Below are 72,089 nucleotides of genomic sequence, written 5' to 3'. Positions count from 1 at the left end.
TTTTTGGGAAAATTTGTTATTGTCTATTTGGATGATATTTTAATTTTCAGCAAGACTTTGGAAGAACATTTATTGCATATTCGTAGTCTCCTTGAAAGGTTAAGGGAAGAGAAACTGTTAATTAATCTGAATAAGTGTATCTTTGCAAAAAGGGAGTTAGTCTACTTGGGGGTTTGTTATATCCCCTGAAGGTCATAAAATGGATCCAGAGAAGGTAAAAGCCATCTTGGAATGGCCTACTCCAAGGTCTGCTACTGAGGTAAGATCATTTCATGGTCTGGTTAGTTTTTACAGGAAGTTCATTAAGAATTTCAGTGGCATTTATGCACCCCTACCTGACACAATAAGAGGGGATAGAAAAGAGTTCAAATGGACTGCGACAACTGCAAGAAGTTTTGAATTGCCGAAGAAGAAGGTGACAGAAAAAAATAGGTTGGCACTTCTAGATTTTAGAAAGGTGTTCCAGGTGGATTGTGATGCTAGTGGCAACACTATTGGGGCTGTATTAAGCCAAGAAGGTAAGCCTATTGCATATTTTAGTGAAAAATTGAATGATGTGAAAAAGAAGTATTCTATTTATGATCAAGAGTTCTATGCAATAGTTCAGGCCTTAAAGAAATGGAGGCATTATTTGTTGCCAAAGGAATTTGTTTTATATACTGATCAACAGGCATTACAGTACCTAAATAGCCAAGGTAAATTGAATCAGAGGCATATGAAGTGGGTAGAGTTCTTGCAGAGCTATACATTTGTGTTGAAGCATAGAAGTGGAAAATCTAATAGGGTTGTAGATACATTAAGTAGGAGATAGTTTTTGCTTATAATAATGCAGGTTGAAGTAGTTGGGTTTGATGAACTCAAGAATTTGTACCCTGAGGATCCTGATTTTGCTAAAGCATGGAAAGCTTGTAAAGAGCCTGTTGTTGTAGATAGAACCAAGTGGCTAGACTATTTGATTCAGGATGGTATGTTGTTCAAGGGCAGTCAATTGTGCATTCCAAGGAGTTCCATGAGGGAAGATTTAATTAAGGAGAAACATAGCGGAGCGATGGCAGGACATTTTGGTCGAGATAATACCATTGCCATTCTCAAAGAACATTATTTTTGGCCTCAAATGTCACATGATGTGAAGAAGTTTGTACATAATTGCTAGATTTGTCAAGTTGCCAAGGGATTTAGTCACAATACTAGACTTTATCAGCCATTTCTTGTTCCATCAAAGCCATGGGAGGACATAAGTATGGATTTTGTTCTTGGATTGCCGAGGAAACAAAGGGGTAATGACTCTGTATTTGTGGTGGTTGATAGGTTCTCCAAAATGGCACATTTCATTCCATGCCACAAAACTCATGATGCTGTCCATATTGCAGACTTGTTTTTCAGAGAGGTGGTAAGACTACATGGCCTCCCAAAGAGTATAGTCTCTAACAGAGACACTAAATTTGTGGGGTATTTCGAGAAAACATTGTGGAAGAAGTTGAGAACATACTTGAAGTTCAGTTCTACACATCAACCACAGACTGATGGACAGACTGAAGTGGTAAATAGAAGTTTGGGCAATTTGCTGAGATGTTTAGTTGGGGATAAGCCCAAGGGGTGGGATTTGATTCTACCACAAGCAGAGTTTGCTTACAATAACTCTATAAACAGGTGTACTGGTAGATCACCATTTCAAATTGTATATGGAAGTAGCCCAAGGAATGCACCAGAATTGACAAAGGTAGAGCAAGGGGAGAGGACAAGTGTTGAAGCTGAAGAATTTGCTAAACATATCAAGCTTCTACATGAGGAGGTTCAGGCACACATTACCAAGATGAATCAAGTGCATAAAGCTAGGGCTGATCAAAGGAGAAGACATAAGGAATTCCAAGTAGGGGATCTAGTCATGGTACACTTACGAAAAGAAAGATTTCCAACCAGTACTTACAACAAGTTGAAAATGAAAAAATTTGGCCCTTGCAAAATTCTGAAGAAACATGACTCAAAAAATGCATATGAGGTGGAGTTGCTAGATGGTATTCACATTTCTCCTATTTTCAACATTACAGACTTGATAGAGTATCATGATGATGGTGCAGATGAGGAGCTGATGTTAGAGCCATGTCCAATTCCTACTTCTAAGAAAGAGGAGATAGAGGAGATTCTGGATAGTAGTGTGGGTAGGAGTACTAGAAATAGGCAGTATGAAGAATATCTAGTCAAGTGGAAAGGATGGACGATAAAGGACTCAACTTTGATATCAGTAGCTGAGGTTTCCCATTTGGGATTTCCTCTACCATTCATAAAGTGACAAGGTCACTTTTCAATCTACCCTGGGTGTCTGATGCAGGAGCATCCAGAGGTATAAGGGCAATCTTGTGTCACCCAAAAAAATGTACTTAGAATTAGTTTTTGTTTCATGTGTTTTCATTTTTGGGTACCCATTTGGGTCAAATAAAGGTTCCAACTCTCATAGTTCCAATATCAGTGTTTTAGGATAGAGTATTTGAACACCTTGGGATATGTGTAAATGTCAAAAAAATAGGAGTATGTAATTTAGCCATCATTTTGGTGAACTAGAAGGTGTAAATTGGTTGGATGATTTTAATTGTAATTTAGAGCATTCTAGAAAAAGAATCAGGTCAAAAGGCCCCACAATTTGAAAGTTATCGCAGTTTTTCAATTTCTGGAGACCTCCTAAGAATGCTTCGAAGTTAGGTTAGGGGCATTAAATGACCTCGAATAGGGCCAAAAAATGGGGGACAAGTGAAGCTGGTCCATAGGGCTATAGAGCGTTTTGAGAGCTTTTCAAAAATGTAAACAGTTCATCAATCGGAGCTACGGTTCAAAAGTTATGCCTCTCGAAAGTTCGGTTACCATTTTTGGATTCTTCTAATTTTGTGCCGACTTCTAATGCAACTTCTAGAGCCTTCTATTTGGTCGGTGGATGCCAACTAGCACTTTCTAGAATGTATTCCTAATCCTTAAGCCTCCAGGGTCTATTTAAGAACATTTCTGGCATTGTAAAAGGTGGTTCGGAGTGGAGTTTGAGAGAAGGTACTGGGAGAAGATATTATCTCCAGTTTTATGCTATTGTAAGCCCATAGGGCCTATTTTGAAATATGTTTCTCTGTACTAAGTGTACTAGCATATTTTTACAGTTAATAAAATTTTCCCTTTCCTGTTGTGTCCATTCTATGCTTGGGTCATGTCCCCATCAGAGGGGGATATGATAAAGAGAGCAAATGAGAGAGAGAGAGTGTGGGATTGGAGAGAGAGAGAGATTAGGGGATAGGATAAAGAGTGAGAATGTGTGTGTGAGAGAGAAAGGATGGGATGGAGAGAAAGATTAGGGGATATAATAGACACTATGTAGTATAATACTTAACCTGAGGATGGTACAGGGAGAGAGATTAGAGGATAGGAAAAAGAGTGAGAATGAGAGAGAACAAGTGATGGAGAGAGAGAGAGAGAAAGGATGATGGAGAGAAAATTAGGGGATATAATAGACACTTGTGTAGTATAATACATAACCTGATCTCTCTCTCTCTCTCTCTCTCTCTCTCTCTCTCTCTCTCTCTCTCTCTCTCTCCTATCCCCTCTCCCTCTGTGTATCCCCTTCTCTCTCTTTATCCTATCCCTACCCTCTCTCTCTATCTCTCTCTCTCATTCTCTTTGTCACTCTCTCCCTCCTTCAATCTAGCTTTGTGTAGTAGTAATACATATACCAAGTGAGTTTTACAAAACCCGATTGGGTTATACAAAACCCGATCGGGTTATACAAAAAAGTCAATATTATTTTATTGGATATGCACAATATTTCAAAGCTAGTGTATTATTGTACTTTTAAGAATATTTAAAAAACCATACCTCAAGAGGTTTTTCTCCTAGCCTCACACCTCTAGAGAATGAGTACTCTGTGGTGTTCTTGTACTGCTTGCTGCACCCTACATTGCATATTGCTCACATATCAATCTAGATTACTCCATAATTTTTTAAAATACTTTTATGATATTTAGCTAATTAAATAATATCATGTCAAAACTCAAACAAACAAACCTATGTCTCATGTCCATCAAAGACCATTGTCATCAAATCATTTGTGAGTGTGAAATCCCCACCTTCGCATGAATAATAAGTATGCTTGTAAATGTACACATGAATTAGATGGCACTCCATCCTGAGATGCCACATAACCCATTCCACACATGCATTAAAAACTAAATAAAAAATGTTGATTGGGCCCTAAAGACTATAATGATGCACATGATGATGATGGAGGTGGTACAAGTGAAGATGACAGTGGTGATGCAGGTGACACAAGCGAGAATGCCACTAGTGGTGCAGGTGATATTGATGGAGTTGTCGTAGGTTGTGATGACCAAGGTGCCATAGGTGATGATGATGGAGTTTTCGTAGGCTGTGAAAACCCTAAAGGTGCATCTAATGATGGTCGAGGTGTTGTAGGTGAAGGAAAACCACCTAATCATGAGCCATGCTCAATGATAACATTTGTCAATGATGCAACTGCATGAAGGGTTTGTAAATCAATAAACTCCTTTACAATTGATGGGAGCACAACATGAGGCATCATTTTGTGTGTTGTATGTCTCCTCTCATGTTGTGGTACCACACTATGAGCCCTAGGTCTATCCTGCGCAAAGCCTCTCCCTCTACCCTAGAACTCACATATGTCAAAGTAATTTGGCTTCTCACCAAGGATGAACTTACAATATAGATTTTTCAAAAAATGTAGAGGCACCTCATAATTATTACATGGTGGTAGATCAAATACCATATATCACCTATCCCAAAAACATGATCTCATCCTAGTATGAGTGCACCGATGAATAGGAAAAGTTTTGATTATGTGTAATAGGGAGTTGCCAAATATAGGATCAATGAAAAGAGAACATATAGTACCTTTCTTTATGTCCTTATCTTTCACTTGCTAGTATGATAACTCATTGGCATAAAATGCATGATGCTTATCCCTCCATGTACCCCATTTTGTAACCTCCCTAGACATGCCATTCACATTTTGGGCCACTTGTTCAACTGTATTCGCTAGGGTTGAGTGGTGGGAAAGTGTACTAGATCACCGCAACCTTTTGACCATCTGGATAATGTTAGCACTTTTTTACTGTAAGGAAGTTTATGAGGTCCTCTTGTGTAGTAGTTAATGATGTAATGGTATATGTGGAGGGTTTATAAGTAGCAATGGTTGTTGAACAAGAACATTGAATGGAGGGTTTTGTGGTTGTGTCACAATGGGTGGAGGGTTTTATGTTTGTGTCACTATGGGTGGAGCATTTTGTGTTTGTGTCACAATGGGTGGAGTGTTTTGTGGTTGCACATCACTACGGGTGGAGGGTTTGATTGTGTAGGAGGTGGTCTTTTGCCTCTCCCTCATTTTCTTGGATTCATTGATGCATATGATATTAAAAAATTAAAAAAAGAATTACAAATTATGAAAAAGAATTACAAAACTTACAAATTATAAAACCACATTATAAACTATGATGGAAAAATACATAAATGATGAAAAGAATGAAGACATACCTCATTTTCGGGGTGCCATGGATGAAAATGCAAGAGAAAACCTCTTTTGCTTACAAACTTGATCGGGTTTTTTCTTCTTGCTCTCCAATCCATGTTGCAACTATCATTTGAGGGTATAAAAATATACTCAATGTAGACATTAGAGAATTATTTATGTTTCTTAAAACATGATTAGGTTTTGTAAAACTTGATCATGTTTTTAAATAAGAGAAAATTTAAAACCCGATTGGGTTTTGTAGAACTCGATCAAGTTTTTTAAATTATAATATAGTTAGGCTTTGATACCAAGCTTGGTCTGTATTTGACTTTTAAATAACCCAATCAGGTTATTGAGATTTTGTTTGTTTGTTAGGTGTCCACTTTTTTACAGTACACCAACTTGGTGCACTCACCCACTAAGTGTTCTATTTATTCCATGAGAGATGTATTCATGTATGAATCAATACTCATGAAACATGAGTTAATGAGTTTGATTCAAAAACTACATAATTAAATCCTGATAGCAATATCACAACATGATTAGAATGAAGTGCTTCCAATTTAAGATGGTATAGGTAGGCTCAAAGCCAATAAATGACATGTAGGCCAATCATAAGATTGAGAGAACATTTCAAGTTAGAGACATGATTATAGCGGGATTACAATTATAGAAGAATTCCTTTGAAGGAAAGTGAGACATAAAATCTCAAATAACATCTTTCTTGGCCTTACAAATTTTTAAGAAAGATTGGTAAAGTTTCCAATGAGTTGAAGCCAAAAAGGTAAGCAAGATATGCAATACTTTTCACTTGCCTAGAAAAACCTATAGAATCCTTAAATGAGTTACCCTAATTAACAAATGTGGTAAATTAGTTTTGATTATTGAAACAATCATTGATACAAACGAGAGGAAACTAAGAACCGTAAGCATTAAGGAAAACTTTATTTGGTGAAAATGTATTCTACTACTTGGGAATGCTTCTATATTTTGGAAAACTCCTTATTCACAGTTGCTTGAGTCCATGCAATTTTGAGAATACCAAATTTGTCATGTTCCATTTCTAGTCAATACAAGTATATACATGTTAAATGTCTATGCTTGTATCTTTTGCATTTGCGTACTGCATATTTTTCCTTAGTGACTATGCCTTTGGTTTCTACAACATTATTCCCTTCTTATCAAACTTTTGATTGTTTTGATATTGACATGCCTAATGCTTGAACTTGATAGCTCATCCTATAGTTTGAGTCTTGATATGCCCGAGCCTAAATCCTTAATTTTTCTTCTTATGTTTATGTTCCTATCCAAACTTCCTAGTATGTGTCTTCTTATCCCAAGTAGTCTATTTTTGGCACCATAACTTTCAAAGTGAAATATTTTCCACCCATGATCATTATTATAATTTGATATTTTGGGTGTATGTGGTGGCTAACCTCTCCCATTCATGAAGGATATAATAGAGGTTTTTTTTTTATAGGTAGAAGGATCGCCTACATTTAATAAAATTTATATTTGAATATATTTTGGGCACTTATAAGGATGAAAACTTGCAAATCTATTAGAGATCAAAAGATAAAATCCCCTTGATTTCAATTGTTAGAGTATGCCACCACTTGAATGTTCTCATTTGGAGGTCACATCAAAGCTTCATTGTTCACAATTTTTTTGATTATTATTATATCATAAAATTATAGTCTATTTTGTATATAAATAATGATTCAAATCTAAGTTTGATAAGATGTGAGTTAGATAAGACATTACATGTAGAATAGATTTGACAATCTCAATGATGGATGATAAACTTCATATAATGATAATATCATCAATATAGATAATCAAAACTAAAAGAAGGCAATTGATCCTTGAAATATAGACATTCAAATATAGTTACCATTTCTTCCTATATTCATGAAGAAGAAATGTAGTCTTTATATCCATCTTATGTATAATTCAATCATAAATTATAAGAATTACAATATTCTATTGAATAGAATACATCTTGAAAATGAGGATAAAAGTCTTCTTATATTCATAACCAAGCACCTATGATAAAACTTTTTTCACAATCTAAACTATGAACTTTGTTTTATTATTATAGCCATTGCAATGAACCGTAGAACAATCTATTGAAAACTCCACTTATACTATTTTGAACATAAATGGTCAATAGACCCACTTGCATTGAGCTAGCTCCCTTCTCTAATGATTTGGAAATAAATCCTAATTGTGTAACGTGTTTCCTCATCAAACACGCATACTCTTTCTCTATTGTTGAACCCACTCAACAACACCACATGCTTCATGAAATGTAGATCTGAATTGGATGCAATATAAGAATGTGGAAGATCACACTATTCTCATTGTGTCCTCAAAGTGTCAATAGGGTCTCAAGTGTTTGATAACATTTAAGACGATGTGGAAAGTTGGAAGAAGAAATGTATTCCTCAAAATCTAAATATGAACAATATAGTTGTTGGAATACTAGTTTTACTGTTAGATTAATTAATAATTAGATGTTACCTTCTTCAAAGTTATTCACATACTCGAATCGATCGTTTTGCAAGCCAATCTACAGTAACGTAATATCAAATTTTGATTTGTATTGTAATTCTATTTTGGGCCTGTGATTCATATAAAAATGCGAGCACAAACCACGAAGGAAATGGTGGTTGCGTTCTATATTTCTCTCAAGCTATTGGGCAATAAGGTTTTGGAGAGCCAATATGTTTGATGATTATATTGTTATAATTTATTTCGGTGACATGAAAGTTTGGCTTTGAAATCATTTGATAGTGAGTAGCATTGTCGAGCATGTATAATAATAATATTATCGGTAAAAGCTTTTATTGGGCACGAAATATTTGAGGACCGTACACTTCATATTGGGCATTCCAATTTTTTGTTGAAGCTTTTTATTTTCATCAGAAATCAATGTATTGTTGACAAATCAGTAAATAATGAGATGAAAAACACTATTTCTAAAACACTATTATTTAATGAATGATGATATGGAAATCTTAAGGGATCCTACAACCAACTGTCACGGGGCTGGATTTTATGCTTATGCCTAGGTTAAGCCTTCTCCTTAAGAATCTCCAAACCTCGCGCGGTACTGGCGATCTCTACTTCTGATCCACCATAAGATGCGACCATTTTCGTTCACCCAGACTACGCCTCCCCTTTCTTCATCAAGTGCCCATGCACCTGACTGCCTAAACATACACTCTTGCGAAATAGAAGCGCATGTCGAACCATCCTTACATCTGGTTCTCTTCCTTAGGTGCTCCACGCACGCATCCTCGAGCCTCAGCTCTACTCCTGTTCAACCTCCACGCTGAACCCCTACTTAGCCCTTCTGATATCTTTGCCATGATGTCCCCCATAAGACCACCACACTCTAACATCGACTATATGTGATCTCACTTCCCTGAGCCTCTTGACCACGTCCTAATCCTCTATGATCACCTTGCCACTCTTGGAATGCACCGAGCTCCCAGAGCTCCCCCTTGTTCAACTCTGCTGACTCATTGAGCCCCATGCTGCACCACTGCGACCATGCATCGAGAACCACCTAGACTCCCTTGCTAAACACTGCATCCACACTGGCTGACTTAGACCCCATGAGTACTCCCTAGCTCATACGCATCCTTCTCGAGAACACTCGACACCACCTCAGCACCTCTCTGAACCTTCTAGCTCAATACGCATACACCTAGTGTATACTCGACACCTCCACGGTACCTCTCTGAACTTCCTAGCTCATACGCACACCTCCACGGCATACTCGACACCCTTATGGCACCTCTCTGAACTTCCTAGAGTCCTCCAGTCCAACACCTCATGCTATCACAACATGACTCATGTCTCCATGACATTCCACCTCTTGTTGGTCTCCCTAGCTCCCTACTGAACCACTGAAGCCCAACCCTTGTTCCCCCATGGAACAACTGACTACACTAGCCAACCCTGGATCTTCACTTTGAGTCTCGACTGCTTCAACCCCAAGTCTATGTCTGCATACCTTGTTGGTGGCCCTCTTGCTCTCGTACACCCGGTGCACTCAAACCAACCCTTCTCATGCATCCACGCAATCGCCTAACCCCTTTCAGATCCACTTTGCATTGCACAACCTACTTGAGCTCCACACCCTGTCTCCATGATCCCCCAACCCTATTGGACGCTGGCTATCAAGGCCAACTCAACTTTCACCTCTAAACCACTTCAACACCCTAGCTCCATGATCCCCTAACCCTGTTGAACGTTGGCTTTCAAGGCCAACTCGATTACCACTCCATAGCTTCACCTCAGAACCACTTCACCCATCCTGTGTCACTCGTTTCAACCATGCACTACAAACCTAGCCTTCTAACATGGCTCACCTCTTTGAGCCATACCCAAAGACTACCTCTTTCGATACTTGATACAGATTTGCCTCATGACTCGGCTCACCATGAACCTAACCCGGAACACTACATCCCATTCGCCATGACCATTGAGATCCAATCTCAATGCAAACCCACTCAACCAAGCACCCTGGATGTGCACTCGGTGCCACACCCAAATCTTGACACATCACCCAGTCATTGCACCAAACCTCACCTGTTTGTGGAATGGTGGAGCTACTCTACTTCACTCCTAATGATAATGCGTCACCTCTATCTTATCCTGAGACTAGAGGGAGAGACTACTCTGCTTCGTCTCTCTTGAGGGAGGTCGACTCTCCAAGTCACCCATCATGCACACTGGCACTACCCTCCGCGGATACACCTCAACTCGGCTCCAAGCCTCGCCTACACCACAACTATGCTAGAGGGAACATCTCGTAGCACAGCCCCAAGATCACACCTCGGCCCGAATCAAACACCGTGCCTACACCACAACTATGTTGGAGGGAAACAACTAACAACACAGCCCCAAGGATACACCTTAGATCATGTCTAGGACAAGATCCTACACCACAACCATGTCTGCCCAGCAGACGACATAGTCCCATTTACACCTCGGCTTGACCCATGTCTTGCCTACACCACACCTGTGTGCACCTAGCTTTGCAGCACAAGCCCATCCGGCCTCTCGGTCTCATATCGTGAATCACCAACCCCTTACATCCTCCCCCACTTAAAAATAGGCGACATCCTCGACGGCGACACCACTACCACAACCTGTCACATGGATCCACAGATGTCTTGTATGACATACACTGGCTATTGTCATCACCTTATACCTCTGATGCACACCTTCTATTTCAACAACATACTTGGTGTCTGTCAGCATCCCCAATACTGACCCCGCTTGCATGAAACAACTTCCATGTCTAACTTCCACTGAGTTGGTCATCCTCGATGACACCCCTAAGAACTTTGCAATGCTACTTCATCTCCACTCAGTCCTGTCTTCCACCTTCAACTGCCCAAGACACCATTCTTGACATCCACTGAAAGACACACTTGTCATCCCTCCGATGTGCAAGCCACCCTGCTTTCCCAAGCTTCACACGTTCAACTTTCGGCCTCTTGACTTTTGCTATGCCACTCTGATTGCCTGCTGAAGAACCTTCTGGCGTGCCCTGCACCCAGTCACCTAGAGAAGATGCCTGATTGGTGTAATGTGCTGGAGGAAGGCTGCACCTTATTTCTCCAAGTTCACTCTAAAGGTGACCCATGCGGCTGAGAATTTGAAGTTGCTTTATAACTTCCTTGTAGAGGATTGGTGGGAAAAGCAAGAAGAAGGTTGCTTGTTAGTGGTTCTTTGTTCTTGTGCCTAGGTTTTTTTTGTGGCTTCTCTACTGTTGTTTCTTTCTATCTAATTCTGATCATGGTATGGGCTGTGGGTGGTACGATGATTTGTTAAACTTAATCTCTGTATGAATCTTAGTACTTTTATTAAAAGTCATGATGCTATTTCTATTCTTGATGTAAATCATTAAGGAGTCTATTTGGTTGTTTGCTGGTTTTTTGATGATAGTTTTGAACCACTGCTATAAAGAAACAACCTACTTGTTTTGATTCCTTTTATAAAAACACTGTTATTTAATTATTTCTAACATTATTAGTTTCTGGAAACTAATGGAATCACCAAGTTTCATATTAGTTATAAAATCTAAAAATTTCATTGATAAACTAATATTTGCAAAAGGTTTTACTCATTTGCATGTATTTTTGGAACTGAAAAATACATTTTTTTATAAAATCTTTTGTACACCTGTGACAGGTGTATAAACTTTAAAAAAAAAAATCGTTCTTCTGACACCTCCATTAACGACTTCATTAATTGCAATTTTATCTTCTCCAAAAGTTATTAAATGCATGTTGTGCTCTAATTGTCGGCATCGTTCTCATCGTCTCTATTAGAGGTCTTCTTTCCCGATTTTTTTTACTACACGCTTTAATCTTAGACCAGTGGATTTAGAGGTTTCGGATTTTTACCAGAAGTGTGATCCAGGTCAATTTGTGATTTTATCTCATATTGCTTTTTGAGATTTATGCAATTTTTCTTGGGTCGGCCCATAACGCCAAACCCATCTATTGTTGTTTCATGGGTTTTAAAGTCCTTTCAGTCGAAAAGCTGCGTAAATGTGTAAATGTGTCATTCGTTTTGAAAGTTAATAGCGTTTATCGTTCTGGCTTTTACTTTTGGTAGGCTTTGTGTGGACATGGGCGTATGTGTGAAAAAAATAAAATTCATTTTTTTCAAAATTAGTTAAAAGTTTTCCCATTGATCAAAACCCATGCAACTCTCATTAGCATAATACTCCTCCTCTTCTTCAGCTGCCTCACTCCGAGTGGACATTACAGTCTGCACTTCGTTAGCAATTTTAATGAAGAATATTTAGCGTACCTTTGTTACTGCTCTCTATGAGATATGAGAGCAGGCGGAGTTGAAAGAGGAGGTTTTACAGGTTCCCCTTCGTCATCCCAACGCCACTTTTTATTGAAAAATAGAAACTATAAAGAAACAACATGGTGACAGCAGATAACAAAATTATTTCATTGATTTGGCTGCACACCAACAACCAATTACATAACCTCTATAAATAGAGGACTTCCAGCTGTTTAAAGCTTACATGTGGATCATCTAATGTGATAGCACTAACACTTTACTTAACAACCTTGCCATGTGTTTGGAGACAAATTCAATTGTGTATACATGTGGTGGAGTTAACTACAGTCCTACAAAACTGATGGCTAGAGAATAGGGAGCAGCAGTCAACTGTTAAACATAATAGCAGATTTGGTGCAACAAACTAGTGACTTATTCCAACACTTTTAAATTATCGAAAGAAAAAGACCGCTTTTACAAATTGTCATGCATATAATTATCATGAGAATTTTGTCACTATTGCTAGCAGGCTGATGTAAATATTTGCTTCATGTACGCTTCTTGTTTTATTTTATTCTTCTGTTGCATTCTGGATCGAACTATGGCTGTGGTGAGGGTATTTTTAGTTTCTTTAGTTTTTCTGTTGTCTGGTTTTTTGTTTCTTTGTTTTGAAGGTCGAAAACCCTAAAATTTCAGTAGTAACGGAGGCAACAATAGTCTTATGAAATATTACCGGGCGTTGATCTTTGGCCTTAGTGGGGCATGTAGGCGCATTCTAAAACTTGGAGGAATTAGGGTCGAAAATGGTTGTTTTGATTGTTGTGTGTAGATTCTTGGAGTTGATTGTTTGAGAGTAGATATAGTAGCTTCGACCTAATCAAAGCACTTGGGAATTTATAAGCTTGTATTCCCCGATGGTCATGCTGCTTGGGTTGTTAAGCAGGTTACCCCTGGTAGACGTTGGATGCCTTGAATTATTTTCCATTTCTAGGGTACCTTGCAAAATACCGCTAGTAATTGCTTTGTTTTGCAGCTTGGCTGTCTGAATCAAAACTTAATTATGATGGCGTGACATAGGGAAACAAAATTTAATGCGTAAGGTCAAGTTGTTCGCGAACACGGCAAGTAATGAATTTATGTGGAAACAGTCTTGTCGTGCTTAGTACTATTATAAGCTTCTTGCAACTTTTTGTCACGTTTGATTAATGAATTTAGTTACATGCCAAATGCCAAAAAAGTTAGATGAGTTCGGATGTTGTGTTTCCAATCTTTTTATGGTCTCTAGGATTCAAAAAAATGTAAACTACTGGTAGAGGTATGTTTAAATTTGACACTTTGTTGATGTTTAATTATAAGATATTTATTATGAGGATTCATAATTTGGGCGAGAAATATTTTCGAAGGAGGCTCACAAAAATTTGAGTTTATATACAATAAGGGCACAACTTCAACCGGATTTTTCATTTTTTCTCTTTTCAGTTAATGTCAGAATGACCTGGCTTGATAAATGAGAACCAAAAAAAAAGAAATCCCCTTTCCCTTCGAAATCTAACAAGTTAATTACAAGTTAGTATAACTGACGCAAATTTTCAAAAATTGTAATATTCAATATTTATTTTTGAAATCATTTGTATACTTTTTGGAATTGGTGTCTCAAATCCCACATGATCATTTCATAAATCTTCTGAATATAAATTTCATTACAAATCTACTATTCACCTACCTATTTGCTCTGAATCATTTATCAAAACTTCCACTCTAAACATAAAACCAAAATTTCTCAAACACAAGTGAAATAAAATTCCGCTTACACATAAAACCATAATATAGAAGACTTTCCACATAATTTGTTGGAAATCTCATTATGAGATTGACATTGCCAAATTTATTTGGAAAGAGAATGATTCCAGAAACAATTGTTGTATTATCCAGTGGACTATCAAAGATCACATTTTTTTTGTTTAGAGCATATTCTTTGTTTTTTTAATCATATTCTTTCAACTTTATCCATTGAGATGTTATTTATGTCTTAATGCATTCTTTTAAGTTCTTCCGTTGCTGTTATTATCACTCGGTAGACTTAAAAGTGTTAAATAGATTTTATCGTGTTCTTCCATTTGTATTGTTATCAGCTAACAGATTTTCCTTCTGAAATATCAAGTCTAACGATTTATCTACAGTGTCAAATTGTTTTTCACGTGATATTTTTTCAACAAATTATGTGCGCTGTTTAAAATATTAATATTAATATAAATATTAACTTTTTAACATATTTCAACATGAACTTTAAAATAGTTTATTTTATTATATGAATTTAAAAAAAAATATAAAAAACTTAGTACTGATTATTAATTAATTATGTTTTATAATATTTATTATATCAACAATATTAAGTTTTTATCTGTATTTAGGTTCTTCCTATTGATCTATTGTCATAATATAAAAAAGAATAAATAAATCATACATATTAAATTGAAAAATTCAATTGTAGTAATGTTTAGTATTATATATTGCCAATAGTGGCATGATGTGATGGTTAAGTTGTTGCATTGTTATCTTTGCCATCAAGGTTCAAATCTCATGGGGATGAGGTCCCCCGTTTGTGGCCTCACTGGTTCATAGCTCCAGGTCAAAGTGTTTACCCCTCTTTAAAAAAAAATGTTTAGTATTATATACTTATATCACTAATTTATTGTCATCTAACAAATCTATATTTCTTTTCAATACCTTCATCTATATTTCTATATATAAGTGAAGCTTCAATTTTCTCTTTCTTCATTTTTACATATGAAATTTATATTTATTTTATTCTAAAAGCAAAAAAATTGAACCAAAAAAACCTTCAATTTTTATAAGCGCTTTAATTATATTGTATTATAATATTTTTAACATTTGCATATAAATATTATATATTAACTAATGGAATTTCTACAAGACTTTCTGAAGATATTTTTTCTCTACAAATATCTATTTTTAACTACACAATTTCTATATAAAAAATAGATTATTTTTAAAAGTTAAATAAAATAGCGATTTCTATAAAGGACTAAATTATTTTAGAAAGAGAAATAATAGAATAGTTAGTTGATATTAAAATAATAGAAATTCAAATTTCATGATTTAAATATTTAGTTATTTTTTATTATATTTAATATTCAAAGGTTATTTTAATTCTTTCTTATATAATTTTAGTAAATCCTAAGAATTTAAGCAAAAAATATTTTATCGCTTTTAATTTTGAGCAATAACAATATCACTCATTTGAAATTACTTATTGTATTTGTATTTGTAATCTACCTTTGTATTATATTTCTCTGTTTTCTTTATTAGTAATAATTGTTTCATTTATACATGCACAGGTTAAGCAATATCGTTCAGCTCTAAAGGCTCCTTTCAAAAAATACTAAGATAAATACTGTGTGATAGGTATACAAATATCTATTTTCATTCTATAGTTTCTCATTCCTCCTATAAATGTTTCTAAGTTTTTTGTATCAAAGTAACCATTATGAAGTAAGAAATGATTTTAGCTTTTTAGTAGAACTCTCATTCATTTGAATCTTGCTAGAATTAGTCTTCAAAGTATAAGAATGTAATTTAAAAAAATGATGATTTATATTTTAATCTAAATTAGATTACTAATCATAATCAAAAGAAGATGTATGATACAGGTAATAATAATCATAGGAAAATATAGGATATAGGAATGAGATTCTAATCAACAATAGATATGGATATTGTATGTTAATAATTCGACTTTTGAATTCATTCTTCTCTTTCCTCTTTGTATCTAGTATTTAATTTAATCGAACAAATGATGTTTCAATCATGTAGCTTGCAAATGCTTTATGCATAGAAACAGTAGGAGTTGATTGGAATTCTTTTCCATTATTGCTAGGGGTTATTTGCGAATCAATTTCAATACAACATCTGTAGACACCTAAATTTGATTACACCGCTTTGGTAATCTAATTTAGCCATCTCTAAAGGCATCATTAATTAAATTTTTATTTAATTAATCCTTTGCCATCCCTAGTTGATTAATTTAATTAATCATCTATAGTCCTAATTGATAAATCAAATAACCTATTATTTATCAATTAAATCCTATTCTTCTATCTAATTCCAAAAATCTCCATTTATTAAATAAATCTATTTGATAAATAAAATCCTCAAATCTAAAAACCCCTAACCTATCTCTAATCCTCCATTTAGCCTAATCCACCCTATCCACCCATACTAACCTAGCTTAGCCACTAACTCACCCACCCTCATTAATGCCATCCACTTGCACATCTCTAATATCCCTAATCTAATCCTAAACCCAAGCCTAATCCACCCCCTAATGTTGTCACATTCCCTAAGCAAGTTTAAGACTTTCCTAAACCAAACCAAAGTCTCCCCTCAAAAAATCCCAACCACCAAGTCATGAGTGCTCTTACAAACCATAAAAGACTCTTACAAGCCCACTCATGACTCTTACATCCATCTTCCACACTCTTCCCTCTTCCACACTCATTCCTCTTACATCTCTCTTACATACTCAACCCCACTCGTCATGCCTTTAACCAACCCTTTACCCTACCCTCTCACACTCATCCTCCTTGTGACAAGTGCCACTTTCCCATTGGTGCTAAACAAGCACAATCCATGTGCTCCCCTTTGAGTGCATCTTAGCCCTCCTTAACCATCTCCCCATCCTTGCATCTAAGCCCTCCATCCCTCTACCCCTTGGCCTATAAATTGAATCCCATCCCAAGCCATTTCAATCACAATCTTTGAGCTAAATTTACCATGCCCTTTTGAGAGCCAAAATCCATACCCATACCCTTATAATGCCAAATTGAGAGCTCACAAAGCTACCAATTTGCCATTACCCATCTCCATTGAAGCCATTTTGAGCATTTGAGCATACATCTCCAATCTATACATAGACACATCTCAAAAACAAGAGAACAAGCTCATTGAGAGAGCCTATCCATGGCTCACATTCTCATTTGAGTTTGTCTTCTCTTCGTCTCTCTTATACGTTATGTTAGTTTAATGTGTAAATGCTTTCATTGAATTAGTATTTCTAGCACATTAGATTAGTGTATACATTTTGGCACGCCTGGTGGGACCCCGCTATGGGTCATTTTTTATTTTTTTTCATCCATTTCAATCTACAATTTGCTTTTACAAACTAAAAATCTAATGGTTTGTTGTTGTTGAGTGGGTTGTAGGGTGTTTTTCTTGTTTTTGTAGGTTAAAGAACGCACTTGGGAAGAAGACATACCATCAAAAATTCAAAAATAACCAAAAAAAAAAAAAAATTGGAAAAAATTCGCATTTTTCAGCTTTTTTCGCGCAGTGTCATCTTTGTAGTTTGGGGTCTGCGCCTGTAAACTGTCGTCTTCGCCAGCTACTCTATCGTCTCCGCAACCAAACTGACGTCTTCGCAGTTTGGCGTCTTTGCCTAGTTTTCTGCTGTCAGCGTCGCCACTAGATTATCGTCTGCACATTCTCAACTGTTGTCTCCGTAGATTAGCGTCTCCGCTAGCTACTTTGTCGTCTCCGCAACTTGAACTGTTGTCTCCGCCGCCGCCAACCTAGACTGTCGTCTCTGCAAATCAGCGTCTCTGCAAACCAGCGTCTTCGCTTGTCTCCTTTTTTTTACGTTGCAAAACTGATCTGTCGTCTCCGCTTCTTTCTCTGTCGTCTCCATAGATTGGCGTCTCCGTAGATCAGCGTCTCTGAATTTTGGCATCTCCGCTTATTGAACTGTCATCTCTGCCTGTTTATGTTGCATTTCTGCTTTAAAATCTTTATTTTTGCACTTTGTAGTTAACAAAAAAAAAAAAGAGTATAAATCAAAATTTGACTTTTAGTGGTTCCGTAGGATTTAGACCATTTTAAGCATTTTTATGCATAGGAAAAACAACAAAAAAAGTTAAATTTTTTTTTTTCCATAGTTAAGCTTTCATTTTTGAAGATTTTGGGTGACTAACTAAATTGCTTTTTTTTGTCTCATTGCAGGTTGGAGCACATATGAAACCACTAACCATGTTTCTTGCAGGTTCTCATGTTGCTAAAAAAATGAACTTGAATGTTTAATCATTTATTTTTGAATGCATGTTGCTAAAATGAACTTGAATGTTTAATCATTTGTCTTTGAATGCATGTTGCTAAAATGAACTTGAATGGTTAAACACGTTTTCCATTGAATGAATGTTGTTCAAAAAAACACTCTTGAATGCCATGGATAAAAATCAACTTTTTATTGGAATGCATGCTTAAAACAAATGAACACAATCTTGAATGCCAAAAATTAACTAATCATTGCAATATCTCACACTTCCAATTTGGGCTTAAAACACTCTAACACAATCTTGAATGCCTAACAATCAATGAACATTACATGGTTTTGACGCATCTCAATGATGCTCGCATTTCTTACGTTGATGAATTTTCAATTTTCATTATGTTGACGACGCTGTCAAGTTGGAATGAACATTGTATGCCATAATCACGAGTGTCTTCAATCATAGCTTACAAAGTCTAAATCATTAATTGGAAAAGAACTCTGCTTTTTAGCCCAAGGTCATCCAAGTCTTCTCTCCCTTGTTGTCTTTCGAGGCCATCTTGGGTGCATAAGATTAGGATCCAAAACCTGGTTTTCTTTTTTAAGAGGCCTGCTTGGAGATTTCATCACCCCTTGGGACAACCTCAACTCCAGCGTTCCGGCGGAGTATAAAAATCAGGAGGTGAATCCAAAGACACCTATCTTGAAATCAAGATTTTGTCACTCGGGCTAAGCCTCAAGGAACTTTATACCCTTGAGAAGTGAAAGAGGAGAAGTGGGTTACCGCTCCTTTCGGCTGTGTGAAATCTTTTTGGTTTCATCCACGGATTTGGGCCTCACGTACCTTGCGTATATCGAGGACTCCCTAGCTAAACCAAATTTTATCCTTGTGGAAAGCTTCCGAAGATGTTGGTGTGTTTGACGAGCTTGATCCAAACTTTTGTCTGCTTGTTTGTTCATAGCTTTTGAATGAATGTTTGCCAACTTTGGTCAAAATCCCAAAAAAGCAGAAATCTCCCAGCTCAAGGCATACTTAGCGTAGTCACTGCCTCATCAGAAGATCATCCAAGCTCCCCTAGTTCTTTGCTTTAGAACAATCTCAAATCCAAATTCCATCCAAATCACCCCCCCCCCCAGCCAACTAGAAACCCAATCCAAAATCACACCCAAGCCTTTAGAGAGTTGTTGTCACTCTGCTAGAATTTTCTATCCAATCAATCCTACCAATCAACCAATCTCACCAAGGTTATCCCTCTGACAGAGCATTGTCTAGGGTAACCCATCTTTGTCACTTGTATCCCTCATCACCTTGAGCTAAAGGTTGGGATCCACAAGTGGTCAATCTCGTGTCATGCCCATAAGATCATTAGTCTATCATTAAGTTGACACAATCTCCACCAATCCTGCACATAGGAAAGCAAAACTCTCACTTTTTGACAGCATACCCTTGAAAGTCTTCCATCCACAGGAAAGCCAAAAATCTCCAGCTAATCCTCCTTAGGTCTGTCATACAGCTTTGACTCTCCCTAGGAAATCTTTCATCAGCCAATCCAAAATCTAAGCTTAATCCAAATCCGACCATGAGCTTCCGTGTTCATCCATATGCAAGACCCCATCCCCATCAAACTCATTGTCAAAGCATGAAGTACCAATCCTATCATGATGTGTTCGGTCGTATTGTCCTTGCTCCTGCCACCTCCTATTCCAATGATGATGAAAATCTTGTTGACTATGAAGGGTATCTTGAGAGCCTTAGAAACATTCCACCAACCATCCCCCAAAATCCAAGAGTTATTCCAAACTATCTAGTCATGCCATATGATATCCCAGCTTCTCCTCCATCACCCAATCAACCAAGCTTCCAATATTCCACCCCCATCACACTAGCTATTCCTATCAATCCACCTCCACCTCTGACACACGAGTCTCTAAAGAATCTCCCAGAGAAAATACAAGAAAAGCTGCCTCCAGCAGTCGATAAGCCATGCCATCTAATCCAACCATGTGAAGTAGTCAGTGATGAAGCTTCCCCATCTATAATATCACCTCTATCTCCCATTGCTATCATCCCCATACCATCCATCAAATTGCTTAAAATCATTCCACTTCCCACAAGCATCAAAATCCCAACACTTGTCAAATCCCTCCAAATCCTATCCACCTCACCTCCAAGCATTTCCCAAATCTCCCATAATGACCCTTATGCATCCATCTTCTATTCACCCATCTCCACTACCGAATCTCCCATCTATCCATCCGCTGCTTTCGAAGAATCCATCCCTTCACCTCCTATCGCACCATCCACTCCAATCCAATCCTATCAAAATCCTGCCCAAAAGCATGTTGACATCCCCCAAAGCATAAACGAAGATATCATCGTATCATGTCTTCCATCCATAGTGCAGTCACCATCCCCTCCATCTCCAAAACCTCAAACCATACCTCTTCTACTGCAGGATATCTTTTCATCCCATCAGCTAAATCAAGATCCTATCCTACCATCTCCTCCACTCCATGCTTCCATCTTACCACCTATCCAAGCTATTCCAACATCTAAAATCTACCCTCTTGGTTCACTTACATTCATCCATGGTGGCCTCCTCTCAGTAGAAGAATTAAGAACAGTATCTCCCAGTCGCAGTACATTTGAGAAAGCACTTCCACCATCTTCCGCAAGAAAAAAATATCCTCAGCTAGTTCAAATGCTCAATCGATGGCATTATCAAGGTCAAGGTTTAGGACCACAAGAACAAGGAATCAGAAAGCCTATTATTGCACAACAGAATCTAGGATTTCATGGTCTTGGATATGTATCCAAAGGCTCACCATGTAAAGGTGTTGGTACACCACACCCCCAACCCAATCCTATCTCCAAACCCACCATGCCAGCCTCCCATCACTCCTTCAAGAAATCTTATGTCATACCCCCTCCACCATCTTTGCAACCCAAAACAACCTACCATATCCCCCCTTCATCCGCTAAATCCATTTTGGGTCCCTATGTCCCAAAATCTACCATCCTCCATCCTCCTATCAGCCATCATTCAAATCCTATTCCCTCCATTCCTATGCAAGATCAACAAAGGCACATATCAGGGCACATCATCCATCATCATCCCCCTACACGCTCTTCCATATCCTCTCCATATCACAAAGCTTCTCCTAACCATCTTCCCAAAGCTTGCCACAACAATGTGAATGCCAACTTCAAAATGCATAAAGCTAAAAAACCACATCCTAGGCAATCATATGTCTATTCTAAAAAGCATACTCCAAAAAGGCAAAATCCAATCAAAGAGTGCAAAACAATGCAAAAGCCTATCAAAAGGAAATCCAAAACCATGTGGGTCCCAAAGAAAAAAGTTGAAACCCAATGCATAATGGCATCCACCATTGCTAGTCCCCCATCCAGTGACTCATGTCCCCCATCTCCTAACTCCATCTTGGGTGCCTATATCCCCAAGCGTGCTTCCATAAATCCACCATCAAGCCCGCATCTACCATCTATCCCCCATATGCTCTTTTCACACCTGTCCCAACATGTGCCAATGTTGATCCTGCAAGCATCCCCATCTCATGCTCCTTTCCAGCCTTTTCATCCCTCCATCTCCTACCATCAATCCCATCTAATCCAATCTATTGCATAAATCACACATCCGGTGTACCAACAGCTAACAACAAAATTGAACATTCCAACAGTCAATGAAAAAATCCCAAAGAAGCCAAAAATAGCTGAAGAAAGCCAAAATCATTCTAGCTAAGTCTAAAGTCAAAAATTCAAAAAGAAAAAAAGAAAAATAAAGCGTCCATTGGTAAAAACTTGGCAATTCAAGTGCCTTGGACAAGTACCATGATGAAAACTTGGCAAACAAGCGTCATGCGTAATCCAGCCATCCCTAGCTTAGCCTATCATCCTCATGCTTTTGGTCAAATCTTGACATCCAACTCCATCTTCCAATCTATCCACCTATCCTCTACCCTCCAGCTTCCATCTCACACCATCCACTTATCTCCTGCAGCTTCAGCCAACCATCACAACTATCATCCATCTCCCTAGCCCCTTTAGCTTTTTCCATCCTAGCTTCAATCTTATCACATCCATCATAAGACCTCCTTTCGCATGTCATATTCTGACTGGGGGCATTGTATTCTTTGGAGATCTTGTCTTGTCCATCCTCACTTGTCGTTGGTATCTAGCTCTAGGCTATCCTCATGCAAACCCAATGTCATCTCTTTATATCCATCATAATCCTAGCTATCTACCATCCTATCCAGCCATCTCATCCTGCTCCTCTAGCTATCCTTGGTCATGAAATCTCTCATCATCATTGGGAGGCATCCTCCCCAAATCCATATCTTTTGCGATCACCCCATCCTTAGCTTTCGCATCTTGCACAGCATTGAACCATCCTACTATCCTATCATCCTGACCTTTTGCCTGCTTGTAACTATCTTGGTCAGCTTCAGCTTGTAAATATCTTGGTCTGTCAGCTTGTACATCCTCTTTAGCTTAGTACCATTGTATCTATCTAGCGTCCGTGTCAGTTCATCCTTGATTAGCATCTTGCACACATCGCACAACCCTTGGTTAGCTATTCAAATGCATCCTTTAGCTAGATCTCTTGTCACCAAAGTGTTATCCTTCTTAGTTCAGCTTGTCAGACGCATCACTCATCCAAATCCACCAGCTTAGGTGCTCTCCGATAGGTCCTTGCAGGATATAGCTTTCCTCATGTCTGATCATTGGTCTGTTAGTACCTTGTCCCACCCATCTCGTTGGCAAACGGTTCTCTTTTGGATTTTCACTTTCTTTTGATTTGGGGATCTTCCCTTTTGGGTCTTGAAAATATCTTTTCCAAGCAATCTCCTTGTTCCCTCCTCAAGGTTGCCATGATCTTCCATATCATGGTATGCTGCGAATGGGGCAAACAGAGCATAAGGTCTTGATCATGTTTTTTGCTTGTTTTCTTTTTCTGTTTGTGGGTTACCCAGTGTCGTTTCCATGCGACTTCCTCTGGGATTCATGTGTGATACTGGGGCAATCCTTGCGTGTTTGTTTCGAGTCAGTTCGTCAGTCCTCTAGATGGTTGGTGAAAAGGCCTTGATGTTCTTGGTAACCTTGGAAATTAACCAGCAGTCCTATAGCAAATCTAGTGCTCAACTACATGGTGGTACTTCTCTTTGAAGTATCCCCTCGCTCAAAAAGCTTCAATGGAATCCCTTCATCTTCATTATCCCCCATCCATATCCTGCATTTTTCGCTCCTACCCCAGCTTATGCATCAGTATCTCTTTGAATCACTCCTCACGCTTAGCTTTAGGGATCCACAATCCTAGTCTTAGGGATCCACCAATCAAATCAATCCACCAAGCCTCATCTTTCGAGATCCACAATCCTAGTCCTAGGGATCTCTGAAACCCATCTTCCGCCAATCTGACTCTTTGAAATCCTGTTGCATCAGCTTTTATCATTCCATCATCCATCTCCCTACCATGGATTCCCTTTATAGCGCTCCGCTCCTCCATCCCCCCCCCAATCTTGGAAAGTCTTAAGCTTGCTTTACTATTGTGCCTCTGATTTCCCTTTATCATTCTCCCGTAGTGAGAGTTTGAGCTAATTCAACCCCTCCTCTTTGCCAATCTGTGTCTATGCTCATCTCGATTTCTTGTACTTTTCAAGAAGCCGTCAAGCCTCATTTCTCTCTCCACCACCTTCTTGAGGGGGCATCATCTAAGTCTAGTCTCTCCTCTTCTTATTCGAAACTGGGGCAACCTTGTTGCTAAAACATCTTCCTCATGTCGTCTTCACTCGAACTTCTTTGAAATAGTGTTGTCTCAACACTATGTCAAAGAGGGGAAAAATGTAGACACCTAAATTTGATTACACCGCTTTGGTAATCTAATTTAGCCATCTCTAAAGGCATCATTAATTAAATTTTTATTTAATTAATCCTTTGCCATCCCTAGTTGATTAATTTAATGAATCATCTATAGTCCTACTTGATAAATCAAATAACCTATTATTTATCAATTAAATTCTATTCTTCTATCTAATTCCAAAAATCCCCATTTATTAAATAAATCTATTTGATAAATTAAATCCTCAAATATAAAAACCCCTAACCTATCTCTAATCCTCCATTTAGTCTAATCCACCCTATCCACCCATACTAACCTAGCTTAGCCACTAACTCACCCACCCTCATTAATGCCATCCACTTGCACATCTCTAATATCCCTAATCTAATCCTAAACCCAAGCCTAATCCACCCCCTAATGTTGTCACATTCCCTAAGCAAGTTTAAGACTTTCCTAAACCAAACCAAAGTCTCCCCTCAAAAAATCCCAACCACCAAGTCATGAGTGCTCTTACAAACCATAAAAGACTCTTACAAGCCCACTCATGACTCTTACATCCATCTTCCACACTCTTCCCTCTTCCACACTCATTCCTCTTACATCTCTCTAACATACTCAACCCCACTCATCATGCCTTTAACCAACCCTTTACCCTACCCTCTCACACTCATCCTCCTTGTGACAAGTGTCACCTTCCCATTGGTGCTAAAATAGCACAATCCATGTGCTCCCCTTTGAGTGCATCTTAGCCCTCCTTAACCATCTCCCCATCCTTGCATCTAAACCCTTCATCCCTCTACCCCTTGGTCTATAAATTGAATCCCATCCCAAGCCATTTCAATCACAATCTTTGAGCTAAAGTTACCATGCCCTTTTGAGAGCCAAAATTCATACCCATACCCTTATAATGCCAAATTGAGAGCTTACAAAGCTACCAATTTTCCATTACCCATCTCCATTGAAGCCATTTTGGGCATTTGAGCATATATCTCCAATCTATACATAGAAACATCTCAAAAACAAGAGAACAAGCTCATTGAGAGAGCCTATCCATGGCTCACATTCTCATTTGAGTTTGTCTTCTCTTCGTCTCTCTTATATGTTATGTTAGTTTAATGTGTAAATGCTTTCATTGAACTAGTATTTCTAGCACATTAGATTAGTGTATACAAAATCTACAGGTAATAGTACATTATATGTTTTTATGTGGATAAAATGACAGATTGCAAACATGTTAGAAGTTATGGCCATACAAACCAACCAATAGAAAACATTTCAAAAATTATAAATGTAGAAAACTATGAAACTCGAACAAAAGTTCCAGAATTTGACATTGACACTGTTCTAGAAAAAGAAGGATTACGCAGAGTAAATTCATTCAAATACATAGTTGGAGATTGTTTATTCGACTCCTTTCGATACTTGCTTGGTAACAAGTATACATCAATTCAACTACGAAAAGGAACCATTGAATACTTTATGGCTTGTTTGCAAAAAGGCGAAAAGGATGTTATTGACTCATACAACCTTGAATTGAATGCGCAAACATTATATGAACTATATAAAGTTATAGATGTTACATCATATTTGTATAGAATGCAATTGTCTACGAATCCAACTGTAGGCAATACTGAAATTGGACTATGGGGCAATGTCTTCTGCATTCACTGGTTATCAAAATGGTTGAATATACAAGTATGTGTATGGTCACTAACCAAATGCAAGAAGTAGTTGCATTTCAATAGCATATAGCATTCAGAACCATATTCATTACTTTTCAATGACACTAACCCACTCCATGGACACTTTGAGCCTCTTCTGCATTGCAGATTCAATTATAGCAATGACCAGGCGGAAGAATAGTTCAAGAATATATCAAGAGATAAACAAACCACAAAACTTTGCCAAATACAATTACCAACGATTGAAAAGAACAATACTACTGAAAGAATATCACTTCGTACTACAAAAAAATTGATTAGAGGCAATAATCAAATTGATGAAAACACATTTTTCAATGCATTCAAAAATCAAACAAAAATTGCCTCAAACTACAAAAAAAGGAAACATCCGCTTCGACAAAGGAAAAAAACATTAGCACCAATACAATTGTTCAAAAAAAAAATTCAAGACACACCAAAATACTCATGTAGTATTTGTCAATTGTTGTGTTTCAAAAAAGACATTAGAGCATTTCAGAATGAACAAAAACTGACCTACCATAAACTAGTCTAACCACCTATCAATACACTAACAAATTACATTTGTCACAAGTACAATGTTGCATTAAAACAATCAACTCTTCCTACATATGCTACACCGCATAATATTAGAATGAGTGATGCAATGCAATATGCTAAAATGTTAACACCATTGGAAGAGCATCTTGTTTCACTACGAATTGGTTTTGCACAAATATGGGAGCTTGGATACAAAAGATCTCAGTTTGGCCTAACTGGTTCCATCATTAATGTTCCTATTGACACAAACATTGTTCAAAGAACTTTTCCTGTATCTACAACTAATACAACAGTTGCAGTTTCTTTGAAAAGATGTTTAGAATATAAAAATGCCTTCCAAAAAGACATGGTACGTCCAACAATTATCATGCAAGCTTTTCAAGAATTGACAAAAACAACATTATATAAAATGCAAAATGTAAAACTCAATGACAACTGGAAACAAGCTATCAAAATAGATACTGACACTAATAACCAAAATGAACCATCCACAATTGATTTTGAGTCAGATAGTAACGGTGAACAAGGACCATGTCAAACTTTGGTACATGGCTTCACAGAATCTATTGACATACATAAAATGCAAGACAAGTTGATTGAAGTTGCACCTGCCCAAGACCAATATCCTATTGGAATATTCCAAGAAAAATATGTTGAAGAAATGAAATTTTCAACTTTGTTCTTTGGTAATTCACGTGATAATGATATCACTAAAAGTTTTAGTTATCAAAAAATAGTGCTATGGGAATTGACACATTCGCAAAGGCGATTTGCGTACCATACAATTAACCTCTTCTTTAAAACAATTAAAATACTTATACAACAAGTGATGTCCACAATGTGGATAAGAATTCAAAAGGACCAACTAAAAGGAAGAAAGCTACTAGCAAAAGAAGTCAAGCATAAACCAAATCTAGAGAAAATATTAAAGTCAGATATAGGTTATGTTGACCTAAAAAAAATACGCATATCTCCTGATTACACTCAACACCTTAAAAAGAATGTCTTTGCAATGATACGACAACTAGGACCACCTACTTTCTTCTTCACATTTACCAGTGCCGAACAGAATTGGTCTGAACTGCAAATAACATTGCAAGAACTACATGCAAACCATTATTCAACAAATAGACAGGACTTCATTACATAAAATGACACAAATGTTTATGAACCAATCAAAAGAGATCCGATAACCTATGCGCAATACTATAGGCATAGGATAAATGCGTTAAAAACATTGATCTTTACAGATCAGTCTTTCTTTGGAAATGTATTAGACTATTTTTCAATAATCAAATTTCAAAATCGTGGAAATGAACATGACCACTTCCTCATATGGGTTCAGAATGCACCGGTATATGGAAAGCATAGCAACACAAGCATTACAGAATTTATTGATAAACACATTACATGTGACACAAAAGACTTAGACCCAAATATAGCGATATTACATATACACCACCATACAAAACAATGCAGAAAATTCACAAATGCGCATTGTAGATATGATTTTCCATTTCCACCAATTAGGAATACAACAATACTTGAACCCTTAGAAGATGCAAATGAAAATTTACATACAATTGCTAAAAACATATACATCGAAATTGAAAAAACAACTTACAACAACACATTTACATTCATAAATTTTTTAGAGGAAATAGGTGTCAATGAAAATGACTACATTATGGTCTTGAGATCTAGAATCAATAAACTGACCCTTTATCTTCAAAGGGCACCTTCACAAATATGGAACAATAGCTTTTCCAAAAAAATATCAGAGCTTTGGAGAACAAATACAGATGCACAATACATCCTCAATGCATATGCTGCAACAATGTATTGCAGTTCTTATATGGCAAAAGTGGATAAGTCAATGACAACTACATTCAAGAAAATTCGTAAAAACCATCAACAAGAGAATATAGATGCGATAAAAATGATATCAAGATTAGGAAATGCTTTACTAAACCTTCATCAAATGTCATCTCAACAAGTAGCACGTCTTGCTCTTTCATTGCCACTGAATTATAGTTCTAGAAAATGCATCTTCATTGATACAAGACCTGAAAATGATCGAACATTTATATTGAAATTAGTGAAAGCATTAAACGAGGAGAATCATGAATTAGAAAATGTGATGTGTAAATCAATAATGGACTATTATTTACAACGCATGCTGGTTATTTCAAACATTTGCCTTGCAGAATTTGTTTCCAAATATAAAAAAGATGGCACTAGGCTTCATCATAAAACCAAGCCAAAAGTAATTCGTTCCATAAACTTCAACAAGCACGTTGACATAGAAAGCTATTGTAGGGAGCAATTAATACTGTACAAGTCATTCATACTAAGTGAAAATATGTTAAAAGAAAATTGTAACACTTGAAAAAATGCATATTTGCAAAATGAAACAATTATCCAAATAAATCGTGCACAATTTTGTTACACCACTAATTCTGCATGGGGTGACATTGACAAAGCTATTGCTGAAGTCAAAGACAATGATGTCAACATCAATGACATTAGATTTATAGAAAGAAAACCCACACAAGAAGAAAAATATGACATACAACATGATATTCAAGCCACACTTCATAAAAGCACCAATAACCTAGTCCCAAGGACATTTGAAATTGCAAGACATCTACAGATCATGGACAATAATGAATATTACAGACTAAGAAGAACTTTAAACAAAGAGCAACAAGCAATCATTAAAGACATTATCATGAAAAAGTTAAAAGAACCTAATAATCCAATACACTTGTTTCTAACAGAAGGAGCAGGAACAGGAAAGACATTTACTACAACAACTCTTTACCAAGCTCTCATCCGATTATATAACAATACAATTCATAGTGATCCTAACAAACCAAAAGGCCTGATGACTGCATATAAAGGAAAAACAACGTACAACATTGGTGGAACAACATTGCATTCAACCTTTTACATACCTTTCAATAAATCAGAATTTGTCCCCCTCAGCAAAGACACGTTATATACAATGTCAAAGATCTATAGCCAATTGCATCTACTTCTCATAGATGAGATCTCTTTGGTAGGATCCACATTTTTGCGATACCTTGATAAACGATTACGTAATATTATCCAACTGCCTACTAAATACTTTGACAACATTGATACGATTTTTTCTGGTGATCTCTACCAAGCTCTCTCAATACTAGACTCATATGTATTTAGCAATGAACCGTCTCCAACAGAACTAATGCCTTACAAATTTTGGAAAGATAAAGTAAAGTGTTATTCCCTAAACACAATGATGTGGCAAAATGATAGCCAATTCATTGCTATTCTTAATAAGATACGCTTGGGATCACATACAAATGACGATATACAATATCTCAATCATGCTTGCCTACACCCAGCACCACTTGATCCAACATTCCCATACCTCTTTTTCAAAAGGCAAGATGTTATGTTATTCATACTTTCTGGTAACAACATCAAGTTTGGTGCAATTGACCTTGTAGACCAAAACTACACTACAACAAAAACCTACAACCATTCAACAATATTACTAAGTCAAATAATCTTAAAACCAAACATCTTTGTTGAAATTATTGGAGGAAACTATAACACAGAAGATGACCTTGTCAATGGATCAGATGGAATATTCAAAACATACACAAGTGAACAGGACATTGATATAATTTGGATCCAATTTACTGATCCGAAAATAGGCTGTTAGCAGCGAAATAAACTAGCTCGATACTATATAGCAAAAATTCAAAGAGATTGGATTTCCATACATAGAATAACAAGGCCAATTCCAAAAATACTTAACAATGGACAAGTAAAGATTAGAAAATAATTTCCAATACAAGTAGTATGTGTTCAAACAATACACCAATCTCAAGGGCTAACATTGCAAGGCCTTGCTTTTGACCCAACTGGCATTACACAACATAGCTTACCATACACAACACTTTCAAGAACAAAAACAATTCAATCACTATTTTTACTCAAACCTCTAGAATCAAAGCACTTAAAGGTCAAACAAAATATTCATTCTAAAATGTCTCGCCTTCAAACACATGCAAAATGACAACTTGAAAATCAGCCAGCTTGCTCAATGCCAAATTCACATCTACTTCTATGCACGCTAAACACTCATAGTTTACAGGCCCATACAAATGATATTGTCAATGACTATGACATCATGAACTCTAATATTTTATGTCTCCAAGAGGTCCACTTGTCTCCATCCCATACAAATCTGCTCCACAAATACAATAGCCATACAGTATATCATATACATGGCATAACAACTTTTACAAAAGACAATCTATTAGTGTTGAATACAAGAGAACATAAAACACAAAATACTGAAGCCATAACTCTACAATTACGTCATGATGCCATTGAATTCATTGTTTCAAATGTTTACATATGACCCAATACTCTTATAGATGAGATCCTAACGACAATGACTAGCATCTTCAATTACCCAATTCAACAAAGTGTTGTATTTATTGTAGGAGATTTCAATGTAGACATGTGTAAGGACAATAAAACCATAAGAAAACTCATACAACATATGAACCAATACAAGACAGAATTTGTTCTCAACAAAACAAAGATTGCACATAGATCACTAATTGACCACATATGGACTAATTCAATTAGAAGTATATGTTCCACCTATAAAATAGAAGCATATTGGACAGATCACCTTTCAAATTTCATAAATATTCATTCTATAACATGATATTACAAAAACCAACAGTCACATTCTTCCAACATGGTTTAATCTTCTCATTGTAAATACATTCAATTTGATTCTATTTCCACTAACGATGGTCGACAAAACCAAAGTACCAGATTAAGCAGATATAAATGAAAAAAAAGAATAAAAAAGGTAATAGCGTCAATTGTTTCAGTATACTACATTATCTACAAAATGACCAACATTAACATTATGTTCTTTGCTTTATAACAGACCAATCATAATGGAGACAACAAACCTAGCAACTGAAGCAAATACAAACAAGCAAAAAAAATAAAAAAGGTATCAGCATGCATTATTGTTTACATCTTCTATAGTCCTCCTTGCATCTTCCACATTTCTCCAAATCATGCAACTTAACATCATCTTTTTTGTTTTCTAATAGGCCAAAAATTACTTCTCAAAGACCAGTAACAATTGAAGATTTAAATGTTAAAAAAGTTGGCAGCACTTTTGAAGGCATTGTACTTGTGACCTACAAAGTTATCCTTGACAAAGGCATAGGAATGCATGAAGTCTTATGAGTTGATTTGACAAATTATAAGGGCGAAATGACAATCACACTAACTGTTGGTAGCCATCTACTACACAAGTTTGAGCATAAGATAATACCAGAAACTGCAATAGCAATAAAAGAATTTGAAGTTGCACCAAAATCAAATTTCAACCGCGAAGATTCTGATTACATCTTACTTTTAAAGGATTCTAGTGAAATTGACAGTATTTCACCACTTCAAAATGAATACAACTTCATCCCAGGCACAACCATAAAACAACTTACGTCTAGTACAAAAGAATATGCTTATGGAACAACATGTGCCCTTGTTGTGGCAGAAAACACAAAAGGAACACAACATATCATTGATATCAAAGATGGCCATACAGATATGGATAAAGCACCGGTAAGCTTCTTCATTCTGCTTTTATTTTTTTTAATACATTTTTTTTACAATTTTGATTCATTTATACAAAATACTCATTATTATATTTTCAACACAGTGCTACATGCATCCATCTTTCTCTCAACTCTTCTATCAAATGGAAGAACAATTACAAAAAGGTGAAATTTCAATCTTCCTTTTTAAAAACATTGCAAAAAAGAAAGATCAGAAGCATGATCTTCGTACAACTCCATCAACATATATTTGCAACCTAAATGACAAAAGAACATTGGAAGGACTCCATGCACTCTTGCACACCACATTTGAGGTAACCATTTTGATTACCTTGTACTTATCATTTCCTACAATAAGATTCAAAGTTTTGCTAATAGTCTTGAACCTTTTTACAGGTTGTTGGGCTGTTGACACTTGCAAATGCATATTCAAATCCATTTCATGCATTCTTTCCTAAATGTGACTACATATTTGATAGCTACACCGCACTAAATGACAACAAAGCATATTGTGCCAAATGTAAAGAGGAAGTCAACTACATATATTCCTTGCACATTAAAGAAATCATTATTAACAACAACAATCAAACTATCCACTGCTTTGCATAGAAGAATATTGCTTAGTAAATTTGGCCCTCCTTACAAAACATGACGTATGAAACATATGTTGCTGACAAACCAGCCACTATATTTATATTCCGGGACTTCCAGCTGAGAGGAAAGTTTAGTCTGAATCAAAGCAATCAGATAACTGATGTTATTGCACTTGAACATTAGGCCACACAATATCTTTACCGAGGTATACACATTAACAATGCTTTTCGTTTCTTTTGATTTCATATTAAATTATTTTTCTTATGTAGTACTAACTTGACTCATACAATTGCATAATTGTACAGGGCTCCAACTACATCAAATATTTTTCTCATATTGCAGCGATTACAAAGTTTTGGTTTCAAATAATAATCCTATCAAATCTGCTATAAAACATATATGTTATCTTTGCTATTTTGAACAGTCACTAGTACATATATGTTGCCTATGTTATTTTGAATAGTCACTAGCAACGTTCAAGCAAAATAGCACATACTAAATGTTGTTCATACATACCTCTTACGTTAAATGTAAAAATTATACCATGCATAATATAAATATTAACTTCAATATGGCATGTTTCGATTGAGCTAGGTTCTCTGTTTGATCTCCAGTACCAATGATTTTAACTGCAGCAATGTTAATTCTTTTAGCTTGATTTTAACTGATATGTAAGTTAACTGTTATTGTTTTCTTCAATTCAGAAATGTAAATGTGCATATTGATTGCCTACCTGAGTCATATTCATCGCTGCAAAAAAAACTCTTGCCTTCCTATAAGTTTTTAACAATAATAATCCTCCTAAGTTTGCATTTAATGTTTTCATTCTTCACATGTTTCGATGCTTCTTGGCTGAAATAGATTGAGCATAGAACTGAAATATTCACAGAGTTTATGACTAAATAAGAACTTGTATCAACAGGTAAACTGCTTGCAAGGTCTTAAAAATATAATTTCTTATTTATGTATTTGATGCAAACAAGCAATATTTTACCTGCCTCTTAATCTATTAAATAAACAGAATGCGTCTTGCACATATCTTGCCTCCCACACTCCATTTATTAGTCTTTTGCAGCATGAATAAGAGACCTCATATCCCAATGCCACTAGTGGAGTTTTTCAGGTTACCGACTGAAAACATAACTACCATTTGCACTGTACACTTGAATGGTAATTTTTTTTTTAATCTTTGTTTAGCACGTTTCTTTCAAACATCAAAAAAGTTATACTTTTTTAGGTGTTAATGTCCACATGTTTTCACTGGGTAACAAAGAAGCAAGACCATGTTTCCAATCATGTTTACTGGGCTGCTTTTTTTTTTGCATAGGCCAACAGATTGTTCTTGAAATCACCAGCAACAGTCGGCTTTTCTTATACTAACACTTCATCAAATTTGCATACTCAAGGAGATAACAGAACAGGTATATTTCAACACTCAAACCCAAGGCCTACCAGATAAGAAGCTTACAATTTACCTCTATGTTAGGCTCTTGCCTAAAACTGTTGCTGCTTATGTTTCTTACAAAATTTATAAGAGAAAAATAACTGTTTATTGAATTGTGCTTTTGGTTTTTGTGATTGCAGTTGAAGATGCATATGTTTTCTTGATTAATTGGCTAAAAAGCGCTGTAAAACTATGCAAATTTGTCACTTTGAAAATTGCAAAATTACTTGGCTGAATTAATGAGCTCAAAATTAAAGTCTTGATTATCATGTGCATCTTGGAATCCATTTATTAATGATTGCAGCACCTCATGAACACAACAGCAGTACCCATACCATTCATGAACACCAACACTTTTTCCGGCCAACATAGGCATCAACATCTTTATTATTTGCAAAAAACAGCATCTCAACTATTAAGATAAAGTATAATATTCACTCAGCGGTTGTGCATACAAACTTAATGTTATTTAGCTGAAAAGAAAGCGTTTTCCACAAGCTGGAGCATGAACTTAATGTTATTTAGCGTACCTCCTATCAATAATACTAGTTATAAAACAAATGTTTGTGTAAATCATGAATAAGTTCAGCATACATAGAAACTGTCCAACAGAGAATGTTGCATATGGTTGCTTCAGGTTAACAATGTTTATGTTCATTCCCCTGTAACCAGTGCCATGGCTCTGTGCTACCTGTAATTTTTATGTTTCTGAATATTCACCTTGTAATTCAATGTATCATTTAAAAAAAAAACTTATTGTATACATGTCAACAAGTATCTTGCATGTGAAAAACTGTCACCTTGTAATTAAATTTAGCGTTGCAATTGAATATAGTCAATAAATATCTTTGTTATAATAAATGTATGGTGAATGTCCTTTATGTTCTTTCATTTTAATTTACCACAAAAGCAGGAACTCTGGCGCAAGCACCCCTTGTTATTATTTAAAATTGGCCCACCAAGAAAGATATGCCGAGCTGCAATAACTACTTTGTATTGAACATTAGAATGGTAATATAAAAAGAGAATTTTTATAAGTACTTGTCAAGTATAAATACAAAGAGCGAAAGTACATTTGGGAGAGAGCTTGTATTTATGTAGCATGTAAATTAGTAGTTGTATATCAGCGGAACCTGTCAGTACATTATTTTATTCAGCCGTCAGTCACTTTTCATATACCAACATAAATTGTCGTTTCATCTTAGTGTAATTCTCCAATTCATCAATTTAAATTAATTTTACAAACCCACTCTGAATTTTCCTGCACAGAATCTCAGCATGAAACAAATTACTTCGAATTAAAATAATTTGAGGCCCATAGGCGTGATTATAAAAGGCCTGAAAAAAATGAAATCAATGATTTCTATCAAGTATCAATGAATTTCATCATCTCGAAAATTAATTTCAACTAAAATAGCTTTACAATAAGATTTTATATTAATTAGATTAATAATTTTGGACACAATTATGGACCTGTAAAGAGATTTGAAAAGGGTAGATAAGTTTATTTCGTTGCTGTATTTCGAACTTTTTCGCTCATTTAAATTCCCAACAAGACTGAGAAATAGCATTTGGATAATAAAACTCTAATCACTTGAAAATCATTACAATGACAGAGAAATCAAACTTGGTATATAAAAAGTAAGCCCAATTTTTACAATTTTGATATTATACACCTGTAGAATAACAATTCCCAAAGCAGTAATTATACACCTGTACAATATGGGATTAATGAATACAACTCTAAGTAACGCAGAAACACCCACATGCAGAGCTTGTCGTTCATTCAGACTCCGACAATAAATACAAATATTAATTTGGCAATGAATGAATATGAAAGTAGCGGTGTAACAATCATAAATATTTTATATTGATTGCATCTGTCTTTTAAAATCCAATTTATTGTGGACAAATAAATAAAAGGTCTCTGATCTCTTACACTCAATTTTGAAATGTTGGATTTACTTTATTTATTAGTTTTATATTATTTTTTGGCGTTTTCATAAGAAGACATTTCTAAAATTATTTGCTGGCTGTTTTAAAAAGAGTTTGAAAAATATAAATGAAAGGTTATTTATTTATTTTATTAGAATCTTTAAAAAAGTTGAATCTTGGTGGATGATGTTGTGGAGAAACATAACATCAGCTTTATCAATTATGCTCGACAGATTAGACTATAATTCTTTGGTTCATTTTTTATTTGAATATTTTAACTATTTTTAATAATTCTTAATCAAATGAAATCTTTTTGTTAATCTCTTTATATAAATATTTAATTTTTCTAATTCTTGAGTCATCTCCCAAAGATCTTAACAATAGATATGTATTCACTAAAATATCTATCTTAGAATAATCTATGTAAATATATATCATTATAGAGGAACTATTTTCATTTTGTTTATTTTTTTTATTTTTATTATTCTTTATTTCTTTGTAATATTTTTATTACAAGAATATATTTTAATATTATAATAAAAATACTTATTATGCAATTTGATTAATAAGATAGACTATAAAGTAAATATAAAAATAAATAAATAAATAAAATTTTATAAAAACTATTATTAGGTTTTTAGAACTTTAATTATTGCTTCATTAATTATTAGTCACTGCCGCTCATGCTTTCATTGCACTTGTGTATTAGTTGTTGGCTTGGGAATTGGGCAAATCGCTAAATCAATGCCGCAAAAAACGCCCTCCTTACTTTATTTATATTTTCCATTTTTGCTTTCCGTGTTCATTTAATTTTTTCCAAAATTTTCCACCATATTTCTTCAATTTTCTATTGGTTTCGAAGGATTTTCCTTATAGTCTTTTGAATTTTGTTTCTATAAAATCCACTAAAATGACAAACTCGCCTTCTACCTGTCATATGCATAGCCTGCAAGACATCCCTCTTGCATGTTTCGCTGCAATTACTTCTCTAACCTGGGTCCCTTCATTGTCGTGGCCTATGCTCATTTTCTTAAAATGGGCGTTGTTGATTTGGGCTTCCAGCTGCGCACCCTTTACTTCTTCCATTTAATGGTATGCGATTTGTTTTTTATTTGCATTTTGTTCATATCACAATTGCTAAAGCGTAGGGTAGTTCTTGCAATTCTCATCTATCTGAGACCTTTACTTTGAATTTTAGGGTTCTATAGTTGTAGTGCCCACCTATAGTTTGCTTTTTCATTATATTTACCAAACTCATTTATGCCTATTTAATGCATGTGTTAGTTTCAAGGAGATTGGATTTATAATTATAACATTATTTCATGACTTGGATTAAATGTATCGCAACAAAGAATTACTTAGTTTATTATATATCACATGCTGATTGTTGATTATGATTACTAGTGCATTAATAATGCTTTAATGGTTCTTAGTTAATAAATGTGGTTGCTTTCAAGATGATGCCAAATAATGAGTTTTCATGTTTGAATATGTGATGATTTATACTCAAGATTTATTATAATACTTACCCCATACTTGCATGTGTATGGTGTGCGTGTTTGTTTTACTTTTTTGTTTGTCGTATTTGATGTGGTTAAGAGAGAGAGTTGTAGTCACCTGTTAGTCGAGATCTACACGATGTATCACTCATTGTCATTGCTTGTTTAGTTTAGATAGATTTATATACATGTACATACTTGTCTTTTATGCAGAATGTAGGTACCGGGCATCGACTTCCCTGAATTGCTAGGATGAGTGTATCCTATCACAATAACTCAATGGTAAGAATGGAGAGATAATGTTCAAGTCCAATCCCAACCATAGCCTAAATACTTATTTTGCAAGGAGGACTCGTAACTGACTTTCCACCCTTTTAAAAACCAGTGAGTTTATCTTTGTTTGTGTTGGTTGATTTTGAGTTCCGGTCTATTTTGGTAATGTTTCTTTTATGTGGATTTTGCTATGTGATTTATTTGGTAAATGATTTAATTATAGTATTTGGGTTAGTCGTATCAATAAATATTATTTGATTAAAAAGAAAATATTAAAGTATGAGAATATCTAATTAATTAAAAAACTAATTAAATATGTGCTTTAATTTAAAAGTCTTAATTTAGAAGTCTAAATTTAGAAAATTGATTAAAGAGAAAATAGAATATGATGATATTTAATTAATTAAATATCTACTTCAGTTTAAAATATTTAATTTAAAAGTTTAATTTAAGAAGTTGGAAAAAAAGAGAATTAAAATATTAAAATATTGAAGATTTAATTAAATTTTTTTAAAAGAAAAAGTGGACGAGCCATTAGATATATATATTAATAAAAATTGGTTCAAGAGCTCAACTAGGAAAGAACCAGAAAGAAAATCCAACATTGTCGCAACATGTACAAGTGACAATCATTGATATTTACAACATATTATATCAATGAGAAAATTTAAATTACAAAATGTAGGAGTATTCCCACCAAAAATCAAAATTTATCAATTTTTTACATTTTCAGAACTAAGTTGAATAGTAGGCATGGAGAACTCAAAGTTCAACCAAAAATACCAACATTCTAAAACATGCATAATGTTGGAAAAATTAATACACAAAAGGGAAGGTAGCCTTTATACTATCATTCTTCCATATCCTTGCAAGAGGTGCCCTCAACAGAAGTGGAAGGCATACCAGGTTGCAGAGAATAACCCCAACCAAAATTCGAGCATGGTAAAGGAGCAACCTCCCAACCCAAACTCAAACCTTTAGTGACGACAACAGAATTACCAGTGGAAGAAGGGGCACTCTGAATTGTAGTAACCGGGGCAGACCAAACACCTGGTTCACAAAAAAACTAGTTTGGGGAGGCTGAAGGTTTCATGATGTGAGCAGAAAGTGCATGTGCGTCAGATATTGGTAAGCCCAAAATATCGAGCAATGCAAATCCTATTTTCTTCACACCCTCAACTAGTTGATGACCCAACACTTGTGACATGACTTGCAAAGTCTTTGTCAGGAACTATGGGTTATGCTTTTCGAAAGACTTTTGTAATGCCTTGAATGTCGCCATAGCTTCATGTTTCTGCATCAGTAGGGATCTTGGAAATAAACCTCCCACTAGGGAATTTCTAGCCCACAAATCATAGCTCTGCATTGCCCGTTTCAACTTATTATCAGCCCAAAATTCTGGTCAGACCACCTTGATTGCAATAATTTCCAGTCACAATGTTGATTGGAGTAGGTCCATAGCATTGGACAAGAATATCGAGACCAAGTTTGAAGGAAACAACACATGTCTTGAGGTTGTAGAGAAGAAATCCTCCCCAATAATGGTGTGAATTGCACGGTGAATAGCGTAAGAGTGCACAACGAACATGATATCCAACACCACATCATCCAAGGAAGGAGAAATTACATCTTCTTCCAATGCCAGTTGAAGCTTAATTCTGAAATTTTGGGGAGGATGTTTTGGTGATACTGGCTGCAGGAATCACATTTCATACAAGCATCATATGGGAATGACATCCTAAGACCAAGTGAGATGGAAAGTACACAAAGCAAGATAGACGAAATTAAGACACTAGTACATTTGACACCATTTTTAGACCAAATTTTTTGACCATCTATTAAAATGGGGTCAAATTGGTCAGAATAGGCAAGGAAAAATATCTTTAAAAAAAAAATCCATGACCATGTTGGTCAAAATTTTGACCAACACGGGCTTCATTATGTTAAAATGAGAAAAGTTTTATTTTACGCCCTAATTTATTGTTATGGTAGAAAGACTTCTGGAGGAGAGCGGTGAAGAAGGCCACTTCTGAAATGTGGCATATCATTTCTATCGACACCACCAAAATTGTCATGCTCATCCGTTGCTCTGCCTACTTTGTCTTGCACACACATAACTCATGTTTTTTCATCAAATTAGAGTACCATATACGATATTTTACATCTTAGAAAAAAGTATGGTTCTAGGTTTTCATACTGATTTTTTTAAATTTTATGTTAGGTCACAAAGGTAGATGAGGGATTGGGTGGCAGTCAACATTGAAGGCATTGAGAGATATAGTGGCACTCTATATATGCCTCTATTGCTTCATGACAACAGCTTGGGAAGTCCTCACATAGGCAAAATTCTGCACTTGCATCCCATCCAAATGGTGTTGGGTTATTTCTCTCCTGGTGATGGGACATTAGGGACATATTGTTACTAAGGTGTAATTTAGACTACCGAAGCCATTAACAACATTTGCAATATCAAAAATAGACGTTCTTGCATAGAATTTCCAAAGATTAGATGATAATCCAGGTATGATTTGTGTGTGATTGATTGATTTTCCACTTTGTTACACTCGAAAACTCTTTTTTTTAAAACAAACTATCAAGTCTTGCATTTTTTAAACCCTAACATAGTAACAAAATGACAACTTTATATTTTGATTACAAAGACACTTGAATTTTCTCTGAAACCCTATCATGGCTAGGGCTCACATTATATTAGTTTTGATAAATTTCCCCTAAACCATGTTTATACTATCCAACAAATATCAACCAGCTTGGCATAGATGTATTGATTATTAAATGAAGACAGATCTAGCTCATTATCATGATTTTGAGCTATTCTTTAGTGCTTCTTTCTTCTACAATGCACACCCACACATTCATTCTGACTCATATGTTGAATATATTATTAGAGTCTCTGATGTTTTATTATGACTACTTGGTGGACCTGAAAATGGTGTGGTTGATCTCTCTATGACATCCATTTCTAATGGTTTGACTTTGTCTTCTCATAATTTTCTATTTCCATAAATATGTTGAAAGTTGAGATTATCGATTTTGATTTCATTAGGTTTTGTTTGACCCTTTTGTAATTCAAAATCTTGATTTTTGCAAGAGGTGAAGAAAATTTGATTAGATCCTTCCATTAAAGTAGATAAAGCGTCACCTTGGGAGATTCCATGAAATAGGTTAAAGCTAAAAAGCATGCCTAAATTTGGTTAGGCCGAATGCATTTACACTGTAAGCTTGTTTAAAAATTGACAATTCATAACTCATTAAAAACATTTAGCAACATTCTTTGAACATTCAAACTTTTTCAAAAGAAAATCACCTACCATGTGGACCATTCATGATAATGGGATATGGCTATTCTACACTAAAATGACTTGGAATTTACTAAGTTGACATGAAGAATTTTATCTGGTCTATTTTTAGACCAAAATTTTTGATGCACAACTACCTCCTGGATTCATGTTCCATCCCATTGATGAAGAGCTCATAACACATTATCTCATTAGAAAGTTTTTAGACAACAATTTCATAGGAAGGGCCATTGCTGAAGTGGACCTCAACAAGTGTGAGCCTCAGGGAGGGTTCAATTCTCTCCTTTATTATTCACTATGCGTATAATCCCACACACCCATTTGATCTTGAATGATGATATGTACTGAATATTGAGTGTCTATGTTGAGTGCTCCAAAGCCATCTATTTCATACCTTCATCTATACAAAATGTATTTCTAGTTTCTTTCTACTGGCACACCCATTTCATTTCATATGATCATTTGAAAATTGTGTCACTCTAAGCTCTCAACTATTTCCTCTTGATTGATCATCTCATAACTATTGAATGAGAGCTTTGGGATAAGCTACAGGCATCCATCAAAGCATAAAGGATTTTTTTTAGATAGTGTAGATGAAGTAGTAGCATTTGCCTTGGGAGACAAGCTTGCAAAATGGAAGCATAGATAAGTCATGTGAACTATTTGACAGGATGCTTGAATGTAATGTGGTCATCAAAATCCATGGTTGCTGGATATGCAAAAAATAGATATATTGAGAGAATATATTTGTTTGAGCTGCAATTGCCCTGGCAGACATGCATGCAAAATGTGGAATCATAGGTAAGGCGTTTGAACTATTTTATTGATTGCCTCCATGAAATTTTGTCTAATGGTAAGCCAATATTGTACGATATGTATATTGTCCTAGTAAGAACCAACATCAATATCACATTCAAAAATCCAAGAAATTCCATAATGCATACTAGTTCTATTTTACTTTCAGATTTTACAATGAAAGATAGCCAAAGTGACAACAAATTCTAACTTCCTCTATTTCCTGACCCATCTAGATGATCACCATCATCATTATCATTATTATTATCATCATGTATCCCATTGGCAGAATCACCATCAGCACAACGTTTCCTATCGGTTTCTCGTTGTCTTCCTTGCTATTTTTGCTCCATATTTGTTAGCTCTGTATGGTATATTGCAATGAAATCCAAGGACATGTCCCCAACTTGAAACCCCTCATTCTCAGTACAAAGACATCTTTGGGACATGGATATGGTGTTTCAAGTTTCTCCACCAATGACCATTGTCCGCCCACTTGCCATCAGAATATGGGAATGTCTTAGCATTCCTAAAATGGAAAGGGGAAGCTTATAAGTTCATCCACCATTCAAGAAACTAATGGGCATTCCTTGGTGACTGATGACTTTTGGAGTGTGTTTTGAAAGGAGCTTGCTACAGATAAGATATAATCACATTGGAAAAAATGATAGATCATTGGTAGAAAAGTTCAAATGTAATCCCTAAGTATTGCACTAGTTTTATAAGAGTAGTGAAATTTCCTTCCTTTTCGAGAAGCATAATAACATGAATCCTCAACACCTTAAAGCAACAATTGCTAAGAGTAAAAATGAATAACAAATACTAATTGAGAAGTACTATATAAGTGCAATAAAATGTTCATGATTAACAAATGCATCCCAAGAATAGATATGCATGCAATAAAATATTCATGCTTAAAAAATGATAATACCCATAACTTAGGTCCTGACTATGTTGTAATGTTAATATAGAATTATGGTACTTTGTGTTAGATTTTAGAACTAGAATATAAGAATACCAAAAATCATAATAATGAATGGCATAATTATTGATTGTGTATATTAAAAGAATGAAAAAAGCAATCCTTCTCTTCTAAGTTCTTATTTTAGACTAGAAAGCTTTAAAAAAATCCCACTAGGTGGAAATGAATTTGCATTTGTTTCTAACTACCCCTATTCTTTTTAGGAACTCTTAAGTTTGTCTTGCTGTTACAATCTTCCAAAGCTACTGCTATGGAGATGAACATTTTCATGAACACATCTTCAAATTTTTCATTCATCTTCAAAATCTCTTCAATATTATTTTGCATGAATAACTCTAAATTATTGAAGAGTTGCACTAGAATTTGGAATGAATGCTGACACCACATAGATCCAAATATGGGGCTTAGTAATACTACTGAAAACATTTCTAATTTTTTAGAAGAGACACCACTAATTCTTCTGTTGAGTGGGGAGCCTTTTACCATTATTTAATCAGGCTCTACTTTTCTTCATACTATCCCGTGTTTAACACAATTCTTGGATAAGTGCATTTAAGTAAACATGTCAAGAGATATCCCATTATTCAACATCTTGTTACAAAGCTTCTAGGCATTATCCATAATTGAATAATAACAATAAAAATTAATAAGATTACTACATGTGAAATAATTGAATTGAAATACTATGTCTACTTTTTGGTTCAAGAGGTCATTTGCTTCTTGTTGTTTCCCTTCCTCATTTAGCATATAGTTTTATAAATAAATATTGTACATAAATAAATAAATGTAGTTTTATAAATAAATATTGTCAAAAAATTCACATGCCTTGTCTATGCTTCCATTTTTCAAACATGTCTACCATGGCAATTGTGACTACAACATCTGACAAAAATTCTTTATGCTTCAATGCATGTCCATGGCTTATTCCAAAGCTTTTGTTTTGGCACAAGCATCAATAATGTTGGCAAAGGTTGTGTGATTTAGCTTTATACTTGTCAATTGCATTTGCTTGAATATAAACACACATGCTATATATGTGTTTAAACATATATAAACACACAACTTTCTTGGCAAATTGAGCAGCTTTCTTTCTTAGTTTCAATGGTGTGAGCTCTTTCTTTGCCTCTTGGTCTATGGACTGCAAAACTTTGAGCTCAGTGGGTAGCCCATGGCAATCCCAACTAGGCACATAGTGCACTTTATACCCTTCAAGCAGCATATATCTATTGATAAAATCTTTCAGTATCTTGTTCAAGGCATGCCCAATATGCAAATCTCCTGACACAGATCCTACTCATGATTATGAAGGCACATATCCTACACATGACGAAGGCCTTGATGTGCATCGTAGTGATAGAGGTATATATTCAATTTTTATTGAAAATTAATTATGTAATTATTAATAAAATTTGGCATCTTAAATTGCAATTGGTGTAACCTTTATGTGATAATTTTTGAGTATGGAGAACATCATGGTAATGGAGTCCAGTGTGATGTTAGTGTTAAGCATGTTGAGGTTGGGGCTAAACAAAATGTGGTAGATGATGTGGCACTATCAAGTAAAGAAAAATCCCTGTTATGTTCTTTAGATTAATGAAATACTTATAGCATTAAAAAAAATGTTTAGAATTAAACCCATTTATTTCTTATTGCAGGGGTGCATCAGCCTTATGCTCAAAAAAGAAGACGAAGCCTCATGTTATAAGATTAGAACCACAAGAGCCATAAGAGAATGCCGAAGATAGTCACGATGTGCCTATTAGCCTTAATGCTGAAGATAGTCATGATGTGCCTATTAGCCTTCATAATCATGAGTAGGATCTGTGTCAGGAGTAGAAGGATGTAGTTTATTATTATTCTCCTTAGCATAAATTGTTGTTTGTCCTCTAGAATAATATTTATACGTATAGAGATTTAAATATGTATACATACATACATACATATATTTATATATACATATTTACAATTGTATTTATGTAGATATATATGTTTAAATGTATATTTCCATATTTGTATATATGTATGTGTGTGTATATATATATATATATATATACAAACTATCTTCCCTAAGTATATATACCTATATATGTATACATATGCAGATCTAAATCATTTATACTCTCTCATCTGTATATGTATATTTCTATTTGTGACCAAAGCTAGAAGTGTAAGGTGCTAAATAGTTTTACAGATTCCTATTTTGAGAACAGGTGACTTGTTAGATTTTTTTTTTAGGGGGGTAAGACCTATTAACCCCTTACCCCCCTTCTTTTCATTGCCATGGAATATTTTTTTTTATTGCACGTTATTCAAGGATTGCAACATTTACCTCCAGTGTCCACCATTTCTTTAACCAAACCAGAGATCTCCTCAAAATTTTGTTGCTCCAATTTCCTCCAACATTAATATTTTTAACCCTCTCAATTGCTATTATTTGTAATCCCCAATATGTTGGGAATGGAATCTGGCTGAGACAGATTTTGATCCAACTTTCTATGTGTTTTTGGAGGTTCTTCTATCAAAAATCCTCCCCTTGTATAAAAGGAGGTATGCCTTCTTAAAGACCCTTATAAAGGGCATCTGTAATGTATACAGGACCCTGGTCCTAGGCTATATCGAGGTTTTTCTTTGCCCTGTTCTTTTTCCCTCGATGCCTGCAGTTGAATAGGGAAATTTTTTTATAAAATCTTCTGATAATATAATATAAATTCTTGATTACTATTGCGTATTAATGAATTTTATATCATATTAATGAATGTTATGTGATTATATTGATTGGATGTTATAGTTCATAAATGGATGAATGAAATGAATAAAGTATGTAATTAGATGTTAATGGGGAATTTAGATTGATGTTAGGGGGAGGGGGGTGAGTCTAGATGAGTTTCCACCTTCACACGGTTGGCCTTGTTAATTAGAGAATATTATAGTATTCTTGAAACCAAGTGAAGCTCAAACTAACATACCAAGGAATCACTAAACCCAAATCCATCCACCTCTCATCTTGTCATCAAAATAAGTCATATTTTCTGTCACTTTTATTTGGAAGGGTCTAAATCTTGATCAATTCGTCATCTACATATCCTAAAATCATAATGCTCCAAAGAAAAGAATGATGTGCTTGAATAATGCACACTATTTCTTTCACCCACTTTATTTGGATGCCAATTGCTTCCATCACCAAGTTGAGGTAATGTAACTTGTAAGTTGCCCAAAATATGTGCTCATATCTTGCCTCAACTAATGTAGAGTTTATAGCCTTAATCCACCAAAATCTTCTTAAGTGCCTAGTAGCACCCAACCCACTGCAAGATGCCAAGCAAGGTTACTAGCCTTTTCCCAATGTTGACCTTTGTCTCTCCAAGTGGACTCCACTTCTCTAAGGTCTTACCCCCTTTCTAGGGCCCTTAGCAAACTTGGATCAAATTAAGGCTTTAGGGACAGTATCCCTCAATTAGGCCAAATATGGAAAATTAGGAAAAATGCTTTCAAGCCTTCAAACAAAGACTGGTTTTGTCATTCCTAGTCCTATATACTTTAGTTTTTATTAAATACAAATGCAAGAACTCCACCACTTAACCTTTGATTCAAATATGGTCACTTTCCCTAATGTTGTTGATGTTATCTTGTCAAATGGAATTTTCAATCACTATGACCATCCTCATATAGCACAGTTGTGTGAGAAAGTTGGTTTATATATGCGCGCACTTCAGGTAGGTGATTCATTGGGAGTACACTTGAGCTTTAATATAGATTGAATATTTTGTTTGAAATATTGTCTATATGAATTTTTGTGGAAATATTTTTTAGGTTTACTCCATTTTTCCTTATGTCAAATGGTTTCTTAAGAAATATTTATGCATCACTAATATTGTAAGTTTGGTTACAACACTATATAGAGTTGCCTGATATCAAACGTGTCATTCTCAACACCCACGCTATTGAGCCATAGGTCTGTGAAACATCTTGTGCTCTTGAAATTGAATAGAAACTATCAATTCCCTTATTGATTCTAGAACTTTTTAGGCCCTTGTCGAGTTCTTTGGGACCCTTTCTAGAGAGTGGGCATTGGAGTGCATGAAAGATCTCCTCCTTGGTAAAGTGGTGGATAGTGGCCCCAATGACCACATTTTCATCTATTACTCTGACCATGGAGGACCTGGAGTACTTGGTGAGTAACTATATTTGTTTAAAATTCTAATTACTATCTTTAATTGTCTCTAGTGGAATTTTTGGTCAATTCCTATTGTTGGGCCATTGAGGAGCCACCTACATTTAGATTGTTTTATTTTTTCACTCCTCTAGGATAAATTTTCTTCTAAGTTATTGTCCACTTTTCTTGAAGCTTTGGATAGCCTTTCTTTGTAAGATTTATTTTGTGATATTTAATTATCTCTTACAAATATCTAAAAGCATATTCATTTCAACCTAAATATAATGTCTTTAGCACAAGATATTCTTGATGGGAGTTGAAAGTGAGCTTATGTTCTAGAGATTGATTTATTTGCACATTTGTTCGAGTTTTATGTGTTGTGTAAGGGTTTAATAAGGGGATTGTAGTGAAGAACAATGTTGAGGTTTGTGGTCTTTCATCTTAGTAAACCTGTGTACTTCTACAATTTATTTTTTTAAATCTTGCACTATGGTTTATTCTAGAATTAGTTTTTTTTATTCAATGCACGTGCATATATATCAATTGGTCTCTATTTTCATCCAGCTAGTTATTCATGATTCAATGTAGTTGCAACTTTTAGATACTAAAATCCTTGAGTGTGAGATAAGAACCTTTCAGGTCTTGTGCTCAACCTTTGAGACTCAAAATGATAGGTCAAGTTTATTTTCAATTATCTCTTTTATGGAAATCCCATTGATGATCTTCCAAAGTGTGCATAGTTATATATTCATAACTTCAGGTTGAGTAATATTTAGTTCTTAAGAACCATCCTTTCTAATTTGAAGATAAGCTTATTCATGTGTGCTATTTTGTTTTGTGTTGTTTCATTAAATATAACTTAGAATGCCAACAAGGTGCTGAGAAACTTAATTTGAAGTATCCTTGTGTGTGGAGACATCTTCGAATTAATCTCTGAGATGAGAACACAATTCCAATACATGATAGGAGTATCGTGGGTCAAAGTACAATTCTCCATGTACAAATGCCTCTAAATGATCTTGGTATTCAAGAGGATACTGAAAAATTAACCCATGGACTTTCACCTATAAGCATCAATCCAAATAGGTAAAGCCTTTTTATGCATGTAATGGCTTATACGATTATTGATGAGCATCAGAATCTAGTTACTAGAATGCCTATGTATTTTGGTCTATGGTAGAAAATTAGTAAAATGGTCTGTGTAAACACTCCAATCAATCTTATACATTATCTCATCAGTATTAGGGACATCCTCAAAAGCATAGGCAAACTACATATTGATTGAAGCTCCTATATCCTTTTTTTTGGATTTTGACTCAAGCCTTGGACTTCTCCAATGAAATGATTAGCTAAACATTTCTTCCTCTTACAAACATAGAACAAGTCAGCCCCATGGACTCATTTCTTTGGTGGTTATTTGATTTAATTAGTTTTCTCTGTCCAGGAAACTTTCATTGCAAAGATTTTTTACATTTTAATAAGTTTGTCCACTCGATCTTTAAGCCAACAAAATTAAAATTTTCAAACATAGGAAACAAAGGGAGGCAAAAGTATTGAAAGCTATTGAAGATGGTGCAAGGACTATGTATGAAGTTGTTTCAAAATCATATACAGATGTGAATTATACCATCTAAATTGTGGCTGCATCAAATGCAAAGTTACATGTTGAGCATTTAGCAAACTAGAAAAAACTTCCTATAGTATGTAATTTCTCATACAAAACATTTGGTTTCACTGTTATTTTCCAATTTTGTTATTCTAGTCATAGAATCCACATGTTCTCTTTGCAGGAATTTTCTATGGATAAATTTCTTTCAAGCTGTCAGATTCCTTTCTTCCTGAGGTGGCTTTGCAAAATGAAGATGATATGTATCTTTCTCCTTTGAACCTGGGGATGATAGCATCTTACTACTATATTAGTTATACCACCATTGAACTCTTTAGCTCAAAAGCTATATGAAATAATGTGGGGGAAGAAATAGAAAGAAGATTGGATGATGCCATGTGGGAGAAACCAATCTTGAAGCACTTGAGATGGTTCACAATACTCTTGATCTTCTTCCATCAATGCATGTCATTTATAATATGTACTTCTTTGAATACTATCTCCTACTTGTCTACAACTTTATGCACTTTTTTATTGGTTTGACCCTATGAGAGTGATCTCTTTTTGCTGCCCACCTAATGGTATTTTGTTAGAGCCTGTGGTAGGAGGTAGAAAAACATGTATCCCACCTTCTGAACTATGGTACACTTCATTTTGAAACATTCTAGACATGCCTGCCTTCAATGCTCATGAGAGAGAATTCCCACTTGAGAAATTCCATCAACTATCATTTAGTGATAACCTTTGAGGCTGCCATGGCTACGACATTCCATCAAAGTGCATGCTACTGCTAGAAATTTTTTCTCTATCCTTCATTCCTAACCCCCATCTGACTTGTACCTTCTCTAACCAAAGTCAAGGTGTACAAAATATTGTCAAAGTAGAGAGATTTTGTTTGAAGAAAATATTTATAATGATTAGTCTACATTTAATCTATAGGTTGGAAATCTTAAAGGAATATTTGGACTTTTGATGGTCCAAATACATGTGTTACGTACAAAATTTGGTGTCTTGGACATGTCGTATGGAGGTGGAACAAGCAAGTTCTTTAACTTAGGAACCATGCTGTGGGTGGCATTTTCTTAATGCATGGTGATATTCTTTCTTTTAATATTTTATAAATACGTCATTAGTTATATATTGCTTGTTGTGAGAGAAATTTGTTATGTTGGTAAGAGCTGATATTTTTGCATCTGCAATCTTGGCTCTTCTATATATTTCTTTACTCAAATAATCTAAGTTTTTCATATTATGCAGCCAATACAACACTTATATATCATCATGGGAAGCTATTGCACTTTTAGAGGCAGATAAGCCTTGTAATACTTTCTCTTTCTTCCCTCTGCTGTTACAGTATTTCTGATTGTTTAAGCCAGGGAATAGAACCTATTTGATGGTGATCCTCTGAATATAATATAAGTGATTGAATAAAATTTTAATACCTAGTGCTATGTCTTATTACCATATAAAAGCGCATAAAACACATAATGGTGAAATCTTCAAAATTTGAAAGCATATATGGATATAGCTTGAAATCTATTTTTAAATCCTTAATCTCCACAACTGATGCCATCCACAGCTGCATAGAAATTTATAGCAGTATGTGACAATCTTTCTATTTTGTTCCTATCTTTATACTAATTTAACCAAAAATCAAATATTCTAGAAAACCAGCTATACTTAAAAGCATCTTTATCACTTATAAGGATGTGATTGAAGATTAGGCCAACTGACTAGTGAACAATTATAGGTAAGACTTATTTGCCTAAATAAAAGATTTCACTTAATCACTACAGTGATGTACAAGATAGATTAAGTCAAAACACTTCAAACTCGAACACATTCACACTAAACCTATGCATAGGTTCCTATATGACCTAAAAATTTAATAGTGAAGTACCAATAAATTGCTAACATGAATGGAATTCTTCATCAATAGGTTGTCTATTAGCATATTTGCTACCCTGTTGATTTGCTTTTTCTTTTTCTCATTTCGTAATAGGATACAATAGATAAGAAACTATTTAGTATTTTAGAGAAGGAAAAGTAATCCTATATTGAACTTATTTCTTATTTTCTCCTTTGTAGATGCTCTTTGAGTCTTTAAAGATGAAGATTTGTAGACTCTTGGATTGATGGATTATGATGAGAAATTAACTCATTCATTCACTACACACCCAAATATTGATCCAAATATAGGTAGCAGAACAAGTTCTATTTTGATAGTTAAAACTTAATGCAGTTAAGAATGTTCAAGTAAGCTATAGGCTATTTTAGAACAAAAAAGAAGAATCAAATAATTGCAATGCACAACCAAAGTTTGATCCGATCACAATAGCAAAACACATTCAGATTTTATAGTTAATGTAATTACTCGTAAAGGATGTTTGAGAAAGCTATAGATTACTTTAAAATATAGATTTATGTGCCTGATCAGTTTTTCCATTATGTGCAGGAGAAATTTTTACATTTGGCTACCAACATACTCCTCCCTATGCTACTTATTGAGTTTTCATGGAGGGAATAATGCTTGATCTAGTTCCCATAATGCTTTCAAAGCCTATCATGATGCATGACTTTGCAATAACTGATAACTATGCAATTTTCATCGATCTTCCTCTTTATTTTGCCCCAAAGGTATTTTTACTTCAAAGTAGTCTTATATCATTGCCTTTTTGTTTGAAGAGTATGGAGAAGTTATTGGAAACTATTTAAACTCAAATAATTCAGCTGTATGAATAATGTATTTAAAGCTTTAGAACTTTAGATGCTTTTTGTTCTTCATAAAGAAAATATAGGATAGAGGTTGTCTATACATCTCTCCAGAATAAATCAAATTTCTCAATTTTACTTGCTACTATCTCAGGATATGGTGAAGGATGGAAAATTCATTATTTCTTATGATACTACAATGAAAGCATGTTTTGGTATACTGCCTAGATATGCCAAAAATGATCTTCAGATGAGATGGTTTGAGCTACCAAACTGCTACATCTTTCATAATGGTAATGGTAAGACACAAGCATAATATTTTAGTATTGTCTTGATAACTTATAGACCATTTTGCCTTAGGTTTCCTTGCATTTTTTAATGTTATATTTAATAAACTTACATTTTTCTCTTTTACAACTAGTAGTGGATAAGTTTGTATTACTATTGTTAGTTTTATGATTATCCTACATAGGCTGGTCAATCACCCTGAAAACAAGTTGAGATATCTCTTAGGAGTCTTATATATCTCTAATTTTGTCTCTATTTCTGGTCGATCTTATTTCCTTGGATACAAGGTTGATTGGGAAATATCTAATTCTACTTTATGATTTAAAATGCATGTAGAAAATAACGTTATGTGTATGGTACTACACTAGATTTAGTAGCTAAGGTCAAGGGACTCGTAAAGTTTGATCTTTAAGCAGAACCTAAGGCGAGAAAGTTTTAGAGTGAAGTTGGAGGCAATGTGCTAGGGGTTTTTGACTTTGGACCTAGAAGATTTGGTCTTGAGGAAATATTTATACCTAGGGATTTTGGGTTAGATCTGGAGGAGGATGATGGTTACTTGATCTGTTTTGTTCATGGTGACAACACTGGGTATGGTTCTAGCATACACTCAATTTTTTTGAGTCCCGAGTTGTCTTATATTTTTGTCTAGAGATGATAAGAAGAAACTTATATTTATGTGAAGGCTATTGTCTCTCAAATACATGATGAATAGGTTGTCTAGTGCATGCCACTATTTTGAGAGATATAGTCTTTAACAAAATGGCTCAGAATAATAACAATACCATAGCCAATATTGAAACTAGGATCTGGATAAATCGTAGTATTTACTATTAATCACTATATTAGCAGGTGACATGTCAGGAAAAAAATGATTATGTTAGAAAAATCAATAGTTATGAGATGATCAATCAAGAGGAAATAGTTGAGAGCTTAGAGTGACACAATTTTCAAATGATCATATAAAATGAAATGGGCGTGTGAGTAGAAAGAAACTAGAAAGACATTGTGTACAAATGAAGGCATGAAATGGATGGTTTTGGAGCACTAAGCATAGATACTTAGCATTCACTACATATCATTATTCAAGATCAAATGGGTGTGTGGGATTATACGCATAGTGAACAATAAAGGAGAGAATTGAACCCTTCTTGAGGCTCACACTTGTTGAGGTCCACTTCAACAATGACGCTTCTTGTGAAATTGCTATCTAGAACCTTTCTAATGAGATAATGCTTTAGATAGCAATTTCACAGGAAGGGCCATTGCTAAAGTGGACCTCAACAAGTGTGAGCCTCAGGAAGGGTTCAATTCCCTCCTTTATTGTTCACTATGTGTATAATCCCACACACCCATTTGATCTTAAATGATGATATGTACTAAATGCTGAGTGTCTGTGCTGAGTGCTCCAAAACCATCCATTTCATGCCTTCATCTGTACACAATGTCTTTCTAGTTTCTTTCTACTGGCATGCCCATTTCATTTCATATGATCATCTAAAAATTGTGTCACTCTAAGCTCTCAACTGTTTCCTCTTGATTGATCATCTCATAACTACTGATTTCTCAAACAAAAATTTGACCAAGCATTGGTCAAAATTTTGACCAATGCTTGGGAGTTTTCCACCAAGCATTGGTCAAAATTTTGACCAATGTTGTGTAGTTTTCTACTAGCATTGGTCAAAATTTTGACCAATGCTTGGCAGAAATTGTGCCAGCAATTTTCAAAGTTTTCGACCAATGTATTGGTCAAAATTTTGACCAATTGGTTGGTCCAAATTTTGACCAACCTGGGTCAAAATTTTGACCAATAATGGTAAAAAAATGAGCCCAAATGTACTAGTGAGAAAAAGGATCTATTTTTCACATATAGATAAATCCCCCATCACACACTTGAAGGATATGAAGTACCTATTCCCATGTGATTAATAAAGAGAATGCCATTGAATCAGAACCCAATTGCAATTCTGATGGACGAAGTACAAAACTGATGTCCCCAAATTGGAGAATTTTCATATTGATCTTGCCATGTGCAAAACCACATAGCCAAATTGAAGCAAAATTGTACTTAGGTGATGTCTGCAAGCATGACGTTGGAAGGAATTTGTAGGACTTACCATAACATCACACATGCCAGAATGAATTCAATAATTAATTATTGGTACTTAATTATAGCTTGTACTTAAGTGGCTAGGTTGATTACAACTTGTTGACAACCCGCCACTCAGCCAATACTGCCCCCTCGATCATAGTTGTTGCTCACTGTCATCATACTTCCTCTTGATGTCCAACAAGAACTTGGTCAATCATACCACCACTTAGTGCCCAAGAAAATACTCAGTCATTATTGACTTGAGTCACTCAACAAGTCACTTATGATCAAACAACTTAGACACCAATAAGCTTGAGATCACTCGATAAGCACTATGCCCAATTAACACAACAAGGGTTGCCCTACCTTGCTCAGAAAGCACTAGATAGAAACTTAGTCAACACATTGCCACTTGATGCCCAATATACACTCAATTGCCATTGATATGAGTTACTCGGTAAGACAATATGATCCAACCACTCAATCAACACTAAGCTCAAGCTCACTCAGTAAGCATTATGCCTGAGCAGCTAGGTAAATGCATCACCCTACGTAGCTCTGCAATTACTAAAACTCGACAAGTATTGGATCATGACAGGTACTAAAGCTCAACAATAGTACTGGAGCTCAACAAAGACTGAACATTTACCACCAATACAAATAAGAGAAGTAGCCAACTACTACTCACATTCCGCAATCTCATTAGAAATCAATTCCTATAAATCTTTGTAATGCTCAATGAATGTGGAAGGTTGTACTATAAAAGTTGTGATCCCATTACAACCTAAATTGGAGAGATAGTTGGCAACTTTGTTTCCCTCTCTATATGTCTGTGATAAGGTAACCTCATGAAACTGATCAATTATATTCCAAATTTTTTGAAGCACACACTTAAGTTGCCAAGAAGATGATTGTGTTTTGATACAAGTTGAGATTATAACTTAGGAATCACCTTCTATCTATACATGATGGAAATTCCATTTCTTGGCAAGGATTAATCCTGAAAGAAATGACTGAGCCCCAGCCATATTATTAGTTCCTGTGGGTAGGGGTGCCGTTGTAATTGCTAGTATTTTACCAGTGTAGTCCCTAATGCATACTCCCAAGCCTGATTGGCCTGGATTGCCTCTAGATGCCCCCATCAAAGTTGAGCTTGACAAATCCAAACATAGGAGGTTGCCATTTAACTGTAGATCTATCTATACTTGTTTGTAATCTTGTAGATGTGCTAGATCCTAATGGAATAAATATTGATTTCCATTCCTGAATGATACCTCCATCCCAAGAAGTGATAATTGGATTAAATTTACATCTATTAACACTTGCATTGGTAACTTCTCAAATTGATTTTTCAATGGTTTGGAACACTCTATCTAGAGATGATGCTTCTTTTCTAAAATTCCTCTTATTTCTTTCCCACCAAATTACCCAAATTACTAATGCAAGGGCACATTTCCAAATCCCTATAAATAGAGCATTGGGGTAAAGAATTGGCTAGCCCTAAAAGATGTCCCAAATGTTATTTTGTAGTGGAGTAGAGTAATTTAATTTGTTTAAAATACACATCCAGCACTGATATGCAAAATGGAAAATTACAAAAAGATGATCAACTATCTCATATTCTTCTTCATATAAAACACATTTAAAAGAAGGAACAATACTTAGCCTAGCCAACAGATCATTTGTTAGAATCTTGTGCTTAATTGCTAGCCACACAAAGCACCCAACCTTGGGTAACACTACCTTGTTCAACAAAACATGAAGGCTCAAGAAGGAGATTTTGCCGACTCGAATTGTTGGAGAAATTTGTAACCTTCCTTAATTGAATAATTACCATTCTTAGTGAGAATCCACAATAATTGATCCTCAATCTTCGACACAAAAGCCTGTCTATTTGAAAGAATAGATTGAAGCCACTGTTTACATTGAGGGTCTAAAGGAAGTTGTTCTAGATCTTTCCATATTACTTTCCCTAAAAAAATACATATTGCATCCATAAAGTGAATCACAAGATTGCCCAACTTTGCTTCTGTAACTGATACAATTTTTGTATGTTTGGCATTGTAATTAAAGGAGGTTGTCCATTCCAAGAGTCACCCCAAAATTTGATCTTGTCCTCAAAATTTAATTCCCAAGAGATGTACTTATGAACAATATCTCTAGATGCAATCATGAAATACCAAATAGTAGATCCCTTAGGAGGATCCAACATGGAGAATATTCTGTGTGGATCATTATTATCTAAGTATTTCTGTTGCATTATTTGACACCATAATTACTATGATTTAGTATACGTATGTCAAACTAGCTTGCCTCCAAATTCTTTATTCCTTATTGTCAAATCATGAATTCTAGGCCCTCCTAAAGCAGGAATATGTGCCATGTCTTGGAGAGAAATAAGAGGAAGCTTCTTTTCATTTGTCAAATTTCTAGACCATAGAAAACCCCTAATAAGTTTTTGAATTTGTGAAATGATATAAGATGGTGCTTGCATGACAACCATGTAGTAATTTGGTATTGCAGATAGAATTGACTTAATAAGCATGATTTTGCTTGATAATGATAGTCATCTTACATTCCAGGAGACAATTTTTCTTTTAATTCTTTGGAAGATGCCATCCCAAAAACTTTTCTTATTGGATCCCATAAAAAAAAAAGAAACCCCAAGATAGGTGGAGAGTAAAAATTCCTTAGAAAACCCCAAAATATGCACTATCTTGTTTGATATAACTTTGTTTGTATTAAATAAGAATTTTTTTGAGTTTTGAGGATTTATTTTCTACCTTGAAACTTTTGAATATTGCATAAAATTTTCTTTATTTTCTTAGCCTTTGAAACTAGTGAAGTACCAAAAAATAATGTGTCATCAGCAAATAAAGAATGCATAATAGAAATTGATGAACCCTCAATTTTTGCTCCTTTCCACTTGCAGATAAATGATGTTTCTTAATAGTCCTGCTAAGGGCTTCAACCATGATGATAAATAAAGTTGGTGAAATAGGATCACCTTATCGGACACCTTGTGTGGAAGGGAAGTAGCCTGATGCTAATCCATTAATAATAACTGAAAACCAAGCCCTCAAAATGCATGCCTGAATCCACTTGCACCAATGTTTATCAAAATCCATTTTATGAAGAACTTGGAAAAGAAATTTCTAACAGACTCTGTCATATGCCTTTTTCATGTCTAACTTGATAAAAAAATTGGAGGACTTACTACTATTGATGGAATGGAGGACTTTGTGAGCTACCATTATACCCTCCATTGTTTCTCTATTGGGAACAAAGCCACCTTATTCGAGAGAAATTATAAATGGGAGAGTATTTTTAAGGTGCAAACAAATAGCTTTAGTAATAATTTTGTAAGTCAAGTTGTAAAGTGAGATAGGGAAAAAATCTACAAAAGTCTTGGGTTCCTTAGTCTTTGGAATGATTACAATAATTTTAGAGTAGAAGTACTTTAGCATAGATTTAAACTTTCTTGATTCCTCAATGGTCGCTAAAAGATCCCAAACAATAAACTCCCAACAAATCTGAAAGAATAGTGCAGTAAAACCATCTGGCCCCAGAGCTTTGTCTAGGGGGAAGGAGAAGACTACTTCTTGAACTTCTTGAATGGTGAATGGGGCCAAAAGCTTAGAATTCTCCATGGGGGATACCATTGTAGGGATATGCTGAATGAAATCCTTAACATGTGAAGGCAATGGAGATAGATGATCTGCTAGTGCAAGAAGATTCTCAAAGAACTTGACATCTTCATCTCTAATTTGTTGAGCATTAGTTAAAATATTGCCTGATTCTAAATCCATAATTTGAAAAATTGACTTGACTACCCATTTTTGTTGGGCAGAAGCATGATTTTTGTGTGTTTTTTTGACTCCTTGTTGTAACCATACTTCCCTAGACTTTTGTCTCCAATATTCTTCCTCCCTATTGCACAATTCCTCCCATTCATGTTGAAGTTCTTTTTGCTTAACATAAGTGTCACTATCCATCTTGTACTAGATTATGGAACAATGAATTTCCTCCAATTGCATCTTAACAACCTCTTTCTACTTGAAAACATTCTTAATAACTTGTTGGTTCCAAATTTTGATATGCTCTTTGACATTCTTTAATGTGTTGGAAAATTGATGCATTTTAGACCCCAGAACAAAAGGAGCACTGATCCACCATTATTTCAAAAGTGGTAGAAAGTGTGGATAACGCAACCACATGCTTTCAAATTTAAAAGATGACTTACACTGAATATCTATAGATGCAGATTGGTCAATGTTTATGGAAATTGGAAAGTGATCAGATTCAGATGAAGACAATATCTTTGAGTGAAAACAAAGATTACCTAATTTCCATTCTTGAGAAAGAAGGAATCTATCCAATCTAATTGCAATTTGTGCAAAACCAGATCTTATGTTTGTCCATGTAAACTTTCCATTAGAAGGTTGAATATCTATTAAATCATTGTTCTCAACAAATTGAGCTAAATCCTAAATAGTTTTAGGGTGGGAAAATGCCACAACCTTTCTCATTTTGATTCAAGATCACATTGAAATCACCCCCAAGATTAACAAGGTGAGAGTTTTGAAGTTGAATTAACATTGCTAATTTATCCCAAAGTTTCAACTTGTCTTAAGTAGAGGTAGGACCATAAAAATTAATCAAGGTAAAAGGAACATTGAAATCTAACACCTACAACATTTGCCAATTTTCTTGTTGTTGAATAAGGTGTCCTTAAATTTCTAATGGATTCCTTAGGACAGAAAGACCACCAGAAGCTCCAATACTGGGTGAATGTACTAAGGATCACCTTAGCCATTTGGCCATAGATTTTTGAAATGTATCTTGTGATAATTTTTTCTCTTGTAGCAACAGAATATTAGCTTTTGTGGATTCAATAAAATGGTGAATCCTACTTCTCTTGTTAGAGGCATTTATGCCTCTAACATTCCATGAGATAATTTTTATTGTTGACAAGGAGAACTATTTGTTCTCCTCGTCACTCTCATGTTCATAAAATTTTTTTCATCTAGTGTGGTCTAAACACCTGAAGCAATCTCATTTTTGGTCTTTGATCCCTTAGGACACCCTCTTGGTTTGGGTGTCTTGGAAGTCTGAAGTCGCAGAGAAGGAGATTGAACAATTGAGAAAGTTTGATGAGGGTCAAAACTATCTAGATTATTTGAAGACCAGATTTAGATTGATCCTTCCAAACCTTAGGTTCCCTCAAAATTATCTCTCCAAGTTGAAAATCTAACTTATTCTCCATACTATTTGGAATATTCTGAGATGAAGACTCAGGTTGATCCTTGCCAATCTCATGTTCCCTCCAAATTGTCTCTTCAAATTGAAAATCTAAATTGACTGCCACTTGCTGAAGAATGTTGTTCTCAACATCTAATGGATCTTGTTCGATGCATGATTCTAGAAATGAATCCTTTTTCTTTGCTTGACTTGTAGTTTCTACAACTTGTACAGTCTTACATCTACAAATTTTCTTTGAGGTGATTTGACTATTCCAGTATTGAAATTCTTTGAGCAACACATCAACGTCACCATTTTCTTGATTTTCTATATTGAATCCTTCTTCCTCTACGATACCAAATATTATATTGTTAGAAATTGTAGAAACAATCTGATCTCCAATTTGAAGAGCTTTCCAATCAGCATACTGGCTTTTAGAAAGAACATTACTTGTTTTGTGACAAACTAGTGACAAATCTGAATGTGACTACTCTGAACCATCCAAATCTGAGAGATGCACAGAAGGCTTCACTTACAGAAGATCATGAGAAATCTTCAACTTAGCTAGCAAGCATTAGATAAAGAGCAATACCAACTGTAAAAAAATTTAAAGTTTTTTTACTATGGAAGACACTAGACTTTGGTTTCTTACTGGAGGTACAAATTGAGAAGAAACCATACTATCCATAGTATGTATTGGTTCTGAGTGTACTTTATGAGCACATAAATTAGGGTCTATATTATAATCTGGACAAACTTCCTATATGTCCTAAATCGAATGTTGGAATTGAGTATTAAAATGACCTAATCTATCTTGAAACTTTTGAACTATTTGCTCATTCTGAATTGAGATTGACTGATCCCATAAACCCCATCAAGAATTTATAACCAAATGAGATGGAAAGGGCTTCTACATATCTAACAACAAATAGACTTTCACATCCAAATGTGATCGGTCATAAGGTACAAGATCATGCTTGAGGAAGATTCCCAACTTGTTTGCAAATATTTCAATAATTTAAGGATCCTTGTTCTCTAGAGGTAAGGAGGGAAAGGATATCTAGTGTGGCATAAAAGGAATTCTAAGAGATTGAGGATTAAAGTTAGGAATCTAGATCATAGTAAATAGCCTAGACCCACAAAAAAACCATCCTTTTTGCTTATGCACTAGATCTCTAGCTACTTTTGAGTCAAAAATAGCTAGAAAGCATTTTAAATCTAGATCGATATAGAAAATATCCCTTAAATCTAACCAAGACAAATGGTCCCAATATTTAATAGAAGAAAAGAGTAGAGAGTTAGAGGAAAACTTACCAATTAATGCAGTTTGTCGAAGAAAATCGATAGATTTTTGTAGCATATGACTTGGAAGTGTAATCATCGACCTATTTGCAAGTTGAGCATGAGCCTCATTTGAGTTGGGATCAACCACTTACTTCTTTCTCCATACTTGTTGGTTTTTTGTTGGTTTGAAGGGAGCCCTATGAGGATCCTAAGTATTTTTAGAAACCCTAAAAATAGGGACTAATTTAGAACCTTCTATACCATAGGGTTCATCATGAGAAATACGAGACAAGTCTACAGGGACAATCACTATATCCTAAACTGACAAGTTAACCTAATTTGTGGCCAAATGAGGTTGATATAGGGGACTTGGGGGAAACCCTTCACAGATATCAAAAATTGGTTGTTTGGCTTGTCGACCATTCTTCTAGCTTTGATTTGGTGGACCCTTGTTCACTAAAAACTTAGATTTGTTCTCGTCCTGTGACACATGTTGTTGAAATCATTTTGAAGCCTACTTTGAAGATTCGCCTTTTTCAAAGGTCAAACCATACACATATCACAATTTCTCCCTAGGCTCCTATTCTCAGGTATCATGGAACTGAGGATTAATGAAGAAGGGTTTAGCTGGCTAGACCACCGCATTCCCTTAGAATATTGATTTTTTCCCCGAGTAGAAGTGAGTTTCCTAAAAATGGTAGTGTTGGAATTTTAGTTTATCATGATCCTTCATAGCCTGCTGCACTATGGGAGTTGAAGAAAAAATATTGGAAAGGGCATCAAGCCATGGTTGTTGTTTTTTGAAAACCCTAGGTTGGTTTTTAATATTATTCCCTCAATGGAGACCTGTCTCCACATCAACTGCTGAATCTTTATGTGTGCCTGAACCTGTATCATGCCAGCATTTGCAACTGCTTGCATCTCTACTCTAACTCTAGCACTTGCCCCTACCTCTACACTTACACCAATACCTTCTCTTACTCCTGCCTTCGCCATCTTAGCCCATTGCCAACTAAATAAAATAGTTAATTGATCATATTGAAGATTTCTTTATTATAATTATTTATTTAATAATTATTAATAGAGTTACTTTAAACAATGAGCTTTGATTATTATTATTAATTTAAATAATAAACTATGCTTTAATAAACTGGAGGAAAATAAAATATAAAAGAATGAAATTTTACAAATAAAGTTATAGCTCTTATTGTAGCATAGTTATATTTATTTAATTTAATGATAATTATTTAGGAGTTTTATATTGGCTGTGATGGTATAATCTTGGATTATTGCTCCTCTAAGTGTATGCTAGATATGTTTCCTTGTATTGCCTCCATCATTAGGAGTGAATCTTAAATATTTCTTTGTTGGTGGGAATTACTAGTTTTGTGTTTAGATGGTTAATATCACTAGGTATGGTTTTCTTATGCATATATAACTCTTTTCTCGGTTTATGTGTGCATACATAATGGTGGTATTAACCATGCTAGCACTAGTATTGAGGTCATTTTTTGACCATTATTGGTCAAAATTTTGACCCATTTTTTGACCAAATTTTGACCAAATTCGACCAACCCATTGGTCAGAATATTTCTAGTCAAAATTTTGACCAATACATTGGTCAAAAGCCTTCTAGAGTCATTGAGCGAGTTCTGCTAGGAATTGGTCAAAATTTCAACCAATGAAGGTAGAAAACACCCAAGTGTTGGTAGAAATTTTGACCAATGAAGGAGGAAAATTTGGACCAATGAAGGTAGAAATTTTGACCAATGAAGGTAGAAAATACCTAGGCATTGGTAGAAATTTTGACCAATGAAGGTAGAAAACCCCCAGGTGTTGGTAGAAATTTCGACCAATGAAGGTAGAAATTTCTACCAACACTTGGGTGTAATTTTTTTCTAGGTATTCTATAAAATAGTTCACATGCCTTGCGTATGATATGACATTTTGCATGCATCCTGTACTCTCATCCAGCTGATGATGGATTATGAAGAGTGATATGAAACCATGATGCTAAAAAACACACGCAATCAAATCCAAAACGAACTTGCATTACAAATGGATTGTGGAAATCTGATATTGTTAATTTTGCATGCATGTCTACCAGGACAATCACAACTTAAACATATAAAATTATATGTTTAAGTTGTGATTGTCCTGGTAGACATGCATGCAAAATTAACAATATCAGATTTCCACAATCCATTTGTAATGCAAGTTCGTTTTGGATTTGATTGCGTGTGTTTTTTAGCATCATGGTTTCATATCACTCTCTGTAATCCATCATCAGCTGGATCAGAGTGTAGGATGCATGCAAAATGTCATATCATATGCAAGGCATGTGGACTGTTTTATAGAATGCCTAAAAAACACTAATAGTAACTAATCAAATTGTCTTAAACACCTACAATAACTAATATGCTTCTTCATTAATATGCCTGATACAATAAGAAAACTCAAAAATTATGCACGAAAAGTTATATGCTAAAAGGAAATCATTTAGGAGATACAAAATATGGGAGAGTGGGACAATCCCTATCTGACACTTGCTCCAGAGTATGAAACTGCATAGATTGAAGTATTTGGGCAAATGTTTTTTTAGAACCACATTTATAGAGGCTGGAAATTGATTTATTGGAGTCCCTCATCTAGCATGGCTTTGGTTAAGGTTGAGTTGGAGTATCCAGAGGGACACATATCAAGAAGTGTTGTGGGTGGAGATTACATAATGATGGAATTTGGAACAGGGCTGGTTCATACTGCTCTAGGCCATAGCCAAGAAGATTTTTTGACTAGCATGAAATATAAGCTTCCAGTGTTGTCTTCTGTAGATGATAATGGCAAGTTTATTGAAGAAATTGAGCAGTTTTCTGGTTTGGATGTCTTGGGTGATGGAAATGTGGCAATTGTCAAGAGCTTAGATGAACTCAAGACTGACTGCAATCAAAGATAATTACTGTTGTTTTCAAGTTTGAGCACGTAATCATGGGAGATGAAGGAAGATTATTTCTAGTTGTCTAGTTAGGGATGGTGAAGATTGATTAGTATAACTAAAAATTTAAGACTTAAGTGAAGTGGCATACTATTGACCAACAATTCTATAAAGGATGGTTGTAGACTCTTAGCTAGCAATCCTATTAGGGATGACAACTCATAACTTGCAGTCCTATAAAGTATCCTAATGAATTATAACCTTTTTTTGTAATTTTAGTAAACATAGTGATTAAATAAGACATTACAGATAACTACATCCAGTTACAAAAGTCATTGAACTATAAGTAGGGAGCCTTTCACAATTTCATTAGAAGCTAGATGCAAATAATTAGAGGAAAGAGCATTCTTGTAGATGTCACACGCTTTGAATAGAAACCAACTTCAACTTGAATCACATATATTCAAAATTTAACATGATAGAGGCATCCTATTATAAATTCAGCAACTAGGGGCTTTAGCTTAACATTTGCTTTTGTTCAAACAAGTTGCACAACTTGATCCACCATCATCAATCTGTTACCATTTGTAGTCTCTGTCACAACATAAAGCAAAACTCAGCTTTGTGTAAGTATTAATCAATTCAATATAGCCAATAAATAGACATAAATACAACCTAATATGATAAATACCTGCAACAAAAGGGTTATCTCTATTGAACTATAAGGATCATGAGTGTTCCCTCTGTTTATCACCCTTGCAACCTCATCCATAGTTACGGTCTCCTTGTGATTCACCATCATATATTGATTGAATGCACACAAAGGTCACCCCGGCGTGACTTTATTTCAAGAGATGCTTTGGTTCAAATAATGACAAAAATAGGTAGCTTAAAAGCAGAGTAACTGCTTAAAGCTATATGCATGCATCCTAAAAATATAGAGAGATAGCCACATGATTAAAGTTATAAAGAAGATGAACATGGATCCAAGTGATCTTTTCAAAGGCCTCAAAAGGCTAAAAGACATTTTTGGTTATTGTAGTGTAACACCCAAGATTTATAATTAAAGGGTTTCTCACCTGATTTCTCAACTTCATCTTTGCATGAGCAGTTGAAAGACAAATTATAGTCTCCAGTGTATGGGCAGTAACTAGTAATGTGCCTCCTCTAGATTGCAGCCCAAACATTAAAAAGATTAAATCAAGAGTGTACAAAAAAGAATAGATTGTTCTAAAAGTACTGACTAACATTAGGAATAAAACTAAACATTTCAAAATGACTAGGGACACTTATTGCAAACCTTAGCTTTTGCACCTACATTACACTGTTCAACATATGTAGTTGCAATATGTTCTGATGCCTATAAATTATCATCATTAGCACACAACTATGAACATGACTTTTTACTTCCATGTGGGTTTGGAAAACAAAGAAACATAAGAATATAAAACAATTTACACAAAAGCAATGTAAAAAATTTAAAACCTCAGAAAAATCACCTCATCTGTTAGCATAAGTTGATGCCTACTCTTAGCATAATGAATGTATTTCTTCAAGAATTTTACAATTAGCATTTTATTTTTGAAATGCCTGGTCTTTTTCTTGCTATGCAGTAGACGATTATATTTCACAAAAATGAATGCAGAAGTCTCTACTTCATCATCTTCCATGTTTCGTGAATTTCTGTTAGCAATCACCATTCCTATAGAATATTTTGGTCAATCATATCAACTATCAAACATGAAGACATATTCCAATTATATTCAATGAGCAATGAGTAAAGATATATACCACTATCTTCTGCTAAAGACCTATAACAATGCATATGTAAAACATGCGCAGATATCCTACAATCAATATCAGGATCCATTTGATCTAGTACAATAAAGAGAAAATCAAAATGAGAGAGTAAAGAATTTAGAAGTCCAATATTCTTGGTTGGAGTAAGTGAGTGATCATACTGCACAAATGAGATTTTGAAGATCATATTTAGCATCAAATATGCCCAGAAAACACAACTTTGTGTTGTATCAAATTATAGGCAATAAACATTACCTAGGGGTAAATAGTACTAAAGAAAAGAAAGCCTATAATCCTAGAGCAGAGGTAAATACTACTGTGAAAGGCTTGGGAAGTTGAAAACACTTACAGTTCCATAGATAGGATTTGTAGTAGCAACCACACTACATCGTGCATTGAGAGATGCATAAATGCCTACTTTAGCAATTGTTATTGTCTATTGCTCCATAACCTCATGTATAGACACACGGTCTTGATCGCTCATCTTGTCAAATTCATCAATGCAAACAACACCATAGTCTGCTAAAACCATTGCTCCAACTTCCAGCCTACGTTCACTTGAATTAATTTAAACTAATTAGCCAAGAACAAATAAATATTTTCATAGAACCATCTAGTCTTTGACCAATGAAATAATGTCAAACTAATTAGCCCTATTCTGTTTATGATTTATGAAGTGAATTTCAAAAAACTAATCCAAATAGATGCTAGTATCCAAAATTTTAAATTTTAAATACAAGTACAAACTCACAATCTTTGCATATATTGAGAGTCAACTTCATGCAAAATCTATACAGCTATGGTACTCGGTAAATAACATTCATTCCCTTGCATTTTCTTCTTCTTTTGCTATTGCTTTAAAACATAGCAACTAAAATATATATTGCATCAAACTAAAATATAGTTCATATTTGTAGTTAAAATGTATTTGAAAATGCTAACATTATCAAGCAGAATATTTGATGTCTTAAAATCACGATAGATAATTGGTTTCTCGACACAATGAAGAAAAGCTAATCCTTTTGCAGCCCCAAGTAATATCTTCATTCTTGTTGACCAAGAAAGTGGAACAAACATCTCTATAAGAATCACCAAACAAACAACCAAAAAGAAACATATAACATCAACAAATTCCCCAACAACCAGGTTATTTTAAAACTTAGATATTAAGACTCAGTTCACAAAAGTAAAAGGAAATTATACATACAAGTGCAATCAAATTCTTGAGATGGCAAAAATATTCCTACAAAGTTGTCAACATGCCAAAATGCAGGCTTTCTCTATCAGTATCCTTGTCAAAGAAACAAAAAAGAAATGCCCATCAAGAAAACATTCAAAATTTAAAACCATGCTATGTGAGATTTCTATTTAGTGAGGTAATAGTAAACTATATATTTGTCTTAGACATAAAAGGATCTAAGAATATGCAATCCTTAAGTGGACAAGGTGTTAATAGAGTAGTTGAAACACAAAGGGGAGAAGACAATGGGGGCTGCTCTCTTCCTATAGAAACAACACAACCAAGGGTAACAAAGCCTTGAGGTGGAATAGGAATTCAAACTCTGTAAGCCATTTGATCCACACGCTAGTCTAATTCTGTACACATTAATTTCTCTAATATCAACTTCAGGACCTTCTCATCTCTCTAAAGAGTCCTTCGAGGATGACCAAATGAGCTCAAACCTTATAGGTCTCCTTTCATTTCCATTACTTGTGTTCAATGCAAGAACACCTTTTGAAGGAGGTTCATCCTTGGAATTTTTAGATGGAAAGCATCGTAATGTATATAGGAGCAGAATAACCCAAAAATAGAAAATTTAAAACGTTTTAACATATAGAGAAAAAGGAGCTCATAGTGGTGTCAAGCAGTTGCCTAAAACTGCGAAGCCAGGTGGAACTTGGGGCCTCCAAAAAGTGCACTTTTGCTTACTGTTATTCCTTGGATAACAAGAGAATGATAATTAACATCACAAGTACAGTCATCCCAAGCCACAACGCCACAAAATATGTATATTTATTATTTTCCCTTCACAAATAAAATTTACAATAGAAAATGAACAGGAACTTACTCTCATCCGCCCAAATTTTATCAAATTGAGATCACTTCATCGTTGATTTCTTTGATGACATGGCAAGGAAGGCAAAGATATCCTCCTGAATCCTTAAAGTAAATACAATATGTTGTATTTAAAATTCACGAACATTTCTGAAAAATTCACAACATTTCTAAGATACCACTTTTTACAAATTCACATAGGTATAAACCCATTTATTGTGGGAAAGTAAACTTATTAATTTTATTGTTATTATGCAATTATCGAGGCAACTACCATGGTTCGTATTGCCAAGCTCCCGAGATAGCAACCAACTAGCATGTTTGACACCTATAGGAGACTACTCCAACATGCTCTCCACTTCTAGGGAATATGCCATTGGTGTTGGAATATTTAATGCGGTGGTTATCTTGCCCCTAGAGCCAAATGTCCACCTACCACCTGACGACCAACAGAACAACCAGAAAAATTAATACGAGTAAGTGAGATTTTCAAATTTGGAAATGAGAGGGAAAACGTTTTAGGTTAAAGACAAAAAGGAATGATTAGGTTCATTCGACCAAACAAGTAGAAGGAGAAGAAGTTGAAGAGCTCAGAAGTTGTAGAGTAGAGAAAGAAGGAAAAAGTTGATCAACAGATTAGTTGTTGCAGAGACAGAAGGAATTGTTGTCGTGCTTGCAGTTGCATGTGCTTCTTCCTGTCATTCTATAAGTTTATTGTTTGTTGGACTTGTCCTGTTGAAGCAGTGATTTCTCCACGCACCATTGTATGCAGCCATTAGAGCTGCAAGTTTAAAGTTTAAAGGTTGAAGTTTCATTATTTTGAATATTTAGGGTTATTTTAGGATTTTCTGGTTGAAGTCGAATGCTCCCAGATTTTGTAATAGTTTAAATCTCAATTGAATAGAATAGCAAGTAGGCATACTTGAATCTATTGTTTTTCCTCTTCTATTCATTGCATTTGAGAATTTGAAAGGTTAAACCTTGGCTCTCTAGTTTTAATGGTGAAAGCATTCATGTTAGAATTTTTCTAAGTTATAATTTTTTTCTTAGTTGGAGCCGAGCTTACTCGGCATCCATTTTTGCCAAGAATTTTCTTTGAGTGCTGAGCTAACTCGGCACCTATTGCATTTTTCTTTTGCATGCCGAGTTCACTTGGCACTTATTGCCTGTCACTCGGCACCTTCAAGTGCCGAGCAAAATTGGCACTCGACACCTTCATGTGCCGAGCAATTTTTTAGTGCTGAGAAAAATTGGCACTCAACACCTTTAAGTGCCGAGCATAATTTTTTTTTGGTCTAGGGTTGTGAGTTTTAAATTTAATTTATATTTCTCACATGGTATCAGAGCTTTGAGGCCCCACATCCATAGTGAGTTAGGGCATTTGTTTTCTTGGGATATTTGACATGGTAGGAGATGTAGGAAAGATATGGCAGTAACCACCACCCTTCAATGGAAAAAATTATGATACATGGGCAAAGAAGATGAAAACCATAATGGTTGCAAATGATTTGTGGGATTTTTTGATTAATGGGTTCAATGATGTGATAGATCCAACTCAGTATGCTGCTCTCACAAATGAACAAAAGACTCATTTGAAAGAGTTAAGGAGGAAAGATGCAAAGGCATTAAGTCTTATTGAAGTAGCAATGGCAGAGATAGTATTCCCAAAGATTGTAGCAAAAAATTATGCAAAGGAAGCTTGGGATATCCTTGAGACAAACTTCAAGGGGACTGATAAAGTCCATACAGTAAAGCTACAAAATATAAGGAGGGAGTTTGAGAACCTTTAGATGAAGGAAAATGAATCAGTTGCAGACTTCAGCTCAAGGACCTCCAATGTGATTAACCAACTGAAGTCAAATTGAGAAGACTATCAAGAGCAGAGGATAGTGGAGAAGATATTGAGGATTTTACCTCATAAATATGACAATTTGGTCATGACCATACAAGAGGCAAAAGACCTCACTATTTTTACAATGGATGAGTTGATGGGTACTCTTCAAACCCATGAGCATAGGATCAATAGATCTACATCTTCTTATTCCAAAGAGAAAGCATTCAAGGCTCAGTCAAATCTAAGAGGAAGGGGGAGAGGAAGAAATGGCTCAGGCAAAAACTCCAGAGGCAGAGGCAGAGGCCAAAGAAATGGAGGACAAAGAAATGCTGCAACAAAAAGCTCAAGAAGAGCAGATGGAGCAAGTAGCTCACAAAATACTTCAAGAGGAGGTAAGAAAAACTAAAACTCAAATAAGAGTAATTTAGAATGCTACTACTGTCATAAATATGGGCATTATGCAAGTGAATGCTGGAAAAAGAAAAATAATCAGTCAGGACAAGCAAATGTGGCTGATGTGAATATGGGAAGTGGAAACAATGCCACTTCCTTCATCATGTGTAATGTTGGTGAAGAAGGAAGCCTTGAGGTTTGGTACCTTGATAGTGGATGTAGCAACCAACAACCACATGAGTGGTAATGAAGCCTTGTTTTCATTCATTGACAAGAGTTTCAAATCTGAAATTAAAATGGGTAACAATGGAACCCTACCAGTAGTGGGCAAAGGATCAATTATGGTCTGCACCAAGAAAGGTGAGAAGAAGGAAATACAAAATGTGTATTTTGCCCTTGGTATGAAGCACAATTTGATGAGCATTGGTCAACTTATTCAAAATGGATACAAAGTGCTGATGGAGAATGACATATGTGTCATTCATGAAAAGGATGGGAGCAAGAACTTACTTGCAGCAGTTCAAATGACAAAGAATAGAATTTTTCCCTTGAGGATAGAGACATGTTTCTCATCTCAAGTTGGTGCTACACCTCCCACACAATCAGCTCTAAGGAGTGTGATTGAAGACCCCTCATGGCTATGGCACCTCAGGTATGTTCATCTAGGCTATGCTGGTTTAAATTTGTTGTCAAATAAAAGAATGGTAGAAGGTTTGCCACATATAGGAAATTCATGTGACAAGTGTGAGGCTTGTATTTTGGGTAAGCAACATAGGCTTCCCTTTAATTCTAGAAATTCTAGGAGGGTTAGATATCCATTAGAGTTAGTGCATACTAACCTAGTCGGTCCTATACAAGTGACTTCCATTGGGGGGGAGTACTTATTTCATGACATTTATGGATGATTTCAGTCGTAGGACATGGGTGTATTTCTTAAAGAATAAATCTGAAGCATTTGATAAATTTGTAGAATTTAAAGCCCAAGCTGAAAGAGAATGTGGACATTATATGAAGGTCCTCAGATTAGATAAAGGAGGGGAGTATATCTCCAATTCTTTTGTAAATTTTTGCAAGAAACATGGCATAAAGAAAGAGCTCACATCCAGCTATACACCACAGCAGAATGGAGTGGCTGAAAGAAAGAATAGGACCATTGCTGAAATGGCAAGGAGCATGATGAAAGAGAAAGGTCTCGCAACTAAATTTTGGGGAGAGGCTGTGGCAACAATAGTTTACCTAATTCATAGGTGTCCTACAAAGGCAGTCCGTGATAAAATTCCAATGGAAGCATGGTCACGAGGAAGATGAATAGTTGAACACCTAAGGGTGTTTGGATGTGTAGCAGATGCACATGTGCCTAAAGAGAAAAGGTAGAAATTAGATGAAAAAGGTGTGAAGTGCATCTTTATAGGGTATAGCTCAAAATCAAAGACATACGGATTGTATGACCCATTGAACAACAAGATGACTCTTTCAAGAGATGTGGAATTTCTTGAAAATCAGTCTTGGTATGGTCCAACTAATGAGTCACCGAGCACTTCAAGTAAAGTGCCAATTATGAATGAAGAGGATGCTGATGAACAACAAGAAGAAGGAGCATATAGAAGAAAAGGCAAGCAACTTTAGTTCTTTTAGAGCTCCTCTAGGCATGACCAAGTGTCAGTGCCGAGTACCAGTGAAGATCAAACTGGTCAGAAAAGCAACAACAATAAAGATTCTAATTCCACACTCTCCTCCCTGTTACCAAGAAAGACCAAGAGTCTTAGGGAGATATACCAAGATGAAAGGTATGAAGATTATGATGAGAGTGTTAATTTTGCATTATTTTCTCATAGTGATCCAATATATTTTTAAGAAGCTATTAAGGAGAAGAAATGGTGTAAGGCCATGGATGAGGAGATAGATGCTATAGAAAGGAATGAGACATGGGAACTAATTGATTTGCCTCCCAAGAAGCAAGTGATTGGAGTGAAATGGGTCTACAAGACCAAATGCAATGCTGAAGGCAAAATTGATAGGCATAAGGTAAGGTTGGTAGTCAAGGGCTACAAATAGCAGTATGGAAGAGATTATGATGAGACATATGCCCCAGTTGCAAGAATGGAAACCGTGCGTGCTATCATAGCAATTGCAGGTTAGCACAAGTGGAAGGTATTTCAAATGGATGTGAAGGCCACCTTCCTAAATGGTGTATTGAAAGAAGACATATATGTGGAGCAACCACCTGGTTATGAAGTTGTAGGTGAAGAAAACAAAGTATATAGATTGAAGAGAGCTCTTTATGGGTTCAAGCAAGCTCCAAGGGCATGGTATAGTAGGATTGACTCATATTTGATGAGCAATGGCTTTAGCAAAAGCAATGGTGAGCCCACTCTTTACATCAAGGCAGCAGATGGTAATGTATTGATTGTTGTCTTGTACATAGATGATTTAATTTTTACTAGTAATGGCAAGGATCTAATTGGTGAGTTCAAAGAGGCCATGAAAAATGAATTTGAGATATAGACCTTGGTCTCTTGAAGTACTTTCTAGGCATAGAACTAAAACAAATGTATGATGGCATCTTCATCTCTCAAGAAAAGTATGCAGGGTAAATCTTGGAGAGATTCAAAATGCAGAATAGTAAGACAACCCCAACACCAACAATAGTAGGTCTGAAGTTGAGCAAGGAAGACTCTAGCAAGAGAGTGGATCCAACACTATACAAGAGTATGGTTG

At 35.2% G+C, this 72,089-nt stretch overlaps 2 pseudogenes; one reads left to right on the top strand and one right to left on the bottom strand.

Annotated features, from left to right (window-relative positions):
- Nucleotides 1-31,800: 31,800 nt before the first annotated feature.
- Nucleotides 31,801-51,770, top strand: LOC149548366 (carotenoid 9,10(9',10')-cleavage dioxygenase 1-like; annotated as a pseudogene).
- A 13,754-nt stretch (nt 51,771-65,524) lies between these two features.
- LOC149548365 (glutamate receptor 3.1-like) overlaps nt 65,525-72,089 on the bottom strand; it is a 14,169-nt pseudogene continuing 7,604 nt past the window's right edge.

This window comes from Cupressus sempervirens, chromosome 7 (assembly GCF_028749045.1).
Source record: "Cupressus sempervirens isolate cs-2001-9-10 chromosome 7, ASM2874904v1, whole genome shotgun sequence".
NCBI classification, from domain to species: Eukaryota; Viridiplantae; Streptophyta; class Pinopsida; order Cupressales; family Cupressaceae; genus Cupressus; species Cupressus sempervirens.
This window is presented reverse-complemented; position numbering and strand designations above follow the sequence as displayed.